We start from the raw sequence: 72,089 nt of genomic DNA on the forward strand, positions 1-72,089 counted from the left end.
CGTACGTTGCCTTCTCGCTGTACCCAGTGTCCGTCAACGGCCCTTACACCAACTAGACGTCAATAACGCCTTCTTCCAATATGATCTTGACAAGGAAGTTTACATGAAACTTCCACCTGGATTTTCACGACAGGGGGAGCTTCGTGTTTGCAAGTTAAACAAGTCCCTTTATGGCCTAAAAAAAGCCTCGAGAAAATGGTTTTCCAAGTTTTCACATGCTCTACTAGATGCTGGTTTTACCGAATCTAAGGCAAATTATTCCCTATTTCTTCAACATACTAAGAAAGGACAAACTTATGTCTTGGTATATGTTGACAACATCATCATCACTGGCGATAACCCAGATATGATTGCCCGATTCAAATCCTTCTTACATAACAAGTTTCATATCAAAGACCTCGGCACTCTCAAATATTTCCTTGGTATTGAGGTGGCCCGATCTCAGAAAGGGTTATTTCTTTCCCAGCGAAAATATACATTGGAAATTTTAAACGATGCTGGTCTTCTCGGAGCCAAGACTTCACCTTCCCCAATGGAGCAGAACTTAAAGCTTAAAGCTCACACCAAATGATGGTGAATTATTGCCCGACCCATCCCCTTATAGGCGGCTTGTTGGCAAACTCATAGATCTTACGATTACTCGTCCAGACATAGTCTTCCCAGTTAACTTACTTAGCCCAATTATGCATGCACCTCACAAGCCTCACATGGATGATGCTTATCGAATTCTTCGCTATCTTAAAGGCAACCCAGGTCGGGGTATTCTCCTTTCATCCAGAAGAGACTTGAATCTATATGGCTATTGTGACTCGGATTATGCGAGTTGTCTAACTACACGCTGTTCTACATCTTGTTATTGTTTTTTTTTGGGTCATAGCCCCATATCTTGGAGACCAAAAAAACAAAATATTATATCAGAATCCTCTGCTGAAGTTGAATACCACTCTATGGCTAATGCAACTTGTGAAATTGTTTGGCTTCAACATCTTCTACATGACTTGGGTGTCCACACATCTCGGCCGGCTACACTTTTTTGCTACAACCAAGCAGCCTTGGACATCGTTGCCAATCCGGTCTTTCACGAAAGGACGAAACATATTGATATTGGTTGCCATCTGGTTCGAGAAAAACTTCAAAATGGCACTTTACAAACTGCATATGTTTCCACTTTTCGACAATTGGCAGACATCTTCACCCAAGCTCTTGGCCATGACAAATTTCAGAATTTTATATCCAAGTTGGGCTTGATCGATCTCTATGCACCAACTTGAGGAGGAGTGTTAAAATTGGTAATTTTCCATGTGATGTTTCCATCCAGCCATTATGTTTCCAGATTCTTCCATCCAGCTGTGAGATTTCCAACTCACTCAAATCACCTTGGTGTACATTCCTTCCATACTATCCAATAATTCTCTGTATTTCTTTATATGTTTGTGCATCCCGTGATTGAGGGGATTTATATCTCTTTACATCCCTTGACTTTGGGAATTTGATTTTGTAAACAACTCTATAAATTATGTACGTTCACTCATGAAGTAATACAACAGTAATACAACATTTCTTATTAAATTTTCGATAATACTCCCCTCCTCCTCGTCCTCCACCTCCTCCAAACCTTAATCTTACATGAGTACTAATTCAACTCATTGACGCCGTCCACAACCTCCATCACCTCTACATCCAACCTCCTCCTTTTCCCCTGAATCCGGTCACCCTTTTCCTTACTTCGGCCACTTCCACAGCCTCTGACAACTTCCCAACCCACTTTCTCCATCAAACCTAACTATATTCAACCCTTTCACCATTAAATCCGGCCTTCTCGAGCCCAGATCCGGCCGTTCCGCACCTCCAGCTATCATCTCTGCAATTCCTACGAGATCTGCCCATCTTCGGACAACATCCGGCCACCATCTTCTCCCTCGCCCATAGAGAGAGAGAGTGAGAGAGAGAGAGACCAGAAAGAGAGAAAGAGGGAGGGATTAGAAATAGTAGAAAGAGAAAGTTTAGGAAAATAGAGATAGATCAGAGAGAGAGAGAGAGAGAGAGAGAGATTAAACCACCTCCCTCCCTAGGGATTCCGTCAACCTAGGGAGGGAGTTCCGTTTTCACCGCTTCTATCACTGGCCAATTTTCTAGGGTTTACATCTGTTGGTAGGGGTGTTCCTTCGGTTATAATCGAACCGAATAGACCGGAATTTGATAACCGAAACCAAACTGAAATTTCTAAAAACCGAACCGATTAAAAATTTGGTTATTCGGTTATCGAATAAATGAATAGTAGGAGAAAAAGAGGGAAAAAAGCAAAATCTCGGTTTGGATCGGAGGGCTAGGATCATCCAATTGAAATGATTTTTTGAACACAACCTAATTAAGTTGTGATCAATCAAATGGACGGTTTTGATCATCCTACGGAGTGCCCATATAGCACCCTTTTTTTTTGAAAAATAATGGTTTTTATCCATAATTTGGGCTATTCGGTTAACCAAATTGTTTTGGGAAAATGACAAAAAATGCTATTTTTTGGACTATTATTGAAAAAGCTATAGGAAGTTGAAAACGACCAAAAAGAAGTGCTTTCACTGTTCACATTTTGTTAAGGACCGAGTTACCCCTCCCACCCATTCCCTCTTACATACATCTTTTCACCTATTAAAAAGCATTTTTTTAGAGGGAAAGTATACACATTTCCCAACTTTTTACCTCTCTCTCTCTCCTAACAGCAGCCTTTGGTGGGCCCATCATTTGAACCCTACCCATACTTTTTACAATGAACCCAACACCATAGGATGATCCAAACCGTCCATTTGATGGGCCACAAAGTTTGCATCCCAAAATATCATTTCCATAGGCTGATCCTAGCCCTTCAATCTAAATAGAAACTACATATTATGCAACCTCTATAGAATGGAGGGTTGCACCCCAAAATATCATTTCCACTGGTGGGGCCTACAATTGTGCCTTAATGTTAATGTACGACCCTCACCATAGGATGATCCAAACCATCCATTTGATGGGCCACAACGTAAATAGGTTGCGCCCTAAAATATCATTTCCATGGGATGATCGCAACCCTCCAATCTATAGAGGTTGGATCATCCTATGGTGTGAACCGTACACTTTATTTTGAAAAATATGGGTGGGGCCTACTATTGGGCCGTAATGTTACTGTACGACCAACTCCATAGGATGATCCAAACCATCCATTCGATGGCCCGCAATGTAAATAGCTTGTGCGCCAAAAATCATTTCCATAGGATGATCGCAACCCTCCAATCTATAGAGGTTGCATAATATGTAGTTTCTATTTAGATTGGAGAGCTAGGATCAACCTACGAAAATTATATCCCACTCGACGGAGAAGAAAACCCCATTTCGCCACGCCGGTGAATCCCCTTCGACGAAGAAAAAAACCTCATTTATGGTTGAAAACTATTCTAGTGGTTGAAATGTGTTGAAATAGTGGTTGAAATTTGTTTTAGTGATTAAAATTGGTTGAAATAGTGGTTGAAAATGGTTGAAATAGTAGTTGAAATCTGTACTCTGCACTTATTGGTTGAAATGGGCTTGAAATTTTGGTTGAATTTTAGTTGAATTTGGTTAAAATCTGTTTTAGTTGTTGTTTGTGACTTCTTTGTAGTGAGGAATTAGTGTTTAAAATCTATGGTAGCAGCCGAGATGTGTTGACATAGTGGTTGAATTCTGTTTTACTGGTTGAAATTGGTTGAAATAGTGATTCAAATCTGTTTTAGTGGTTGAAATTGGTTGAATTAGTGGTTGAAATCTGTTTTATTAGTTGAAATAGTAGTTGGAAACTGTAATCTGTACTTATTGTTGGAAATGGGCTTGAAATTTTGTAACTGATTATAAACGACCTTGTAAACGAATCACTTTGTATAATGTAATCCGGACACAATTTAAAGTGTAATTTTTTTTTTTTGAAACAGTGGAGTCAAAATTGACTCTGGAGTCGACTTTGATTTATTTTTTTGAAACAGTAGACCCAAAGTTGACTCCTGGTGGTTGTAATTGGTTGAATTAGTGGTTGACATCTGTTTTAGTGGTTGAAATAGTAGTTGGAAACTGTAATCTGTACTTATTGTTGGAAATGGGCTTGAAATTTTGTAACTGATTATAAACGACCTTGTAAACGAATCACTTTGTATAATGTAATCCGGATTTAAAGTGTAATTTTTTTTTTTTGAAACAGTAGAGTCAAAATTAACTCTGGAGTCGACTTTGATTTATTTTTTTGAAACAGTAGAGCCAAAGTTGACTCCGGAGTTGACATGACTCCAGAGTTGACTTTAATATAAACAATAGGTTGAGAGTCGACTCCGGAGTTGACTTTAATGTAAACAATAGGTTGAAAGTCGACTCCAGAGTTGACTCTAAGTATGGATCTACAACATATCGACATTTTAAAGATAATGAAACCTTGGTTGCTTTGGTCCCAAATTTTTTGTGTATTAGAGACTGAAATTCTAAGAAACTTATTTCGCGATTCACAATTAAACACATCTTCATCCCCCCAACATATTTGAATGACATAGCATCCTTCAAGTAGATAAAGGAAGCCTTTGCCCCTACCATTTGCACAGTCCTTGCGGGATGAAAAGCCACTTTAAACCACCACTTTAGAACTACAAAATACTATTCAAACACTATGAACCAGTATTAAGCAAATGAAATCCAATCCAATGACAAAATATGAGTAGTAGGAAACCAATCCAATGAAGAACATTTGGACAACCCTGAACCAGTATGGGAAGGGTTTGAACAACTCCTGACACACATTAACTACTATTCACAGTGTTGCAATCACTATTGATACCCTTTCAACCAATAATGACACAACTTTAACCACTATTCCAATAATCCTCAACCACTATTGAAAGTGTTGCAACCACTATTGATACTCTTTCAACCAATAATTACACAGTTTGACCAACTATTCCAACAATCTTCAACCACTAGTAAAATACATGAAATCCAATCCAATGACTCAATATGAACTAGATGGAATCTAATCCATTGAACAACATTTGGACAACCCTGAACCAGTGTGGGGAGAGTTTGAACAACTCCTTATACACACTAACCACTATTCACAGTGTTGTAACCACTATTGATACCCTTTCAATCACTAATTACACAGTTTTAACCGTTATTCCAACAATCCTCAACCACTAGTAAAGTAGATGAAATCCAATCCAATAACTCAATATGAACTAGATGGAATCCAATCCAATGAACAATATTTGGACAACTCCTTATACACACTAACCACTATTCACAGTGTTGCAACCACTATTAATACCCTTTCAACCATTAATTACATGGTTTTAACCGTTATTCCAACAATCCTCAACCACTATTAAAGTAGCTGAAACCCAATCCAATGACACAATATGAATTAGATGGATTCCAATCCAATGAACAACATTTGGACAACCCTGAACCAGTGTGAGACGAGTTTGAACAACTCCTGAAACACATTAACCATTATTCACAGTATTACAACCGCTATTCATACCCTTTCAACTACTAATTACACAGTTTTAACCACTATTCTAACAGTCCTCAACCACTATTAAAGTAGCTGAAATCCAATCCAATGACACAATATGAACTAGATGGAATCCAATCCAATGAACAACAATTGGACAACCTTGAACCAGTGTTACTCTAAGTTTGAACAACTACTTACACATATTATCGACTATTGACAGTGTTGCAACTACTATTCATACCCTAAACACACAGTTTTAACCATTATTCCAACAATCCTCAGCCATTATTAAAGTAGCTGAAATCCAATCCAATGACACAATATGAGCTAGATGGAATCCAATCTAATCAACAACATTCGAACAACCCTGAACTAGTGTGAGAAGAGTTTGAACAACTACTTACACACATTACCCACTATTGACAGTGTTGCAACCACTATTTATACCCAGTCAACCACTAATTACACAGTTTTTAATCATTATTCCAATAATCCTCAAACACTATTAAAGTAGATGAAACTCAATCCAATGACACAATATCTACTAGATGGAAACCAATCCAATGAACAACATTTGAACAACTTTAATAGTGTTTGAGGATTGACGGTAACACATGTTCGAGGATTGACTATAACACAAATCAATAGGTTTTCATAAAATACTCTACAAATCTACATACACTGTTTCACAACCCAACGGATTTACCTCAACCACTACAAAGCACAAAATAAAAAATGGAGAGAGAAAGAGAGAGACTACCTACACAGCAATCTCCAAATGCCTCTAATAGGATGAGGTAAAAGGCAAAAGAGTAGAGATTGAAGATAATCGCTTTTTGTTAGGTGAAAATGACATGGGAAGAGGGCAAAGGGGATAAAAAAGGCGCTAATATTTCCCCTCCCATCTTGGAGGCTATTCCCTCACCTTGACGGCTAAACGTTAGACTTAACGTATATGATGCATTTCCCAACCTTTTTACCTCTCTCTTTCACTCTCTCTCCCCAATAGGAATAGTTGGTGGGCCCATCATTTGAACCCTACCCATACTTTTCAAAATGAATGCCACACCATAGGATGATCCAAACTGTCCATTTGATGGGCTACATCATAAATAGGTTGCGTCCCAAGATATAGTTTCCATAGGCTGATCATAGCCCTCCGATCTAAATAGAAACTACGTATTATGCAACCTCTATAGATTGGAGGGTTGAGATCATCCTATGGAAATGATTTTCGGCACACAACCTCTTTACATTGCGGCCCATCAAATGGATGGTTTGGATCATCCTATGGAGTTGGTCATACAGTAACATTATGGCCCAATCGTAGGCCACACCCATATTTTTCAAAATAAAGTGTACGGTCCAAACCATAGGATGATCCAACCTCTATAGATTGGAGGGTTGAGATCATCGTGTGGAAATGATATTTTAGGGCGCAACCTACTTACATTGTGGCCCATCAAATGGATGGTTTGGATCATCCTATGGTGAGGGTCGTACATTAACATTTGTGTCTTGGAAACCTGTGGTCTCATCATCTAGAATGTCCTCAAGATCAATACTCAGTACTACAGGACTCAACAATAGTGCTCGAGTACTATAAGTACTATCAGAAAGGACATTCTCCTTTGATTAGATGGTTAAGATTATTCGACCAATGACCAGATGAATGCCGTCCATTAATCCGATTGTTAAGATTGTTCGACCAATGACCAGATGAACGGTCTGAGCTACATTGCCACAGTCGTTCCCACCTCTAATTGATCTATAAGATATGATCTGAGTCAAAATCCCACTCAGCAGATCTTAATAAAGTTTCATACACCCCATTGTTTTACAATGAGGTTGTGCCCTACTCGAGCATTCCTTTCCACAATATTACAATATTACACTTCTCTATGAGGCACAGATGATCCTCATAAAGATTTTGCTATGATAAAAGTCGAGTTTTTATATGGTGTAAGGCCTTACAACAATACGGTAGGGGTAACACCCTTGATATTTGATCCAACAGCAGGTCACTTTTTGAGAAGCTGCTGTTGGATCAAATATCAAGGTTGGCACTTTCAAGGGCCTTATTTTTGTAAGGCCTTGCACCATATAATTTCTCGATAAAAGTTACAAAATAGATACTCTTAACAAAAGACTTTGCCAAGATCAATGACTCAGACAAACAGATGATCCAAATAAAAGACTATGCTATGATCGAAGTCTCACAAACAAATGAACGGAAGGAAAAATTATGAGGGTAAAAAAGTGTCATGTAAACCTCATTATGGCACCGTGGTTCCCACTTTTGTTTGATCTGAACCGTACATTTAATAACCCTTCCTTTGGGTCTCCAATTGCTCAAAGATTACACCAATCATGCAATCCTAATATCCACCAATTCAAGTGGACCGTTCATATCAGTCAAAGTCTATTCATGCCCAACTGAACACTGGTGGCAATTTAGTGAGCAAACTAAAAAAAAATCTAAAACTACATAAGCCAAAGCTACACAGGTCAAGGCAAGCTAAGAACAAGTGAATGTTGATTGCTATGCAGTTGCGAGCAGACCAACTGAATTTATATCAGAAATTTCTCCAATTATTTCCCTAAGAGCAACAACATCTTTGAGAATTGAGGTATGTGAGACATGTGGAATTTTAGTCACCTTAAGAACTTGTTTTGCCACATGTGACCACTCTGATTGAAGGGCTAACAAGCTTACCATATTCACTGTCCCATCTCCATCCCCATAAACAACTTCAGGCTGCTTATTAAACCCATCTTCCCCATAAAATAAAGTTTCTGGGGTTTTAATCCCACCCCCTATTATGCAAGTAACAGGCACTTGTGGCGCAACTAACTCCTCAATTAGTGGCAAAATCCGGCTAGTGTAAGGATAAACCCCTCGCTCAAATCCGATGTCCTCGATAAATTGTGGCATATCGGAAGCTGTATAAGTCCTATTTGGTGTAATCACAAGTGGCGTTTGGCCGAAGAATTTTGAAGGAAGAAGCCAAAGATTACTCTCTGAGCTCCTTTGTTCTTCTCTTACTAGCAATGGGTCCACTAGGGGCACGCCAAGGGTGTAGCCCGAAGCGAAGGTGAGCATTTCTTGAACCGTGCCGCCCCATGGAGCCGACAATGCGATGAAGTGCTTTATGAATTTCTGGCGCCAAGTGGATGGATTTCGGTTGAGGAGATGGAGGACAAATAGGCCCCCTAAGCTATGTGAAAGGACTATCACTGGTTTTCCACCGTTGGATGCACTTGCATTCTCGATCAATTCCTTTAAGTTTTGAAGAAATTGGGTGCCAACGAGGGAGGGGTGACCTCCGGAAGCAAGGCCATATCGGAAGTCATAGGGCGCCCCAAAAAGGTTATCACCATCTATGTAGCCAAGTTGTTCTAGAGAGTTCACCAAGGGTTCCATGTATGTTGTGATGTGCCTGCAAAATGGAAGGATTGTTAGCTCGACATGAAAAAATCATAGGGTAGTGAAGGGGGTTTCAAGAGCTTGGAGAGGGTTGGCATGAAATGTTTGTCCTGGTGGATGTTGATTTCGAAAATTTTGAACTTCCCTCTATGCTTAAAGGTTTCTTTTGCTATAAGACTAGGATTTCAATTCTTGGCGGAAGCCAAAGCATTGGATCATTTGAAAATAAATGAATAAATTAGTAAACAATGAGCAAAGTTCTTTTCATTCTGACTTCTAAGCTTTCTCTTACTTCATTTAATCAAGTTAGGTCCTATTTGTTTTGGATTTCGAGAATTAATTTTCAATCCAAAACTGATTATTGGACTAATTAAACACAATTTTCAGTCCAATAATCAGTTTATTACTCCAAATCAATCCTCAAAATCCAAAATAATCAGGGCCTTAGTTTTCGGTAGAATGAATAAATTAGTAAACAATGAGCAAAGTTCTTTTCATTCTGACTTCTAAGTTTTCTCTTACTTCATTTAATCAAGTTAGGTCCTATTTGTTTTGGATTTCGAGAATTAATTTTCAATCCAAAACTGATTATTGGACTAATTATACACAATTTTCAGTCCAATAATCAGTTTATTACTCCAAATCAATTCTCAAAATCCAAAATGAACAGGGCCTTAGTTTTCGGTAGTGATTCTATGGGATGCCAATTCATGAGACTCATATAAGAAACTACATAATTGGCATATTTTAGTATGGTATTATATAGTGATACACTTTATCCCATTATTAGTATAATGGGATGTTGATTATGGTATAGAGGGATTTGCTAGGCAATTTTGCGGCTCGCTTTTGCATAGGCTCGCTTTTTAGCAGATTTTGTCTTATTCATTTAATTCGCCTAAGGTGGTTGTTCTCTCCTACAAATCTCTCTATAAATTATGTTTGGCCCCTCTAGTATAATGGTATAATATAAGGGCAGTGATTAACCTCTCAAGATGGAAATGCCATGACACTAATTTTTGTTGTTTCACTCAGGCAAGTGACTCTATTGGTTCCCAGTTTCCAAGATGATCATATTTTTCAAATGGTGATATTTCCTTCCATTTATATGCAAACATTTATTTCGACACCAGTTTTTGATCCCTCTGACCCTGTTATTGATCCAATGAAGAGACAAGGTATGTTAGTTATACCCTTTGTGACTTGCTTAGGGATAACCAATTCATGGGATGGTTGTAGTATCACGCGATGAACTATAACGAATCCAGGTATTTGTAGTTATGAAGGTGTGGCTGGGGCATATATTATGTTTTCTTGATTGTGCTTCGTAGCAGCTATTTGACATTGGGGTATTGGAACCTAGAAATATTTTGTGATGAACGTACAGGAATAGCCTCTTTGGATTTCCCAAGATCTTTGGAACTCATTTATTTCTCTCAGGGGTGGATTGCTTGGGGTTTGTGATTGTTTTTTTTCTGTTGTTTGGGCAACTTGTCTAACACATTTGAGTATCCAACATTTTCAGCCCTAGAGATTGAAGTTGAAGTGGATTGCTTTGGGTTTTTAGGGGCTTGACCCCAACATTTGTGAAGGCGATTGTAATTCGAATCCACACATCCTTATCTTTTCATTCTAATTTAGATTATTTATCCCCCTCATCTATTTTGTGAAAAATGGAAGGCTTAGTAAAGTTAAAATAAATAATATACTTATGTTCTTCAAGTTTTTGACTTAAACAACCCCAAGTATTACAAAGGATTTAGCAAACGAGTGCCCTAGTTAAGGTGCATTGGAAATGGGCTAATTCCCCAGAAGGAGGCCCAATATCGTTGCTCTTAAAGAATATCTTCCTAAGAAATGGAAAGTCAAAGGGGAATTGCAGCTCTATGCATTTTCGGGGTTTTTTTTCCTATTCAAGTTCACTCATCAAGAAGACTGTGCCCAAGTGCTTGAAGCCCCAAACCTGAACTTCGGAGGCAGAACCCTCATTCTCCGCAAATGGGTCCTTGGAATGCCTTTGGAGAAACTCAAGCTTAGCATAAGTCCAGCTTGGATCCGCCTCCTTGGCCTCCCTCTTGAATTCTAGTCTCCTCCTGGCCTCAGTAGAATAGCAAGTGGCCTTGGTATTCCTTAATTTATGGACTAGCAAACAACATATACTAGCAGATTGAGCTGCACTCGTCTTTGCATGGAAATAGACACTGAGTGTGAGCTTACGGATTCCATAACCATAGTGACCCCAACTAGAACCAGCAGACAAAGAATTGAATATGAATGGAAACCAAGATCATGCTCCTTATGCAAGGATTTCAATCATTCAATAGAAGCTTGTCAGCGAGTCACAAACACCAATCCTCAATTGAAAAGGCAAAACAAGTGTTAGACGTATCACGTATGTATATGCCTAAGGGCATAATGGTCATTTGTAACATTGTCTCTTGATATAAATACATCAGTGAGGGGGAGTTTTCCCTATCTCACTTTTTCTCTTCTCCATCCTTTCTCTAACATGGTATCAGAGCCCTGGAGTTTTGATCCCCTAGGGACCACCATCCCTCTCTACCTCTCGGCCAGTCCCTTCCCCGTGGAAAATCCCTCCCTTCCCCCCGGTTCTTCTCTCGGCACCAACCCATCCCATCGGTCCCACATCCCCTCTCGCCTCCCACCTCTTCTTCTCTCTCTCCCACGATCCCACCCCACCCCTCCTCCCCTACCCCACCTCTCCTCTGTCACCCCTGACAAACCCCTAAGCCCGCAACCCTTACCCCACTCTCCTCCACTTCCGTAACACCCCCCCCCCCCTCTCGCCTCCCACCTCTTCTTCTCTCTCTCCCACAATCCCACCCCACCCCTCCTCCCCTACCCCACCTCTCCTCTGTCACCCCTAAGCCTGCAACCCTTACCCCACTCTCCTCCACTTCCGTAACACCCAATGGGCGGTTCGACGAAAAGACCCGCCAGCAAGAAGTTGATTCGCTAGAAGCGGGCCATTTTCTAATTCCCCCCCCCCCCCCCCCTCTCTTGCCCCTGCCCCTGCCCTCGTACCTTTAACTCCCTCACCCCTCCCACCCCCCGAGACCCTTCCCCTCGCCTCCTCCACTTCCGTAACCCCCCCCCCCCTACCACGATACCGCCCACCTCCTGTAACCCCATCACTCTCACCCCCAATCCCAATAGCACCCCCATACTGTTACCGCAACCCCCCGTCTCCTTAGACGACAACTCTCACTCTCTCTCTATCTCTCTCATACTCACCCTCATATCCTATATTCCTACCCTATTTCCTAAGTTTCAAACCCTAATCCTCTTTTCTTTCCTCATGTTTGAAATCCTTTACCCCTTTCTTCTCTTCACTCCGAGGCTCCAACTCCTTATCGTTTCCTTTATGTATTAGAGGCTCTCTCATGCCTTCTTCCTCTGTTGTTTTCTATCGGAACCGTGATCTCCATTCCTGACATCTCCGATCTCCATTTTCAGAGTTGCCCATTATCGCCGGTGGGCCTCTTAGCTTTGGTTTCTACACATGGATTCCCCCGTTATTGAGGATCCCTCTCTCGGGCAGCCTTCTGTGACTTTTGCCCCTTCGCCTCGCACATCCAACTCTTCGTATAGTCCCTCTTCTTTGGTGGATGGTTCATTCCCACCCATGACCACAGTCAAGCTTGACAGGTCCAATTACATGAATTAGAAAGTGCTTGTGGAGACTTACCTTATTGCTAGGGGGAAGGTGTATCTTATTCGTCGTGATCCTCTTGCTACACTGATCCCACTTATGAGAAGTGGGAACAGGATGATGCCCTTATTCGTACTCTCTTATGGCAGAGTATGACCACTCAGATTGCGAGTACCATGATGAACCTTCCAACTTCCCGACAGATTTGGGATCATACTGCTGTTCTCTATTCTGAGGTGGGCAACCTTGCCCGCATTTGTGCCACCTATTCACAGTGCATGCATCTTCGGAGTGGTGACACTCCTCTTTCTACCTATTATAGTAAGTTTGTTTCCCATTGCCAGCAGCTGGATGTTCTTATGCCCCTTACCACTGATCTGATTATGGTTGCATAGCAGCGTGATCAACTTCGTGTTGTTCACTTCCTCGAGACTTTGGGCCCTAAGTTACTACATCTTCGACATCAGATTTTTAGCTCCGGCACTATGCCTTCCCTTCAGGAGGTATATTTGTGTGCCCAACAGTGTCTTCTTGGTCATTTTGTGCCGGCTCCCTCTGTTGATAGCACTGTGACTAGGGCATATGGAGTGGGTGATCGTGCTGCCTGCAGTGGAGGCACCTTTGCTCATGCTCGTGGTCGTGATTCTGGCCATGGTGGTCATGGCGCTGGTCATGATCTTCCTGCTAGCCATGGTGGCTGCCCACGTGCCTATTGCTCTCACTGTCAACGAGAGGGACATTATCTTAAGACATGCTATGCTCTGCACCTTGAGCTACGCCCTTCGACTAAGCCTCGTTTTGGTCGATCTGCGCACCTTTCAGCACCGGATGTTTTAGAGTCCTTGGCCAGTTCATCTCAGTCCGGCCCAGCCACCCCCCGAGTGCGGGTTTCGCTCAGCCAAGTAGCTCCCATGCATCTCCAATCATATGATAGGTACATCTTCCTTTGTTCATTTCTTCCTCTTTATTCTCAGTCTATTACCCTCATCCTAGACCCACATTGTCCTATGTCTTATGTGTTCTCGAGTCCCCTTTCAGCTTGCTTTCAGTCAGTCAGCTTACTAAACATCTTAACTATTCTATCTCATTTTATCACTCTTATTGTTTGTTTCAAGATCTCTTAACTGGGAGGACGATTGCTTGGACCGTGAGGTAGACGGGCTTTATCGTTTGGACTGTGGCCCTCCCCATGCCATTTTGCACAGCTCCATCAATGCCTATTAGTGGCACTATCGTCTTGGTCATCCTGGTCTTGAGCGTTTACGGCGGGCATCTATTATTTCTTCACTTGTTCAATCTTTTCAGTGCGAGACCTGTGAACTTGGAAAACACCAACGTGTGTCCTTTCCTTCTAGGCTTATTAGTCGGGCCTCACACCCTTTTGATTTAGTGCATTATGATGTATGGGGTCTCGCATGGACTACATCTATTTTTGGACATCGATATTTTGTTATCTTTATTGATGATTATTCTCGCAGCATGACTTGGCTTTATTTACTTAAGGATCATTCATAAGTTTTCTCTATTTTTTGTACTTTTCATGCAGAAGTTACCAATCAATTTAATTGTACCCTCAAATATTTGCGCACTGATAATGCATGAGTATTTCTCCATATCAAATGGTTTTGATGATTTTCTTTCCACTCGTGGTATTCTTCATCAATCTTCCTGTGCCCAAAACTCTCAGCAAAATGGTGTAGCCGAATGGAAGATGAGATCCTTATTGGATGGCACCCATTTTCTTCTTATACAAATGTGAAGAGTTATTGGGGTGATGCCATCCTAATTGCAAATTACCTTACCAATTGTCTTCCTTCCTTGGTTCTTGGAGGTTCATCACCTTTTGCTACTTTACGTCCTCATCATGACCCTTTCCCTCTCACTCCTCGGATCTTTGGCTATGTGCTTTGTCCACAACCATGATCCTGGTCTGGATAAGTTGGATCCTAGATCTGAACGATGTATCTTCCTGGGCTACTCCCGGACCCAGAGAGGTTACTGTTGCTATAGCCCGCCCATACGTCGGTCCTTTGCCTCGGCAGATGCCACCTTCTTTGAGACCGAGCTACTTTCTCATCCCTTAGGATGATAACCCCTCTCTCCTGATTCGAACCTTCCTCTGCCTATTCCCGTTCTTCCTGACCCAGTAGTCACTCCCTCTCCATCTCCTCCTTTACCGATGCCTGAGATTGTCCCTGTTTGCGATACTTCGTGTCCCTTAGAGGTACCTGTTCGTCCACCACCAACAACTAGGAAGGCCTATCAGCGCCGACTGAAATGAAATTTACAGCCCATCCCTCTCCGGCAATGCCATCGCTAGCTCAACAGGAGATCTCTCATTCCATTTCAGAGGTACCTGTCGATTCTCCTATTGCTTCTCGTACTCATTCTCGTAGTACTGCTCATCCTATCTCTTCTGTTATTTCATATGATTCTCTCATGCCTGCTTTTCATAGTTTTGTGTCTTCCTAGTCCTCTGTTTCTTTGCCATAGTCATTGCCTGCGGCAATTGATCACCCAGGGTGGTGGACAGCTATGGATCTCGAGATGGAGGACCTTCAGACTAATGAGACTTGGGATTTAGTACCTCTTCCTTGCTTGTCTTGTTGGCTATCATTGAGTTTACACGGTTAAATACTTACCTGATGGGACTGTTGTGTGCCTTAAGGCGTAATTGGTTACCAAAGGCTATACTCAAACCTTTGGCGTGGACTATGGCGAGACTTTTTCTCTAGTTCCAAAGATACCTTCTGTTCGTGCTCTCTGTCTCTTGCTGTCAACCACAGATGGCCTCTACATTAGTACCTCTTCAACCACGTGGTCTCTTGCTGTCAACCACGTATTCCACCAGGGGGATCTCCCTCTCATAGAGGAAATACGTCTTGGACTTACTTGAGGGGACATGCTATCTTGGAGTGAAACCTGCCTCAGTTCCCATGGAACAAAATGTGAGATTACTTCCCAACGAGGGAGACTTATATTAGATGACCCTAGCAGATGCAGGAGGTTGGTTGGTAAACTTATATATCTCACAGTCACTCGCCCATATATCTCCTTTGCTATTGGTGCTGTCAGGCAACATTGAGCTCACCTCACACTTCACACTAGGCAGCATTGCTTCAAATTCATTGGGCACCTGACACTTCACATATGAGCTCACCTCACACTTCAAATTCACTGGGCACCTCACACTTCACATATGAGCTGACCTCACACTTCACACTAGGCAGCAATGCTTCAAATTCTTCGGTACTTGAAAAGTTCTCCAGGTAGAGGTTTGTTGTTTAAGAAGTCTGGACACCAGAAGATAGAAGGATAGACAGATGCAGATTAGGCAGGATCTCCAGCTGACAGGAGATCTACCACAGGATATTGCACGTTTGTGGGAGGTAACCTTATGTCATGGCAAAGTAAGAAGCATGATGCTATCTCTAAATCTAGTGCAAAGGCTGAATATAGAGCTATGGCTTACACAAGTGGCGAGCTTATCTGGTTACGCTCTTTTTTGTCAGAGATCGGTTTTCCTCCATCTCCTTCTCAGTTATATTGTGACAACAAGACTGTGATTCACATTGCCACAAATCTAGTCTTCCATGAGAGGACCAGACATATTGAGGTCGATTGCCACTTTATCCGACATAGGATTTAGAAAGGGGAGATATGCACAATGTTTACTAGATCGGTGGACCAATTAGCTGATATGTTGACCAAACCATTAAATAAAGCCAAATTAAGTGACATTTGTAGTAAGCTAGGAATGTTTGACATTTACATTCCATCTCGAGGGGCAGTGTTAGATGTGTATGCCTAATGGCATAATGGTCACTTGTAACATTCTCTCTTTATATAAATACATAAGTAAGGGGGTGTTTTCCCTAACTCACTTTTTATCTTCTCCATCATTTCTCTAACAACAAGAATGGCTGCCAGTCACAAAGGAGAAGACCATTCAAGAAACAACTTCTCCCACTAGCAAGACCAATGACAAGTCAATGTCCAAAGTTACTACCCAAGCTGACCATATGCAGGAGACTGAGGAAGTGAGTGCTCTGGAAACTCCAAACGAGCAAATCATTCCACGAACCTGGGTGGCCCACAGACCACCCACACCCCACACCATCACTCTGTAGAATAGTTACTCAACTTTAGACCAGTTGGAGGAAGTAGAAGATGAAAGTAAATCTGCCCAATCGTCCTGTCTCGGAACAGGGCCCCGGACTTTGCCACGAAAGCTGACAAGAAATGGGATGCGGAGAAAGAATCGGATGAAGAAATTGAAGATGAATCAGACAAGAATGGAAGCCATTCATCTGAAACAGCCTCAGAAACAGAATGCCCAGAAGAGAGTCAGGATAAAAAATCAGAAAACTCCTTCAATATCTCAAAAATGGATATCATAGAAGGTTTAAAAAAAAACTCTAAGGCAGAAAGTAACATGGGCGGATGACCATCATCTAGTCAATTTAATCCCAGTGGACCAAGAGGACAACGAAGAAGAGGCTGCATAATTAGAGGACTCCAACGAATCATGGTAGAAAATCCCACAGAAATCTTGGTCTAGGTGCTCCCAAAGACCCCCAACATACTCTCATCAAACTCATAGGTATTGAACAGTTTGATTTCCTAGGTTTAGAGTTCCTCTTTCCTCTCCTTTCCAATCTTTATCTCATTCGGTTTCAGTCATTTCTATCGAGAGGAGGGAGGAACTCCAACTCCAGAGGAGATCAAAGACTCAACGGTTGTCTAACTTCATTCCTCAGGTCCCGTAGGAAGTTGTATACGTTATGCTGCCCAGCTGATGCAGTCAAAATTGGCCATCTACTTCCAAAAAGAAAAAGAGGAGACTTCTTTGAAGGTCGGGTCCGGCGCCTGACAAACAATAGGAGGCGTGACTCTCTCCAACCATTCCGAAGAGCCGAGATCTCCCTACCTCATGTATTTTGAGTTTAGGGATGGCGTATTGCGCCCATGGATGTATCTTATCTCTTTATCAAATAAACCAGTAGGTGTCCCGCCAAACCCCAACTTACCCATAAATAAAGGTACATTGGAAGCATAATTTTACACATGTTTTGATAAAAAAGTACAAAGATATTCGTAAAAGTCTCAAAACATAATCAAAACATGTGAAAAAATACGTTTCCAACACACCTTAACCAGTGCCCTTAGCAAAACCCTATTTCAAAATGGATCATGCCCTGAGACCTACTTATTTTGATGATACAAAGTTCCAAACTTTTATTGGTCCCCATTGGACCGACACTCTTGTCAACTTTAAATCTTAATTTTCCAATCAAACAAAGTATTTAGATGATGTGGCACCCAAAACCCCTATAAAACCCCTAGCAGAGCCGAGATGATGGCCAACCAAACAGTGTAATAGAACTATAGAAGTCATCAATTGAATGGTCATGCGTGACCCACCCGTGCCGTTTCTTGGGTTCTTTTCTAATGAGGGAAATGACCCTCCTCTCTTCATTTTTACACTCTTAAACTATTAATTAAATGTTACCACAAGTTCAAAAAATCAATCAAACAATCTATAAAACATATCTATTTTAAGGAGACACGAAACAAATAAAAGCTTACTTGAGATGAGGATCGAGGTATAGAAGGGCTTGAGTAGAGCCGAAATGAGGGACCCTAGTCTCAACACCAGGTGCGTTTCTGTAGTCATCAATTTGAGGGTCGTAGTAAAGAGTCATTCTCTCTGCAAAGCATTTGGTGAGAGGAGTTACAATAACGCGGGGGTCGAACCAGATCCTAAACCAACCCTTTTTCTTCTTGCACAAAAGGCTCGATGGTTTGTAGGCCTCGGTCAATTGGGCTTCAAGCTGATTCCCACCACTCCCAGGAACTAAAATCAGTGGGTGTAACTCTCTCCTAGCTTGACACTGGTGTAACATGAGAGCCATGGAAACCAGCAAGATAATGACACTCAAATTCTTCATTTTTATTTTTTCTTTCCTTCTGTTGAGAGAGAGAGAGAGAGAGAGAGAGAGAGAGAGATTTTGAGATTCTTATTTTTTCATATAATATGGTATTGGTTCATTGTGTGGCTACTTGCCTACTTGGATAGCTTGGTGCCGTAAATTGATTGTGTGGTTGTGAGGTAAAGGTGTGGTTGATGAAGAAAATAAAGTTGGAAATGGACTAAGATAGAAAGTATAGGTTAGAACTTAGAAGTACTGAATAGATAGTGTGTGTGAAATAAGGACCATTGATCTTGTTGATCATCATGGCATGCCCCACGTGACGTTGCTCCTATTGCAAACAGACACCTAGGTAGGAGGAAAAGTACAAAAATAAGGGACAAGTGATGAATCCACCCAATTTGCTGGTTGTGAAGCCCCCCAACCGATGGATTGGGGCCTAACAAGTGAATTGTTTAGATCTTTGAACCACAAGTACTAAATCTGACAACTAGTACTCTCTCTTCTCTCTTTGAGCACAAATCTTTGGTGGGCCCACTAATGCAAGTCTAGATGTTTGAAGAAGGTGGACATCATTAAAAGTGTATTCAAGAAGATCCCTTGGGCCCACCAGTTTCGAAGATCCAAACCGTTCATTTGTTGGGTTCATTTGTTGGGTCCCAATATAAATAGGCTGATCCAAAAATCAACTCCATAGGATAGATCGGAGAGTTAGGATCATCCTATGGAGATGATTTTTGGGGAAATACCTATTTACATTGAGCCCATCAAATGAGCAGTTTGGATACTAGACTAAGGGTGGCAATGAATTTGCTAGTAAATATGCGTTACATAGTGTATGCGTGGAGGTGCATGTATTTTTTTTTTTAAAATAAAGTGGGGTCCACCTTGTCCAAAGATCTAAACCATTTAGTTGGTAGGATCCATACATCGTACCACGAAAAATCATCTCCATTGGATGATCCTAAGTCTTCGATCTATATAGATTTCTATATGGTGTAGTTTATCTATAGATTGAAGGGTTAGAATCATCCAATGGATCTGATTTTTGGGGCACAATCTAATAACAATAAGGCCCAACAACTGAATGGTTTGGATATTCGAACTAGGCGGGTGTAGACATCTCATTTTGCTCTACTCGGCTAATGGGAGCACGCAGCTGCGAACACAATGATGAGTCCCCTTGTCAGTAGTAGTGACACCTTTTATACGCTTGCGAAATGATACTAAATTTCAGACCAAAAGTTAATTTTCAAAAATTGAAGTCTAGGACCCACGATGATGCAACCACACCTATTTTCAACTAAGACACTTTTGTAAAAAGCTCGAGCCCCGAGCTCACCACAAACCTGGGTCCTGACCCCAACACAAACCTGACGCCTGAGCTCACCTCAAACCCAAGCCCAGAGCTCAACACAAAAACAACCAAGGAGCAACCCTGCACGAGGACTCGGCAATGGGCTTCCAGGCATGCGCTCCTCGTACAACTTTCCCTTAGGTTTTTCAAAACTGCAAAGTGAATAGTCCCACATAAACCAAACTCAAAACTTGCCTCGTGCCATGAGCTTATAGAAGACTTTACTCCTTTCGAGAAAGGGAGGAGGAATTTAACCCATCCCGAGGTGGTAGGGAGGAGAAACTTCACCTACCGTAACCCTAGGGGGGAAGACTTTTGGTTGATCCCACAAGGATTATGTTACGAACCCGAATTGGGAAGATCAGCCTCTTGATCAACTTCGGGGGAAGGATCAGTCCTCCTTTGTGCACAAGACACTTTCTCTAACAATTTTCTTCCTTCATGAAATAAAAGATTACAACTTATTTATAACCCATAGATCCGATTCAACTTTCCTACTTAACAAGAATCCTACCCAAATCTACTTCCTAATCAAATAATAGCTTTCTATTCTAAGAGTAGCCAATATGCTAATAGTTATATAAAATCTCCATATTCTACTAAATATAAATAAGTACTAAAAATATTGCTAGCAGCCACATTAATATTAAAAGCCAATTTAGATATTGCTAAATCCTAATTTATTCAACTCTAAGTGGGACCCATCTATCTAGGCACGTATCATATTCCTAAGAAATTTCTCACCAACCACAAGAGTTTTTTTTTTGGCACACTCTTTGTGGCCCCACCATGCCTTAGATTCTATCTTCCTTGGTAGGCCCACCTTGAGGATCCCCACCATGCCATATAACTACCCACTTCCACCCATAAAACTCCCTCCACTAACTAAACAACATCTACAAACAACAACTGACCGAACCACAACTTCACAACTTCATAACTACCCTTGTACAAATAGGCCTAAAATTGGTAACAGATATGGCAGTGACGTAAGAGCTAACCTGGAGGACCTGAGGAACCGAAGTGAAGGAGCTGAGTCCTGCACAAGAGCACACGAGGTCAGAAGACCAATCCGGAGTCGTTACTCCGGACAGGCCCTTCGACACTCAAATCAGTACGAGCAGGAGTGCAGAGCGAGTTTTTCAAGAGTGGTAGTTCAGAAGTTATTATCCTTCTATCTGAGACTTGAAAGGCCTTTTATAGAAGGGGTCCTGGGGTGGTTGGATTACCTACCCCAGGACAGGTGTCGGACCCTCTGTGGGATTAGGTTCACCCACTATTCAGGCAATTACCAGATTACCCCCTCAGCGTTTGGGTTTGTGGTGGGCCCTCCCGGGGCCACGTGTCGACAGCTCATTGGTTGCCCATCACCATGATACCAAATCCATAACTAACAATTATAGACACTAACTTTGACTCGATCTAATTGACTACACGAAGCTGCTGTATCATTCCTTCCCCTGAGAGTCTCCTTGTCCTCAAGGTTTATGTCTGGAAATCGTCGCTGCAAATCATAGTACCGTTCCCACATTGCATCTTCGACTGGTACACCATGCCAATAAACCAATTCTTCTGTGACAGCTTGATTACCTCTTTTCACCATTCTTTGATCAATAATAGATTGTGGAATAGGGTGGATTACCCCTTCAGTTGTGAATGGAGGGAGGGTTGAGTTGGGTAGAATGTGTTGGCCAAGCTTCTTCTTCACAAGAGACAGGGAACACTGGATGTACTCGTGATTCCGGTGGAAGCTCGAGACTGTAGGCAACTGTTCCTATTCGCTCCATAACCTTGAATGGACAATAATACCTGGCTGAGAGCTTAAAGGATCGTCGAGTAGCAATGGAGGATTGGCGATAAGGTTGAAGCCTCAAATATACCCAATCCCCTACAGCAAATTTGCACTCGGTTCGATGTTTGTCAGCCATATTCTTCATTCGGACTTGTGGTTCTTCTAGGTTGCCCTTGAGAATTCGTAGGAGGTTATCACGATCCTTAAGCGCAGTGTCAACGGCATGAACTTTAGTAGTGCCGGGTATGTAAGCTGGTAAAGACGGAGGTGGTTGACCGTATACGGCTTCATAGGGAGTCATTTGGGTGGCTGAATGATGAGTGGTGTTGTACCACCACTTGGCCAAAGGAAGCCAAGTGACCCATTCCTTTGGCTTGGCACTAGTGAAGCATCTTAGGTAATTCTCCAAGCACCGATTAAGCACTTCGGTCTGACCGTCCGATTGTGTGTGATAGGAAGAGCTCATCTATAAGCGAGTTCCTTGAAGTCGAAAAAGCTCTTGCCAAAATGGGCTTGTAAATGTCGGATTTCCATCGCTTACTATTGAAATAGGCATGCCATGTAATTTGAAAACATGATTCAGGAATGCTTGTGCGACGATGGCAGCAATGTGAGGATGAGCTAATGAGATGAAATGCGCATATTTTGACAATCGATCAACGACAACCAAAATAGTGGACTTACTATGAGAGAAGGGCAGCCCATCTATAAAATCCATCGATATTTCAGTCCATAAACGCTCAGGAATAGGTAATGGCTGAAGTAAACCTGGCGACGCAATGTTTTCAGACTTATGTCTTTGGCAAATATCGCATTCTCTCACCATCTGTTTGACATCTTTGTGCAGCCCACGCCAATAGAAAGATGAAGTAACCCTCTTTAAGGTCTTTTCATAACCCGAATGACCTCCTGTGGGTGTTTCATGCATCTCCTTGAGGATAAGGTCCCTTAGACTTGATGTTGGCCCTATAACCATGCGACCTTTTCGAAACCCCACCTTCAAAATTAAATTTTTGACAGTCAACATGTCCAGCTTCTATCTTCTTAATCAACTCAACTAGATAAGGATCAGTTTTCGTTTCAGTCCTAATTTGCTCAAGCCAGGTTGGCACCGGAGTGGATTAGGCCGAGAGCTCTCCTCCTTCATACTTATGAGACAAGGCATCAGCTGCGGTATTTTCTTTTCCCTTTTTGTACTCAATAATGTAATCAAAACCAAGTAACTTAGATAGTCCTCGCTGTTGGGCGGTTGTCGCCACTCGCTGCTCAAGTAAAAAATTTAAGCTTCGCTGGTCAGTTTTGATTACATATGATCGACCCATGAGATAATGCCTCCACTTATCAACCTTAACAATGATGGCCAACAACTCTTTTTCATAAGTTGACAAGGATAAGTTGCTTCCATGTAGTGCTTGACTTAGGAATGCAATAGGCCTATTTTCCTGCATCAACACACTCCCAATGTCCGATCCGAAGGCATCACATTCAATGGTAAACTTTTGTAGAGAAATCTGGTAATGCCAAAACTAGTGCTTAGGTCATTATTTTTTTGAGCTCCTGAAAAGCCTTTTCTGCATCTTTATTCCATCCCCATGAGTCTTTCTTTAGTAGTGCTGCAAGAGGAGAAGCCACCTTCCCATAATCCTTTATGAACTTGCGTCAGTATCCAATAAGACCAAGGAACCCTCGTAAGCCTCTTGGAGATGTAGGTTGTGGCCAATCCAACATATATAGCTGATATTTTAAGTGGGTCTACTGCAACTCCTTCAGCTGAAATAACGTGGCCAAGATACTCCACCTTCTCGCATCCAAACATGCATTTGGATTCCTTCACATATAAGTGATTGGTGCGAAGAACTTCAAGTGCAATTTGTAGATGCTCTAAATGCCCTTCCCAAGTACGACTGTAAACTAATATATCATCAAAGAAGACTAGGATAAATCTTCATAAGTATGGTCGAAATACTTCATTCATGAGGCTTTGAAAGGTTGAAGGGGCATTAGTGAGGCCAAATGGCATCACTAAGAAGTCATAGTGCCCTTCGTGAGTCCGAAAAGCAGTCTTGTGAATGTCTTCTTCATTCATTCTGATTTGATGGTAGCCAGATCGAAGATCTAGCTTTGAGTAGTATCTTGACCCATGTAACTCATCAAGCAATTCATGGATAACTGGTATTGGAAACTTATCCTTAACTGTCACAAGATTAAGAGCTCGATAGTCTACACACATACGCCAACCACCGTCATTTTTTCGGACCAGCAGCACGGGTGAAGAATATGGGCTCTTACTTGGTCGTATGATACCATTATCAAGCATTTCTTTCACCATTTTTTCAATTTCATTCTTTTGGTAGTAGGGGTACCTGTAAGGTCTAACATTGACTGGCTTTGCTCCTTCAACCAAGGGAATGCAATGATCATGAGAGCGTGTCGGTGGTAACCACCCGATAGGCTCAGCAAACACTTCTTGATAGCTTTGTAGTAGGCCTTGTAAACTAGAGTCTTTGCTGGGTTGTGTGGAGGTTGGTGAAATATTGTGCAGCTGCAACATGAAAGCGTGCCTCCCTTTTAAAACCTCCTTCTTAAACTGTCGTTCCCTAACTATCTCCATAGCTAGCTCTTTCTCTCCCTTTAGGATATGATCATGATCATCTATTATGAACTTCATAGTTGATTGAGCAAAATCCCATACTACAGGCCCCAACGTCCTAAGCCATTGAGCACCAAGAACAGCCCCACATCCACCAAGGAATGATAAAGAAATCAGCTTTAATTAAAACTTCCTGTACATGAATTGTGAGATCCAAACACCTACCCTGACTTGTGATCTTATTGCCATTCGCCACCATGACCTCAAACGGGCGCGCCCTTCTTCAATTGGAACACGAGCCCTTCTAGCAATGGATGGATCCAAAAAATTATGAGTGCTGCCACTGTCGATCAAACTGTAACTGGATATTTTTGGACTCGACCTACCACTCGCATAGTTTGAGGTGTGGAAGATCCGGCTATGGCATGAGAAGATATTTCTGGTGTAATTTGCCCTGATTGCTCAATTTGTGCATCTACTGGCTCGTTAGAGGCATGGAGCTCCTCTTCTTCACTCCAAACACCTTCGATAGTGAAGAGTTATGGGTTCTTACAACGATGGCCGGGCTGAGATTTCTCATCGCAATAATAACACAAACCCTTGGCTCGCCTCTCCGTCACTTGTTGCGGTGTTAGGTGTTTCACCGATGGCTGAGTTAGGGCAGACCCACTGGAGTTGGTAGTAATTGCCGTCTTTGCTCCTTCAATTCGCCCTTGCCTCCGCCTAATATTTAATTTTTCTTCTTGCAGTCCAGCTAAGCCAATGGCCGCCGTCAAGGATGTAGGTTGAAACATCTGCACTTCAACCTGAATTTCATCCCTTAGCCCAAACACGAAACATCTTATCAAAAAGTCTTCTTGAAGACCCTGAGTATGGTTAGCCAATCTTTCAAATTCCTGTTGGTAATCTCGCACTGATGAACTTTGTCGAAGCTTAGCAAGGGCTCCAGCAAAATCTTCATAGGCAGTAGGTCCAAAACGGGTGTTGAGGGCGGAGACAAACACTGGCCAAGTGGCAGGATGATTGAAATTAGTCTACCACCTAAACCATTGAAGTGCTTCCCCAACCATGTGGAAAGAAGCAATTGTAAGACGTTAGTTCAGCGGTGTATGATGGTGCGAGAAGAATTGCTCCGCTCTATAGACCCAGCCGGATGGGTTGTTTCCGTCAAAGCACGGAAACTCTAATCGGATAGGCCGAATTTGAATCGATCCACTAACATCATTACCGAATCCTTCACTTACATCTGGAGGAGGTAATGGAAGTACAGATCCACGTGCCGAAGTTTCTTCTTGCTCCTTTGTCATGCTTCGGGAGATCTGATCAAACTTAAGGTCGATGGCTTCAAGCATTTGACAGAGCTCATCAAGCCTTTGGCCGTGTTGATCAGATTTCTCTTGAAGTTGCTTCACAGCATCTTCCATTCTTGCAGAACGAGTACCTTCTTCCATTCCCAGGACTGAACAAGGCTCTGATACCACTTTGATACGGGTATTCTTCTTCTTCCAAACTATGGTGTCAAGAAAGAAAAAGAAAACAATTGCAATGATCTACTTCGAGGGAGATCAGCCTCCAATTCTCTGATCGAGAAGGTTTTGGTAGAATAATCTAATAATCCATTGCAGTAGAGAAAATTAACATAAGTACAAGACACCAATTAGACTAAACCAACTGCTACATCAGCCATATAACTGCCCACTTCCACCCATAAAACTACCTCCATTAACTAAACAACGTCTACAAACAGCAACTGACCGAACCACAACTTCCCAACGTCATAACTACCCATGTACAAATCCATGATACTAAACCCATAACTAACAATTATAGATACTAACTTTGACTCTGATTGACTACAAGAAGTTGCTGTATCACTCTCCGACTACTTTTGGACGATTCCGGCGAGTTTTCCAATGGTTACGGTTTCCTTCCGACGATCCTTTCCATTGTTGCGAGTTTTCTGGCACAAATATATTCCGATAGTGGTCTCAGATTTTGGTTTTTCAGACTAGAGTTTCCGCTTACAGTTTTACCACGAACCATTCCATTCCAGTTACGTTTTCCGGCAACATACTCTCGGCTTCTTCCAAATTTTCCGGCAATAACAAGGTATGGGGATATTTTAGGTTTTTTCTTTTATTCAATTCATTTTTTGTTTTGGAAATAGTGTATTTCTGTTAATCAATTTCTCTTCATTTTTAGCAAGAATCTACATCCACATTTCCCTCTTCGATTTCTTCATTTTCTCTTCGATTTTTCAGCATTTTTCCTCATTTTTCTGAATTTTATTTTCTTCGCAGCAATCATTGTTTAAACTCCTTTTGATCGGTGATTCCTCTGTTGGAAAATCTTGTCTTCTTCTCATATTCGCAGTAAGTGAATTTTTCCTATTAGTGGAATCAAATAAGATGTGGATGTGCTCAGAGAGTTCGTAAACAGTCCTTATGTTTTTTAAATAAGTTTTTAAACAATCCATAATACCACACACACGTAATATGATGTCAAAAGTTCATTTCATGCATGTATGAGGGGTCTGTGCAATAGTGTTACAAGTTGCTAAAGAGGCAGAGGAAGATGCTCAGGCTTGGTTTGTTTGAAAATTGAATAAGTAGGGCTTGGGTGATGCATTGACCAAATAGAGGAAAAAAAAAAACTAACCAATTAGCAAGTATGATGAGGGCACCAGGGTAAAATAAAGAGACTAACCGGAAACTATAAAGCATTGTTCGTGTCAGCATTGGAGGATAATATACCAATAATGAGCTATTACTTGCATAAAAAAGGTACTAAACTACATTAAAATAATACGGCTGATAATATGTTCTACAAGAAATAGTACAAAGTACTTGCATTACCCAATATAAAATGTAATAGCAGGTAATCTTTTGTTGAAGAGGGGAAAAAGTTGTTAGGGTTACGGTAAGGTTTTGGTTTTCGGATGAAATTCTGCTTGTAATGATTTTTTTTATTTTTTTATTTTTTTAGTTTTTCCCATTGATTTCAGGATGATTCCTATATTGATAGCTATATCAGTACCATTCGAGTTGATTTTGTGAGCTCTCAGTCTCTCTAACTCTGTGGAAAGTGTTTGATTGTGTTTGTTTTGAATTTTTTCTTCGATTTTTTTTTTTTTTGCAAATTATCCTTTCAATTTGTAGAAAATTAGAACTATGGAGCTGGAAGGAAAGACAATCAAGCTGCAGATTGTGAGCATTTGGAAGATTTTAGTTGATATTTGTTATTAGGTTCGTATTTGTTATTAATTATCCATCCCTATTATTTCATTTGTTTGCTGAATTTTCTGCTTGTTTTTCTATTACATTCATATAGATTTCACATGTTTGCCTCAAATAGCTCATCTCTCATCTCTCTATTCTATATTGGTCTTTGAAGGGGTTTTTAGCGATCCGGTGAGGGCCAAATGAAATCAGATTTTCGCAACGAGGATCTGGTGACTAACTTTTTTTTTTCAATTTCCTTTCCATGGATTGCCTGATTTGAATGCTTTGCCAATTCTTATTGAAGGCTTTGCCAATTGAATTCTCTGGCAATTCTAGTTGAATGCTTTGTCAACTGATCTTGAATGCTTTCCCATTTCTTGTTGAGTGCTTCGGAAATCGAGCTCGAATGCTTGGCCAATATTAGTTTCATGTTTCTCCAATATTAGATTTGTTGTTGAATGCTTTATCAATTGAGCTTCAATGGTTGCTCAATATTGTTGAATGCTTCGGTAAGATTCGTGAATGTTTTTCTAGTTGAGCTTGAATGCTTGACCAACATTCTGCCAATATTAGTTGAATGCTCCATACCGACCCTTGTTTAATGGTCTGATCTTTGCTTGTTGCACCAATGCTTATAGATCTTATGTCACCATCTCTTCTTTATCTGTGCTTCTTGCACCAATGCTTATAGATCTTATGTCACCATCTTCTTTATCTGTGCTTCTTGCACCAATACTTATTTAAAAAAATGCTAGACTATACGACCACACACCATATAAGATCTCATATATATACCTTGATATTTGATCCAACGTAAAAGCAGCTTATTAAAAAGTGCACTGCTGTTGGATCAAATATCAACGGTGGTAACAAAAACTCTAGTGATAAGAGGAACTAACAGTCTGTACGTAAGGCCAAGTTGAACAGCTCTCTGTATATCTTAGAAAGTGAATACACAAATAGTTTATAACATGTGACACCCTAGATTAGTTAGAACATTTATGATGGGTTCCGCATGTGGATTCAATTATTCAGAAATTTGACATCGTTTGTGATGAGACAAAAATACGGCGCTGCTCCCAAATCTCGCCACGTGTCGTCCATGCACCAATAGAGCCTAACCATCATGAAGAAAGGTGTTGGGAAACGGCAAGACCGTGCGATTATGACATGTGTCATTTTCTTGCCGTCCAAACCTCATCATCACAAATTATGGAAGGGATTATCCAGCAAAGCCACGCGCACCGTCGAAACAGGAGAACGGCCCAATCCTGCAAATGAAGGTTTTCTCTCCATAATGATGAAAAGGTCCGCACGCCACCTCTTAAAAGGGGGGAGAAGGGAAGAAGAAGATGATCCTTTTTTCAGCTCCCACAAGACAACCGGAAAAGAAAGAGGGAAGGCAATAGCAAAGGAGGCCGGGAACTTAATCCCATTCTCCCTGTTAGTCCCCTCTGACCCATCCACCCACATACCAAGAAAAGAACCTGCGTCTTGGCCTTGGTAAACCTGATCGAACCCTCTCCTCTTCTCGCTGTTCTTTATATTGACCGATCAAAGAATCTGACTTGGGTGTCGAAGTGGTCGTTCGGGACCCACCCCGGACCCCCCTGACCCCTTTTGTTTGTGATTTCAGACCCCGCGGAGGCTCTCTACCGACCGCGCTATTGCAGACCCGGATTTCGACGCCATCATATTGGCGCCATCCGTGGGACTCGTCGAGTATTAAACGCCTTACGGCGATGAGAAACCACACCCAACAGCAAGAAATAGGGGTAATGACCAGGAGCCAGGCCCAACACGCGCAAACCCACGCCTCAAGTTCCTGGGAGCCAAACTCGCCGCTCTCGGGCCGACACCAGCCCTCCTCCAGCACACCGCAAATGGTCCCCACCATGGAAATGTTCAACGAACTCCGCCAAGAGCTACTCCAACGCTTGCCTCCGCAGGAACCTCCGGCCCCAGGAAGGCCCCTGACAACACATGACCAGACGGAAGCCTATGACGAAGGTGACGAGGAACAGTCGGGGGAGCGTCATCCCCGGCGAAGGCGAGTACCTGCCCGTCAGACGCCCTCCCCATCAGCAAATAGCCCTTTGCCTCCCACAGCTAGGGGGCACCAGCAAAACGACGGGAAGCAAGCTACGCTAAGCCGCTCTCCCCCTGTCCGGACGGCTCGTTTCCAGGGACCACCCCAGCTCGGAAAGATGAGGTAGAGACCTCAGCGCAACCCCCCCGGTATGGACCCGCTAGCCGACCTGCAGAGGCAAATCCGAGAAGTAAAACTGGAAATGAAAAAGCCTTATGCCCACGACATTCTCGACGAATGGGAGAGGGAAACGGCATCCCCGTTCACCTCGGAGGTCTTAAAGACCCCAGTGGAAGCAGGAATAGACCTCTCCCGTTTCGGTCTATACGATGGGAGCACAGACCCTCTTGAGTTCCTCCAAACTTTCAAAAGGGTAATGACGCTCCGGGGCGCGTCAGACGGATTTATGTGCAAAGCCTTTGCCTCCCTGTTAAGAAAGACCGTTAACGACTGGTACATAAGATTGGAGCCCGACTCCATCGCATCCTTCCACGAATTCGGAAGGAAGTTCAGCGCAAGATTCGCCAACAACCGCCTCCGCCACGATCCAGGGGATGCCCTCTTTTCCCTCCGACAAGGAAGAAACGAGACCCTAAGAGACTTCATGTTGAGATTCAACGCCGAGCTAGCCCAACTTTCCAACATGGACGTCCAAATAGCGGTCGCAACACTGAAGCATTCCACCACCGACCCGAACCTCAAACTGCATCTTACCCTCAAGCCACCACGGGACCTGTAGGAGCTTGAATCTAAGGCTGACAAATTTGTACGAGCAGAAGAAGCCTGCGCACGAGAGCGAAGCCAGCCCGGCCCCGATGAAAGAAAAAGCAACGACGGCTGAAGGGCCATGAGGCCGCGGGCCTAGGAAAGACAGGCGAGCCGGAACCCCGTCCCCGTCTTTGAAAGACTAGGAAGCACCCCCCTGAAGGTTCCCCTCTCCCATCTCCTGCTAGCTATCAGAGATCAGGGTCTCCTGACCCCCCGCAAGAGAATGGCCACGGACCCGAAGAAGCGGTCCACAAGAAAGTTCTGCGACTTCCACGGGGACCACGGCCACTAAACCGACCATTGTTTCCACCTCCGACTCCAGTTAGAAAAACTGGCCGAGGAAGGGCATCTAAATCAATATATCAAGAGTCCTGTCGAAAACTCGCACGAGGCCCATCACCCCGCCGACGAACCTTGAAGCAGGCGTCAGTCACGTAGCAGGCGCCGGTCTAGTAGCCGACGCCGATCCACTAGCCGACGCCGATCCCCGAGCAGGCATCGCTCCCGGAGCAGACACCGATCCCGCTGCAGGCACGACACACGCCGCCACCAGCGCCCCAAGAAAGAAGAGCCCCTTGAACGGCCGCAGGCCCACGAACAACCGCCTACCATTATGGGAAAAATCAACATCATCGCGGGCGGACCGGCGGCGGGAGGACCAACAACACCTGGCCGGCGAGCGTATGCAGAGCGGGTGTTTTCCCTGGAAATGCCTTCCAAAAAGGCCCGGACGGATCCTCCCCATGAAGATCAGGTCATCACTTTCTCCTCTGAAGACCTAAACGGACTACAAGTCCCACACGACGATGCGCTGGTCGTCAGGCTAATCGCCAACTTCGACCTAGGAAAAATTTTGGTTGACACGGGGAGCTCCGTCAATGTGCTAGACCTCGGAACCTTTGAAGAGATGAAACTGGGCGAAGGGAGACTAGGACCCGTGGAGTACTCCATCTATGGGTTCTCCGGGGCGTCGGTACGGGTCAATGGTAAAATCGACTTACTCGTAACCTTTGGGATGTACCCCCTCCAAAAGACTATCTTGACCACCTTCATGGTCGTAGACATACCTTTCACCTACAGCGCCATCATAGGGCGCCCCGCTCTCATAGACTTGGGAGCGGTAGTCTCCACCGCCCACCTCAAGATCAAATTCCCCACTCAAACCGGTGTAGGAGAAGTTCGGGGGCAGCAGATGTTAGCACGCCAATGCTACGCGGCAAGCCTAAGAGGAAGCAACGCTGTAGACACCCCATTTTGCTCCGCTTTAATCAACAAAGATGTTAGTATTTTCCTATCGGTTTTTTAGTATTTTCCCTTTCCGTGTCCTCCTCTTATGTTTTCCCGATCTCTTCGGTCATTTCCGCCGTGTTTTACATTTTTCGCCAAATGTTGAGAAGGGTTATTCACAGGAATCCAAATAAGAGAGAGAGAGAGCTTTGGGATAAGTTGCTTCGGGCAGAGTCAATCGAATGGGCCCACACAATTTTTTTTTTCTTTTGGGAAGAAATGAGTTTTGGCCGACTTGGATCCGCCCATGGAATTGATTTAAGGGGGCGCAACCCAATTTATATTGCAGCCCATCAATCAACATTGTAGCCCATCAATCAACGATTCAGATTATCATATGGGAGTGATTTAAAGATGGTGTAACCTATTCTCATTGCGGCCCACGAAATGAACAGCCCGGATTGTCTCATGGAAGTGATGTTGGCTAAGGAAACCCATTTGAGCATTTCAGCCCATCAAATTGACAGCTTAGGTCATTCCATGGAAGTTATTTTGGGGGTGTACCTAACTACATTGTCTCCCATCGAATGGACGGTCAGGATCACCCTATGAAATTGATTTTTTGGATGACCCATTTACATGGTAAGGGGCTTTTGGGCCATACTGGAAACGATTTTGTTGGTATTTGTTTAAATGATGGCGATCATCAAGTGAAATGGGCGTGCAGTACTTTTGAAAAAAAAAATGGTAGTTTATGCAGCCTACATTATAAAGTAATCTGAACCCTTTATCTAGTGGGTAATCTTTCTCTCTTAGAACCCAAGCGTCCCTAACATTTGGTTACCTTTTTGAAGATCGCATATTTTGGTAGCAAGTGGGACCCACCCATAATCGGTTGTTTGGCGTTTTCTATTGGAAATGTAGAAAGCAGCCAACATGGTGTATTCTTTCCTCTCTAAAGCATCTATTACAATATAGCAATGAAACCATGTGTTTCTAAGAACATTGATTCGGTTGGTTGAAATGGGGTAAGTATAAAAAGGAGTTGCTTTTTATGGTCAAGGTAGCTTCCAAAGTCTTTCTTTAATAAAAGGAAGTTTTGCTAGGATGTTTCCAAAAGCTTCATCCCCTCTTATTACACGTTTTTGAAGTGGGGTCTACCAATATTTTGTCCATCCCTATTTTGTTGGCATATTTTTGGGAAAACACCAAGTTGGAGTGTCGGCCAAGAGAGATTGGATGGTTCGGATCAATCCATAGCATCCAGTGAAAAAAAAAATGCTCTTTGATTTGGACTTTTTTTTAAGAAAGAAAATAGCATTTTCTAAATCTATACATGTAAGATAAGTGGGCCCCACTTTGGGTTTTAGAAAGGTGTTAAAACAAAGCAAGAAACTACAAAATTTTTACAGCTATACCTATGTGGAATTGTTTTTGGGCCAATAAAAAAAAAGCACTGTTATGGAAATTTTCATCACTTTTGGCATATTGCTACAAGCAGTCCATATTGTTTTAAAAACAGTAGCTCAAGTTTTGGTTTTGAATATAAAAAAAATAGCATGTAGCAGGGAAAAGATGGCATATTTCCAAAATTATTGCTTTTGCTTATTGGTTGAATAAAGAGTGGTTGTGTAAAAAGAGAGGGAGAGGGACGTTAAAAAAAAAAAAAAAGGATCTTTTCCCTCTCCCTCGCTCAAGAGCTCTCTATCTATCTCTCTCACTCTCTCATCTCTAAAAGCTCTCTCTTCACCTCTCTACAGCCCCCTCTCAATCTCTTCCTCTCAACAGTACTATCTCACTCTCTCTACAGCCCTCTCTCAATCTCACCCTCTCAACGTATCTCTCTTCATCTCTCAACATCTCTCTCAATCTCACCCTCACTTCTCTCTCAAATCTCTCTCACCTCTCGGCGGGGTATTAATCGAAAAATCATAAGTTCAAGGAGATTCAAAGGCTCGAGGAAAGACAACAAACATCGGAAAGAGCGATTCATCTACTTTGGCGGATTGGGTTTTCTATAGAGTATAAAAGGGTGCGACGAAGCGTATACCTCTGATTTACGCACCATAGAGACAAGGAGCGTGATTAACGGTAGGTTCTTCCATATTTGTAAAATCAAAAGTAGAAAAGCATGTTTAGGGCCATTTCATCTTTGTTTTCTTCATGATTTTCGTAAAAGCTACCATGTATGATTTTGATGGGTCAAGTTTATTTAATTATCAATTTTGGTAAAAAGGAAATCGTTATATGAGGAAATTGGGCGATTAACCGATTGGGATATCTAGTGGCTTTTGAATTATTTTTTTTACAAAGTGAGTGTTTTAAAACCAACGGTTTTTCGTGAAACTATGATTTATGAGTTTAATGTGGTTAAAATAGCACCAAAAATCTAAAAATTCCGATAGATTTCATTTGTCTTGTCGGCTCAAAAATTCGTTTAAAAAATACCCGGAAATAGGATTTTCATGGTTCTAAAAATCGTTCGTGTAGCAAAATAATTCGAAACTAATTGAAATTCGGTCCGCAGTAGAATTTTAATGTTTAAATATCATATAAAAAATTTCAAAAGATTCGGGCTTGATTTATTATTTTTACTGGAATTGTTTTGATAAAATCATTGATTTTTATGTATATGAAGGAAATGTCATTAAACAAACTTCTTAAAAGCTGAAATTTGGTAGCAAAATAAACTGACCAGTCAGAATCATATTGTGAATTTCTCAGAAATTTTTATTGATTTTTAATTGCTCTGACCAGAACATGAATATATCTGTTAAAAATAGATAATTATTGAAATAATGTCTGAATGTTTTCTCATAATTTTCTATTTTTCCAAGAATGGTCTAGTAAAAGTTTGGTTGGATTTGAAATTAATTTGATATATCTGTTAGTCTAATGTCATCAATCTGACCAGAAAGTGTAAAATCAATTAAAAATAGAATTTCAATCTTTAAAATCATGAAAAATTAAAGTAGAATATATTTTACAAGAATACATCATGTCCTAAAGTTTCTAGATCAGATAATTTAATTAGTTATAGGCTTCTTTGTGAAATCAATAATCTGATCCAATTGTGATAAATTCATTTGAAAATCCGAATTAATTCAAAGCACCATGAAAATTTTCAGATAACTCTAACTTTTCATAATGTACTTAATCACTGAGCTATCTGGAACAGAAATCTTAGGAGTAATAGAGTTCCTTTGTAAAATAACATGCTAGGATAATTTAGACGCCGAGATCGTAACCATAATCGTATATTAATTGCGATCAATCCAGCATAATTGGAGTGCGTAAATTATAGTATGTTATTGGCTCCGAGGTCCACTGTCCACGGAAATCCTGAGAAATATGCCAGGCAATAAGATACTATAACTTGCGTGCTAAATTATACAAAATTGAGAGCACGATTCCCTTCCATGGTTGCGATTCGAGGACGAAGCTTCGAACCATAGAGCCTTTGGTATTCCTTAGATGTTTAGGAACCGAAAATCCTTGAAATCTGAAAATTATTAACTTCAACAAATTGAATCAATTTACCTCATGTCTTTCGGAACCGTTGGATTACGGTTTCCATCGTAAGAACCATTAGAGCCATATTCAGGAACACTTACGTCATGTCGTGTCCTAGGTTTTAGAGAGTCCTAGAGTTAGGAGTCCAGCCTCATCAGGGCATTTGCTATGGATAGCTACCGTGTCATAAATCTAGTTACACTAGTCACCCAATTTTTTTCTAGGACAAACCTAGTTACCTAGGATGTAGGTTAACCTGCATTAGTCTAAGGGACGTCTTGTATTTAGATAGGATCATATAGCATCTTAGATGAAGTCCTAGGATAATAAAATTTTCAACTTGAACTAAATAATCTTCTCTTAAAACTGTTGAAACAGTCAATCCAGTTTAGATCGGTGTCTTAGATGAGTTAGGCATAAGTAGCTTATCTTAGGTGCACCGAACTACGTCGACTCTGATCCCAGTGAGGCTTGGGTACGTAGGCAGCTTGGATGCTTGATGGCTTACCAATCACGAGTAGGCCCCACACACAAATGGTGGGGTTTTGTATATTAGTTTTCTTATAAATTCTTAATTAAAATATGTAGGATTTCCCTCAAATTAGCATTTTAGGAGAACTTTCACTTAGATTGGATTCAAACAAATTAAGAAATCAAGATACACATTTAGGAATTACATTGAAATTAGATCTTGGGATGCATGTCACGTAGTTCGCACATTAATATAGAGTTAAATGAGCCATTTAAAAGAAATTCAAAAGAGTTAACTTTTGGAATTGAAGACCGATTATCGGGCAGGAATGGTGCATGTGGCGGTAACTCCCCATACTTTCCATTCTCGTAACCAGGTAACGAGTCTAGATTTCTGGTCAATTATGGGTCCTAGATCCCTCATCTAGGTGGCGACTCTGTCACTCTCTTTTGCGTGGAATTCAGATTGCCTTAATGATCCCAAGTTCACGGAAAAGATGAATTAAATCACAACTTGCTAGGCACGGCGGCTTACCCCTGCCCTTATGGGTATTGGGTTGCACGTTTGTTTGCACCCTATGGCTTGGTTGCTGCCTGCTGGGTTGGGTAATTAAAATCAATAATAAAAAGCACACGCCAATCGCGTGGGTACGAGAGACCAAGAGAGAGCGTGGCGGCTCGCGCTTCACCCCTCTCGCGGGATCGGGTCCCACAAATGCCCCGGCCGAAAACTTCACGATCGGGAGTGAAGACCCCCGGGAGCGGGCCCGCACAATCAGAGGAGAGCCCACCGAGGAGCTAGACTCCATCCCCATAGCCCAAGATCAACCGAAGAAACAAGTCCGGATTGGTTCCCTGCTGAAAGGCACCTTACGAGACCAAATGATCAGTTTCCTCAGAGCCAACAAAGATGTATTCGCGTGGTCCACTCAGGACATGCCCGGAATACCTAAGGAATTGGTCGTTCACAGGTTAAACATAAATCTGACCCTCAAACCCATCCGACAAAAAAGAGGAACTTTGCAGTAGAGCGCCAGACTCACATAAAAGCCGAAGTGGAGAAACTGCTACAAGCCGGATTTATCAGAAAGATCCGGTACCCCGAGTGGCTGTCAAATGTGGCCATGGTCAAGAAAGCCAGTGGAGGCTGGCGGGCCTGTATAGACTTTACGGACCTAAACCGAGCCTGCCCGAAAGACCTTTACCCTCTCCCACGTATAGACCAGCTCATCGACGCCACATCTAGCCACGAGCTCCTCACCTTCCTAGATGCCTTCTCCGGTTACAATCAAGTAAAAATGCACGAACCAGACATCCCAAAACCTGTGTTCATCACCGATCAGGGCGTCTACTGCTATACCGTCATGCCCTTCGGGCTGAAAAACTTGGGGCCACATACCAGCGGCTCATAAACAAGCTATTCCGAGAGCAGATCGGAAGGAACGTGGAGGTGTATGTTGATGACATGCTGGTAAAAAGATTGGATGCCTCCAAACACATCTCCGACCTTCAAGAAACCTTTGACACCTTGCAGGGAGCCCGGATGAAGCTGAACCCCGCAAAATGCGCCTTTGGGGTGACCTCCGGAAATTTCTTAGGGTTCATGGTTAGCCAGAGAGGCATCGAGGCCAACCCCGAAAAAATCCAGGCCATCCTGGACATGGAACCCCCGGCAACAGCGGTAGAGGTACAGCGGCTCGCGGGAGGAATCACCGCCCTCGGCCGTTTCATGCCCAAGTCGGCGGAGAAATGTCAGCCCTTCTTTAAGCAGCTAAAAAACATACGAGAATTCGACTGGACCCCGGCCTGTCAAGAAGCCTTCGACGCCTTGAAACAGTACCTCCAAACACCGCCCGTACTAGCCAAACCTGAGCTTGGGGAAGAACTATTTTTGTATCTGGCCATCAGCCCTACGGCGGTAAGTGCGGTATTGGCCAAACAGAGCGCCAAGAAGGAACACCCGGTGTACTATGGAAGCAAGACCCTCCACGGTGCGGAGGTCCGGTACTTGAACATAGAGAAATTCGCCCTCGCAGTTGTCAGCGCCGCCCGGAAACTCCGCCCCTACTTCCAGGCCCATCCCATAATACTTTTGACTGACCAATCCCTCAGGAGGATTCTCCAAAAACCGGAGACCTCGGGCAGGATGGTAAGCTGGGCCATCGAGTTAGGAGAGTTCGACATACAGGTCCGACCGAGGCCGGCCATTAAATCCCAGGCCCTTGCCGACTTTATAGTGGAATCCACAGCCCCTGCCACGGAACCGGCAATAATGGAAAAGACCAGGGGCCCCACCGAACAAATGGCTTGGGAAGACATGGGGCCCGACTCGACGGAACAGAGCGGCGAGATTCACTGGATCCTGCACGTGGATGGCTCAGCAGGTAAAACGGGGCGCGGGGCAGGAGTGGTCCTCCACGGCCCCGACGGATTCACAGCAGAGTACGCCCTCCGGCTAGATTTCAAAGCCTCCAACAACGAGGCTGAATACGAGGCCTTATTGGCGGGGCTAAGCCTAGCCTCAGAGCTCGGCGCAGGAAAGTTAAAAGTCTATAGTGATTCCCAACTCGTCGTCAATCAAGTGAACGGGGCATACCAGGCCAAGGGCCTCAGAATGAAGAGATACCTCCAAAAGGTAAAAGAAAAGCTGCAGAGAATGGGAGAAGTTGAGATTCTCCAGGTACCGCGAGACATGAACAATCGAGCAGATGCTCTATCGAAAATGGCCTCTGAAGAAACCCATGACTTCGGTACCGTGCTCACAGAAATACTGCTCCACCCCAGCATCAATGAGGTACAAGTCTTGGAAATTCCACCAGGACCAAACTGGATGGATCCCATCATGCAGTATCTAAAAGACTGGATACTACCCGAGGACAAGCTGGAAGCCCGACGCCTAACCATGAAGGCCGCCCACTACGTGGTCCACGGACCCAGGCTGTACAAACGGTCATACACATGGTCGTACCTCCTATGCCTGGTACCCTCCGAATCGGAATATGCACTACGGGAGGTACACGGGGAATCTGCGGAGACCACGGAGGCGGCAGGATCCTAGCTCAGAAGATCCTAAGGCACGGCTACTTTTGGCCTACAATCCTCAGGGACGCCAAAGAGTTCGTCAAAAAATGCAGACCGTGCCAGAGGTTCGCCACCACCCCCCGTCAACCGGCCACCCCATACACCGCGGTGGCAGGACCCCTGCCTTTCGCCATGTGGGGCATGGACCTGCTCGGGCCGTTCCCAAAAGCCCCGGGGGGGCATACGATGTTGTACATCGCCATTGACTACTTCACCAAGTGGGTTGAAGTTAAAGCTGTGGCAAGGCCCAATTCAAAAGCAACAGAGAAGTTTTTCTATCATGACGTGGTCTGCCGTTTCGGCATCCCGAGGATACTCGTAACAGACAACGGAACCCAGTTCGCAGGTGCTGAATTCGGCAGATCCTGTGATAATCTGAGCATCAAAAACCGTTTCGCCTCCGTAGCACACCCGCAAGCCAACAGACAAGTAGAGGTAACTAACAGAATCTTGCTCCAAAGCCTCAAGAAGCGATTGGGAGAAGCTGGAAAGAGCTGGGTAGAAGCACTCCCTAGCGTCCTCTGGGCCTACCGGACGACGCCAGGGACCGCAACCGGGGAGTCCCCTTTTAGTTTGACTTTCAGGGCCGAAGCGGTCATTCCGTTGGAAATCGGCCTCTCCAGCTTCCGCACGGAGAACTACGACAAACAAGGAAATTCTGAGCTCCTTTGGAATGCTCTCGATCTCGTACTCAAAAAAAGAGAGCAAGCCCTCCTCCGAACCGCCTCCTACCAGCAAAGGGTGGCACGATACTACAACGCCCGAGTAAAAAAGCGCACGGTAAAGCCCGAAGACCTACTACTACGGCGGGCGGAGGTATCCGACCCCCGGAACACCGGGAAGGACCCTACAGGGTCGTTCGAGCGCTCCGCCCCGGGGCCTACCAGCTAGAGCACCTCGACGGGACCCCAGTCCCTCGAAGTTGGAGAATGGATAACCTTCGAGAGTTTTACCAGTAAAATGGAAGGGTAAGGTCCGTGTTTTTCTTTTAAGTTATGATAGATGTTTTGTTTGTTTTCTTTTTGTTATTTCCAGAAGCAAAGCCATGTTTTCCCCCTTACAAATTAATGGAATAGCATTTCTACCTGAGCCATGTGCATCTCCACTTTCCGATCTATGATGAATAAAGGGCCGGAAAAAGACAGGGAGTGGGACAGAGGTAGCATCTAGGCTGATCCCCCCGAAAATACCCTAAAACGCTTCCCATGAAAAAAAGACCTCTCCTTTTTAAAAGGGCATGTGGGACCCATTAACTCCGAGCTGATTACTCGAGGGGAAGATGGTCCTTCCACAAACAAGACGCCCTACAAGGGCGCACTAGAAGTATTCTCGCCAACCAAATTAGAATTTAATAACCCGCCGCGAAGAAAAATACCGAAAAGCTCAAATGGCCCTCGGCGCATTGTATATATATAAAAATAAAAGAGAGTTCAAATAGCTATTACAGACCCAGCACGTCAACAAAAAAATAAAAAGAAGCCAAAAATCCCAAGGCATCCAAGCCTCACCGACCCCCCTCAGATGTCTCAATAACGATAGAAGCATCCAGGGCAACCGCTGGATCCTCAACCGGTTCGTGATATCCACTGGTTCCGGCGAAAGATCCTCCGGGAACGCTTCCTCGGCCTCATGCACCAACCTCTCAAGAGGGGAGGAAGGATCAACCTCACAAACGCGCCGGCGGCACTCGACGAAAGCATCTACCTCAATATCCACGCTAGACGAGACTGCGACCTTGAAAAACTCCTCAGAATCTCGTCATTCCTCCTGCGCTTTCACCAACTCCTCAGCGTATGTTTGACGGGTCACCACCAAGTTATTTTCCGCACGGTTCCTTCCGTCCTCGGCCAGCTGGAGTTCCCCCCGGAGTTGAGAAACGGTGTCGTCAAGCGCCGCCCTTTTCGGCTTGAGCCTTCTCCAGGTCCTCACTCAGCTTGCGGACTCGCTCCTCGAAAGCACCGATCACGGACTCGTCCTCAACCATGTACTGCAGCATCTTCCTGGCGTAACTTTGAACCTACAAAAGCCCCCGCCACAAGCGAACCATCAGAGAATTGCCACGAGCAGTCTCAAAGGCAACAAAAAAGGGAAAACACAAGCAGAAAAGCTAGCCACTCGGTACTTACGCAAGACATAGATTGAAGGTACCCGGCCCCCAAGGCCCTGCGGGGGAAGCTTTCTAACTCAGCCTCATCGCCAGGAAGGGCGGTCATCAACCCAAGCTCTACCCCGACCCGGGGATTCCCAAGAACCCCATCCTCAACGCCGATCTTCCAGTCAGGCTTAAAAATTTCTCCTTGTGCCCGGTAGCACTGCGGGGAAAACTCCATTTGCTCCAGAAGCAGCTTGGTCATAACCGACCCTTCCAAACGACTCGACATGTCCTCCGCAAATGCAGCAGGAAACGGGCCCCACGGCCGGCTTTCCCCTGTTTAGCGCAAGAAGGGGCAACCCTCTTGGCAGGAGGCTCCAACTCCCGGGGAGGAGACCTAGCCGTACCCCTCTCTCCGACCGATTGACCGGAAGAGCTAGACGGCGCGGACGGGGGAAGCCTAGTTTGCTACCGCTCTCTCCTAGCCGCGGCCATAAAGCCGGAAGGAATCTTCTGACGGGTAACCGGACCCTTCGCCGCCGTCGCCACAACCCCCTTTGCCCTACCAGTATCACCAGAAGAAGACATACATGCTGCCAAAAACAGAAGAGCAACAACCACTCAGGGCAAAGAAAACGACAGCTTAAAAAAATGAGGGGACAAAACCTAAGGAAAAAGGCTCACCACGATGACTGGCGGAACTCTCCCCCACCTCCTCGCCCCTGCAGCGGGCCCTCCTCTCCATAGCACCCAGCAAACCGAGCCTCCTCAAACCCGTCTCCCATCTAAACTCAGAAACATCAATAGCCTCCCTAGAGGCGAGCTTCTCCAAGTCAAACTTACTACAGTCGGACTCGTCAGGGAGGGATTTCCTTCGCCACTCAACAGAGCTCTTCCAAGAACGGGGGAAGCCCCAACCAGCATCCGACGGGGGAATGATAAACACGTACTCCTCTTTCCACTTCTTGATGGAAGAAGGCAAGTTCGCCGCGATCTTCACCTGAGGACGCTGGGTCAGGTACAACCAGCTGTCCTCCCCCTTCACCAATGGGCTAAGGGCAACACAACTCCGGAGCAGAAGGAGGGTAGGCTGAATCTTGTGAAGACCCGCCTTGGCCACAAAGGCCAAGAGAGTACGCCAACTATTAGGCGCCAGTTGGTAGGGGGCCACCCGGTAAAACTCGAGGGCCTCTACTATGATACCCAAGAGCGGAAACCTAATCCCCGCCCGAAAAGCCTCCACGTAGAAAGCTACCTCTTCCTCCGTAGCGCCCTCACACACCCCCTCCCCAAAAGAAGGAACCCTAATCTCGTAATCATCGGGAATGTGAAACTCCCTCCTAATCCTCTCCGCCGCCCCTTCTTCCAAAGAACTCTTCCAGGACGTCACCCGACCAGGGCGAATGACGGCACCGGATCGAATGTCCCTAATCTCTGCCTCGCGAGCTGAAGAAACTCGAGGGGGAGATTCAAAGGGAGCAGCCCCCAACGATGATCCAGAAGCCCCGAAGCTGTCTTCCAACTCCCTGGGTGGCTGTTCATCTAGAGAGCCGCCGCCCCCGCCTGTTAGCCCAAGGATTCCCATGTGTGGCCCTACTCATTGTTTTGATGACAACAAACCCACATTGATCGAAGTAGGTTGGTACTAATGATTCTACCATGATAAGCTCATACAGGAAACTTAGATTACCAAGATCGACAACAAGGTAGAACATAGTGATCAAAGGCATAGTGAAGATCCGTCAACCAAGAAGGACAAAGACAAATCAAGTTGAACCTTAGAGAAGAGCAATCAACATCAAGATGGAGTCATTAAGAGCTAAGTCAAATTAAAGACCAAAGAACAAGCATGTACAAGGAAGGATAAGCATGCTCATTCAACCACCGGACTCAAGAGGACTATTCAAAAATAGGTCAAATGGAGACCATCTTTAAAACAAGATTGCAAGTATTTTCAAAGTGTTTCCAAAGTATTTTTTTAACGCAAAAATCCAAACATCCTTTGAAAACCATAATTAAGACCATTTGCTTTTCTATCACGAAGGGACCCAAATGTTTTCTGATTGAGCTGAAATTTTGGCAACACCTTTATCTCATACCTACTTTGATATGTACAAAATTTGGGAAGAAAACTCATTGATTTACTAGCCAAACTTGCAGACCAGACCTTGCGGCAGAAGTCTGGTCCGATCATCTGGTGGATCAAAAAGGGACCCAAACGGTTTTCAAATGAGCTAAATTTTGGTACATAATCTTCCCTAATATCAATACATATGTGTACAAAAATTCAGAGAAAAACTCATTCATCTGATAAGTGAACTTGCAAACCAGACCTTGCGGCAGAGGTCTGCCCAATCATCTGGTTAATCCCTGGAAGCAACCAGACGTCTGGGCAGACGTCTGGCGTCGGGAAAATATGACCGTTGGGAGTTGCGGCTGGTTCTTTTTTTGATTTTTCAAAACCCAAAAATGCCCAATATGTCCTCCAACGGTTATATCTTCTAAGGGGCTATATATATGAGTTTATTTTCATCATTCTATGACTTTTGCAAGCTTGAGAAAAGAACCCTAAGTGTGATTTAAGTTTTCAAGCAATCTTTACAAAAAGTTATTCTTCTTTGTCCAAAATCTTGCAATCTCATTTGAAGAAGATTTCCTTTAGCTCACTTGCAATCTAGTTGAAGAAGAATCACTCAAGCTCACTTGCCTTCAACATCTTTGAAAATCTCCCAAGCTCACTTGCAATCCCATCATTGGAGAAGTTCTCATGAAGCTCACTTGCAAATCATTTGGAGAAGATTTCTTGTATTGAAGTGATGTATTAGCCTTAAGTGAAGGCATTCACATATTGTAATTTGAAAATCATTATAAAGTTGGAAAGGGCACCAATATTAAACCCCTTGAAATTGGCGAGTGCTCAGAGACGCGGAGCCATCTTTGTGGGCAAGTGTTAAAGACGCGGAGCCTTCTTTGTTGTACCAAGAATCATACTTTTAGTGGATTCCCTCAAGGACACAAACTTGGGAAGAGTGGAGTAGGTCTTGGAGTTATAAGATCGAACCACTATAAATCTTAGTGTGGTATCTCTTCTATTACTCTTCCCCTTTTCTTATTTGCTTTGTGGTTGTTCATTCCTCTACTTTTATTTTTGCTAACCTTTATTAACCAAAGAGTAATTAACAAGTGTTAGTAATCTTTTGAAAAGAAATATTAAAGGAGTAGAAATTTTAATACCCAACCAATTCACCCCCCTCTTGGTTGCCCAACTGGGATTTCATTTGGTATCAGAGCTAGAACTCTAGGATTGCCTTAACCGGTTAGAGTAAAAGATCACTAATTATGGCAACCTTCCCTCAACAACAAGAAGGATAATCAACCACTAGACCACCCTATTTCAATGGAACTAACTATGGATACTGGAAAGCTAGAATGAAAGTATTTTTACAACAAGATTTTCAAATTTGGAAGAGTGTTCAAAGTGGATATGTAGAACCTACCAAAGATCTAGAAGAATGGACCGAAGGTGAACAACAAGCTTCAAACGTAAATGCTAAGGCTATGAATGCCCTGATTTGTGCTTTGTCACCGGAGGAATTTAATAGGGTAACAAACCTTCAAACGGCTAAGGAAATATGGGATCTTCTAGAGATATCCCATGAGGGAACAAATCAAGTAAAAGAATCAAAATTAAACTACATGTTTAGGGAATATGAACTCTTTGAAATGCAACCTAATGAGACTATAGCGGAAATGTATACTAGGTTTTCAAACTTGACAAATGGGCTAAAAGGACTTGGAAAATAATTTTCAAACAAAGAACTAGTAGCAAAAGTCCTTAGGTCACTACCTAAAAAGACTTGGGAAGCAAAATCAACGGCTATAACGGAATCTAAAGATTTATCAATACTAAGTCTAGAAGAATTGATAGGATCACTCACTACACATGAGATGATATTTAAAACAAATGAAAACCAAAGCGAAAACAAAAAGGGAAAAGGACTTGCTTTGAATGTTGAGTCAGGTACCGAAGAAGAAAGCGAAGGAGATAATGAGGAGATCGCCTTGATGACTAGAAAGTTCAACAAATTCTTGAAGAGAAACAAGAATGTGAGAAAAGCTCCTCGACCCTTCAAAAAGAAAGAAGAAAATGAAGGACAACCGAGATGCTTTAAATGCAAGAAGGTTAGACACTTGAGGCCAGATTGCCCACTCAACAAAGTGCCTCCACAAAATGAGAACTTCAAGAGAAGAGAAAAGAAGAAAGGAATGTCGGCAACATGGAATGAACGTGAGATGAGTAAAGAATCCGAAGATGAACCGGAAGGAGAAAGTTGCAATGTGTGTTTCATGGCCTCTACAAATGACAATGAGGTAACACAAGACTCCAATGTTAATGATTCTAATGATATTAAATATGATGAATTGTATGATGCCTTTCAAGAATTGTATAAAGAATTGAAAGCTCAAATGTTAAAAAATCAATCTCTTAAAAACTCTCTTGCTAGCATTACTAAAGAGTTTGGTTGGTTACAAAAGGACCATGAATACATTTTAAATGAAAATGAGACCATGAGCTTTGAGAGTGATGAGCTTAAAGAAATAAATGATTCACTTAGTTTGGAAAACAAAAAATTGCATGTTGAAATTAAGAAAATGACACATGAATACAAGGAGTTAAGTGCAAAATATGATGATCTTTATGCTTCTTTTGATAAATTTGATAGAGGTACATTAACTCTAAACAAATTGCTTGGCATAGGAAAACGGTCCTTGAACAAAGTTGGACTTGGATATGATGATTATCAAAGTCCCACAAGACTTCAATCCAACTTTGAAAAAGCAAGACCCTCTTCCTCATCCTCTAGTAGTATTGTGTGCAATGGTTGTGGCTTGCATGGTCATTATAAATTTACTTGTATGTATGCTAATAATCCTAAGTATGTGTGGGTAAAGAAAGGTTCTTTGAATGAGACTAGTCAAATTAGGATTAAGAAAGTTTGGATTCCTAAGAAATGAACTAATGTAGTATCTAAATGTAGGTCTGCTTGAGGAGCCAAACCAAGCAAGACAAGTGGTACCTTGATAGTGGATGCTCAAGACATATGACCGGAAACTTATGTCATTTTGAGTCTCTCTCTATCAAGGATGGTGAATTAGTTACCTTTGGAGATGATAAGAAAGGGAAAGTCATAGGTCAAGGAATCATAGGTAACTCTAAATCCCCTATCCACGATGTTTTACTTGTTGATGGTTTGTCACATAACTTGATTAGCATTAGTCAACTATGTGATAGTGGACATAGAGTTATATTTGAACATGATACATGCATAATTGAGAATAAATTGAATGGTGAAATCCAATTTAAAGGAAATAGGAATGGAAATGTGTACACCATAAGCTTAGATGACCTAAAAGCTCAAAATGTAAAATGTCTTTCCGCCATTGGTGAAAACTCATGGCTATGGCATAGAAGATTAGGTCATGCTATCATGGAACTAATTTCTAAAATATCATCTAGAGATGCCGTGATTGGTTTACCCAAAATCAAATGTCAAAGATCACATTTGTAAAGCATGTCAAATGGGTAAACAAATCAAAACATCTTTCACACCTAAGAACATTGTCTCCACTTCTTATCCACTTGAGCTATTACATATGGATCTCTTCGGACCAATGAAAACTAGTAGCCTTGGTGGAAGAAGATATGTATATGTGATTATAGATGATTTCACTAGATATACTTGGGTGTTATTTCTTGCTCATAAAGATGAATCTTTTGATATGTTTTTTAAATTAGCCAATAGAATACAAAATGAACTAGGTATTGCAATTGCACAAATTAGAAGTGATCATGGCACTGAATTTGAGAATTGTCATTTTGAACAATACTGTGCTAAGAATGGAATCTATCATAACTTTTCTGCACCCAGAACACCTCAACCAAATGGAGTAGCCGAAAGAAGAAATAGAACTATTCAAGAAATGGCTAGAACAATGTTAAATGAAAGCAACATCCCTAGATATTTTTGGGCCGAAGCCGTAAACACTGCATGTCATATTATGAATAAAGTCTATTTGAGGCCCTCAACTAAAAAGACTCCCTATGAAATGTGGAAAGGTAGAAAACCCAATCTTGATTACCTTAGAGTGTTTGGTTGTAAATGTTTCATTCTTAATATCAAGGATCATTTGCATAAATTTGACCCTAAGACAGATGAGGGGATATTTGTAGGATACTCAACACATAGTAAAGCATATAGAGTATTTAATAGAAGGACCTTGATTGTTGAGGAGTCCGTCCATGTAACATTTGATGAAAGAGAGCCATCCCAAATAGAGATGTTGCATGAAGATGAGCCTATTGTAAATCAAGTAGAAATATCCTCTAATCCTCCTAGAGAACAAGTCATAGATAATGAATCAAGGGAAGAGGAAGAACAAATTGTGGACCTACCTAAGGAAAAGAGAATCTTAGCCAATCACCCTGAAACTCAAATCTTAGGAGATGCCTCACAACCTGTTAGAACAAGATCATACTATAGAAATATTAGTGCTAATGTGGCATTCTTATCTGAGATTGAACCAAAGTCCATCAATGAAGCTGAAAAGGATGAATTTTGGATGATGGCAATGCAAGAAGAGCTTGACCAATTTGAGAGAAATAAAGTTTGAAAATTAGTGCCTAGACCTAGTAATCACCCTGTCATAGGAACAAGATGAGTCTATAGAAACAAACTTGATGAACACGTAACTATGACTAGAAATAAAGCTAGACTAGTAGCCCAAGGGTACAATCAGGAGGAGGGCATTGATTATGAAGAAACTTTTGCTCCTGTGGCCCGATTAGAAGCCATTAGGATGCTCTTGGCATATGCAAGTCATAAAGGATTCAAACTATTTCAAATGGATGTCAAAAGTGCTTTATTAAATGGCTACATAAATGAGGAAGTGTATGTTGAGCAGCCCCCTGGCTTTGAAGACTACAAGCATCCATACCATGTATTCAAGCTAGATAAGGCATTATATGGTTTAAAGCAAGCCCCTAGGGCTTGGTATGAGAAGCTAAGTACATTCCTTGTTGAGAAAGGATTTGAAATGGGTAAAGTAGATAAAACATTATTTATTAAAAGAAAAAATGAAGACATTTTAATTGTGCAAATCTATGTGGATGATACTATATTTGGATCTTCAAATGAATCTTTGTGTGATGAGTTTGCAAACTTAATGAAAAATGAATTTGAAATGAGCATGATGGGTGAACTAAACTACTTTCTTGGCTTGCAAATTAAACAACTTAAGAATGGCATATTTGTACATCAAGAAAAATACACGAAAGAACTTATCAAAAAATTTGGAATGGATAATTGCAAGATCATGAGAACACCCATGAGTGTCACATGTAAACTAGATAAGGATGAATTTAGAAAAGTTGTGGATGAGAAGATGTATAGGGGTATGATAGGTAGTCTCCTCTACTTGACTGCCAGTAGGCCAGACATTATGTTTAGTGTCTGTTTATGTGCAAGGTTTCAGTCTGCTCCAAAAGAGTCTCACCTATCTGCAGTAAAAAAAATCTTCAAATATCTTAAAGGCACCCAAAGTCTTGGCTTGTGGTATGAAAGGCCTAGTGAATTCAACCTCATTGGGTTTTCGGATGCCGACTTTGCTGGGTGTAGGATTGATAGAAAGAGCACTAGTGGGACTTGCCAGTTTCTTAGAAAATCTCTTGTCTCATGGTTTAGTAAGAAACAAAACGCCGTAGCCACCTCCACAACTGAAGCTGAATATTTGGCTGCAGGGGCTTGTTGTGGTCAAGTCCTTTGGATGAAGAACACATTGATGGACTATGGCATTAAATTGCATAATATTCCCATCTTATGTGATAATACTAGTGCTATCAACTTAACAAAAAATCCTATACAACATTCAAGAACAAAACACATTGAAATAAGGCACCATTTCATTAGAGATCATGCACTTAAGGGGGATATATGCTTGGAATACATCAACACTGAAGTCCAACTTGCCGATATCTTCACAAAACCTCTAAGTGAAGAGAGGATGTATGATATAAGAAGTGCCTTGAACATTTGGAGTGGAGATCAAGTGAAAGAATTGACTAAGTAGATATAAAAAAAAAGAAAAAGAAAAAAAGGGGGCTTTGAGATCAAATTTGCCTGCATTTGTCTTATTTGTTTGTTATGACTTAATGTTATATGATATTTGTGAGCCCATGAAGCCTATGAAATGATTGTGACATATCCAACTCAATGGATTCCCAAAAATCTCACTTTTGGTCAAAAACACTCGAAAATCCATCCATGCACACAAAATGAGAATTTTGTCACTTGGATCTAATCTTATTATCCCAACATGTCAAAAAGATTATTTGTGAGTTGCGAACATCGTCAAACTCTGCAAACTCACTCATCATGGTGTCAATCTCATTTCATGCAATTTCACTTGACTTTCAACACTTAAAAAGGTTTTCAAAAACACACATTTTTCAAAGTTTTCAAACTAACTCAAAATCAATATCCAAACAAAAAATATAGTGTGTTTTAAGCAATATGAGTAAGGAAAAATACCAAAAAAAATCAACCCCACTCAAATTCCTACTTATGAGTTGATGGACTCATCCAGACGTCTGGGCAGACGTCTGGACTCGAACAGATTTAAAAAAAAAAAAGGAGATGCGTTTTTTTTTGGGTATTTTGTTTTTAGGACGTGCATTTAACCTCTGTGTAGGGCTTTATCTTCTCATCTCTTTCACTCTCTTTTCCTCTCAACCCTAGTCATCTACTCCTTGCCTAAAACCCCATTCCATTCTTGTAGGATTCACCTCAAAAACTGATTTTCTCTACTTCTAAACCCTAACACACCTCTCTCTTGCCTAAACTATCATCTCTCCACCTTGATATCTTTGCTTCTCCTTATTTTTTTGTTTCAAACTTCAAAGTTTGGGGGGAAACTTGTCAAAACTCTTGAAACCTCCTCATTTCCTTGCTCTTTTCTTGATTTTCTTCTCTTCTGGCTAAAAATCCGTGGATTTAACTCCAAATCCATTAGATTTTGTGGGGTTTTGTTGACTTGATCATTAAACCATAGATTTCCTTCACCCTCTTGTGGTTTCCTCCATCCTTCCTTGATTTTTCTTGAAAATCCTTGAACAATGTCTCGAAACCCTCGACCCACTCGAAACCCTAACATGCCATCCAACATGCGGTTCGACGACGTTGAAGAAGAACGTGGCTCTCGTTCTCGACGGCCAACCCGGTCATGATCTGGACAATCATCCGCGAATTTTGGCATTCAGAATCGGCGAGCTCTAGCAATCTTTGAGGAAATGGCTCCAAGAAAGGTAGTCTCTGGTAGATATGTGAATTTTGAGGCTCTTACTGTTTATCGTATTCGATCATGCTTTGATACCTTGGAGTGGTCTCCCTTTCTTCAAATCAATGAACCCATCTACCCTACTCTGTGCAAAGTCTTCTACGCTCAATTAGATGATTCAGTAGATAAATGGCAACTCAAAATCCGCTGTGAAATCTACGTCGATTGACCTTACGTTCACCGCATTTTGTGAGATCTTAGGAGTTCCAGCGACTGGCCCTATGATCTATTTCTGGCGTACTGATGAGATTGAGGAGCGTGGGCCCACACACAACGATGTGTATCGGACAATCTGTAGACGTTACATCCCTGGCGGGACAATTCAGGCCCATGATTTGATGCCCAAGGCAAGGGTTTTGCATAATATCATTGTGAACACGATTCTGCCTAGAGGTGGTTCGAAGAATGAGGTGAGGCCCTTAGATGCTTTTGTGATATATTGCCTGATAACTGGTACTGCTCTCAATCTGGGTTACATCATTTTCAACCACTTAAAGGCTGCTCCTCTGAGGACTGGATCTTTACCCTATGGCATGGTTATCACCAAAATCCTGACTCACTTTGCTATCTCAGTAGTAGGAGACTTGAAAGAGAAATCGGCCAAGCAAATTGACAAGACTACTATCAGAAAAATGAGAATGGACCGTGATCGGATGGAGAGAGTGGTGCAGGATCATCCTCGTCTTGAAGACGAAGAAGAGGATGAAGAGGCAGAAGACGAAGAAGAAGAAGCAGCTGAAGAAGAGGAGGAAGACAATGATGAAGGCGAAGCGGCTGCAGCAGATGGAGATGAGGAGCCTCCTGCTCCTCAGATGGATCCTCTAGATCGCCCTATCACATACAGAGATCTTATGGCCTTCCAGCAGCATATTGACAGCCGATTCGATCATTTTGAGCGCCGTATGGGATGGAGAGATGCTTCTCCACCTGCCGAGTAGCTCTACCTTGATTCTGACTTAAAGTTCCTTTTGCATCTACTTAGGATTAGTTTGCTTTGACTATTTGTTTAGGACTCGTTTCCTTTCTCCTTGTCACTAGGGTCGTTTGTGTGCTCATCTGTTTTTTGTATGGCCATGGGTAGAGCTTGAGTAGGATATTGATGTATTGGTCTATAGACCTCACCCATGTGACTTTTGTTATGATTGTGTCCTTTTGCTATATGGTTCCTGTACTCAAAGGGTTACATGAAATGACTGAATTATTTGGCTATTTAATTTGATCTATCTTCTATCCCTCAATGATACATGGATTGTGATGTTTAATTAAAAAAAAAAAACAATCAAGCTATGACTTGCTGGATTCCCATGGATTTTGTTGCTTACTTTGTATGGATGTTGCTTGGTTTGTGGTGGATTTTCATGTATGTTGGTTTATTTGTCTATCTCTATCTACCTATCTATTATCACCCTTATTTGGTAAATGGCTTCATGGTCAAGATGGTAACCCTAAATTTTAAAAGCCAATCAATTGGTGCCATTAGCCCTTTTAGATCCTAAGAGGGAGGTCGTACCTTCACCCTAAATTAATACACCTAACTCATTCGGCCACTTGCCGCCATCTAAACCATGACTATGTCATATGTGTGTTACTTTTATATCTATATGTATACTAAGATTTTCCTTTTTGGTGATGCCAAAAGGGGGAGAAAAACAGTAACATGCTACCCAATTTATGTGCTACCTCATTATTGATAGGATAATTTGAGGGGGAGCTTACACTCATATGATTCAAGGGGAGTTTGTGCTTATACTTGCTTACAAATGTTATGTCATATACCTTAATGCTAATCTTAAAATTGCAATCATATAACTTTGAAATGACAACTAAAATGGATCCACAATTGAGAGGGAGCATATTATGCTTTTATCATTCCATTTAGGGAAGCTCCTTGCCTCCGATCAATATGAGTTTGTCATCATCAAAAAGGGGGAGAATGTTAGCCCAAGGGTTCCCATGTGTGGCCCTAGTCATTGTTTTGATGACAACAAACCCACATTGATCGAAGTAGGTTGGTACTAATGATTCTACCATGATAAGCTCATACAGGAAACTTAGATTACCAAGATCGACAACAAGGTAGAACATAGTGATCAAAGGCATAGTGAAGATTCGTCAACCAAGAAGGACAAAGACAAATCAAGTTGAACCTTAGAGAAGAGCAATCAACATCAAGATGGAGTCATTAAGAGCTAAGTCAAATTAAAGACCAAAGAACAAGCATGTACAAGGAAGGATAAGCATGCTCATTCAACCACCGGACTGAAGAGGACTATTCAAAAATAGGTCAAATGGAGACCATCTTTAAAACAAGATTGCAAGTATTTTCAAAGTGTTTCCAAAGTATTTTTTTAACGCAAAAATCCAAACATCCTTTGAAAACCATAATTAAGACCATTTGTTTTTCTATCACGAAGGGACCCAAATGTTTTCCGATTGAGCTGAAATTTTGGCAACACCTTTATCTCATACCTACTTTGATATGTACAAAATTTGGGAAGAAAACTCATTGATTTACTAGCCAAACTTGCAGACCAGACCTTGCGGCAGAAGTCTTGTCCGATCATCTGGTGGACCAAAAAGGGACCCAAACGGTTTTCAAATGAGCTAAATTTTGGTACATAATCTTCCCTAATATCAATACATATGTGTACAAAAATTAAGAGAAAAACTCATTCATCTGATAAGTGAACTTGCAAACCAGACCTTGCGGCAGAGGTCTGCCTAATCATCTGGTTAATCCCTAGAAGCAACCAGACGTCTGGGCAGACGTCTGGCGTCGAGAAAATATGACCGTTAGGAGTTGCGGCTGGTTCTTTTTTTGATTTTTCAAAACCCAAAAATGCCCAATATGTTTTCCAACGGTTATATCTTCTAAGGGGCTATATATATGAGTTTATTTTCATCATTCTATGACTTTTGCAAGCTTGAGAAAAGAACCCTAAATGTGATTTAAGTTTTCAAGCAATCTTTACAAAAAGTTATTCTTCTTTGTCCAAAATCTTTAAATCTCATTTGAAGAAGATTTCCTTCAGCTCACTTGCAATCTAGTTGAAGAAGAATCACTCAAGCTCACTTGCCTTCAACATCTTTGAAGATCTCCCAAGCTCACTTGCAATCCCATCATTGGAGAAGTTCTCATCAAGCTCACTTGCAAATCATTTGGAGAAGATTTCTTGTATTGAAGTGATGTATTAGCCTTAAGTGAAGGCATTCACATATTGTAATTTGAAAATCATTATAAAGGTGGAAAGGGCACCAATATTAAACCCCTTGAAATTGGCGAGTGCTCGGAGACGCGGAGCCATCTTCGTGGGCAAGTGTTGAAGACGCGGAGCCTTCTTTGTTGTACCAAGAATCATACTTTTAGTGGATTCCCTCAAGGACACAAACTTGGGAAGAGTGGAGTAGGTCTTGGAGTTATAAGACCGAACCACTATAAATCTTAGTGTGGTATCTCTTCTATTACTCTTCCCCTTTTCTTATTTGCTTTGTGGTTGTTCATTCCTCTACTTTTATTTTTGCTAACCTTTATTAACCAAAGAGTAATTAACAAGTGTTAGTAATCTTTTGAAAAGAAATATTAAAGGAGTAGAAATTTTAATACCCAACCAATTCACCCCCCTCTTGGTTGCCCAACTGGGATTTCATTTGGTATCAGAGCTAGAACTCAAGGATTGCCTTAACCGGTTAGAGTAAAAGATCACTAATTATGGCAACCTTCCCTCAACAACAAGAAGGACAATCAACCACTAGACCACCCTATTTCAATGGAACTAACTATGGATACTGGAAAGCTAGAATGAAAGTATTTTTACAACAAGATTTTCAAATTTGGAAGAGTGTTCAAAGTGGATACGTAGAACCTACCAAAGATCTAAAAGAATGGACCGAAGGTGAACAACAAGCTTCAAACGTAAATGCTAAGGCTATGAATGCCCTGATTTGTGCTTTGTCACCGGAGGAATTTAATAGGGTAACAAACCTTCAAACGGCTAAGGAAATATGAGATCTTCTACAGATAACACATGAGGGAACAAATCAAGTAAAATAATCAAAATTAAACTACATGTTTAGGGAATATGAACTCTTTGAAATGCAACCTAATGAGACTATAGCGGAAATGTATACTAGGTTTTCAAACTTGACAAATGGGCTAAAAGGGCTTGGAAAATAATTTTCAAACAAAGAACTAGTAGCAAAAGTCCTTAGGTCACTACCTAAAAAGACTTGGGAAGCAAAATCAACGGCTATAACGGAATCTAAAGATTTATCAATACTAAGTCTAGAAGAATTGATAGGATCACTCACTACACATGAGATGATATTTAAAACAAATGAGAACCAAAGCGAAAACAAAAAGGGAAAAGGACTTGCTTTGAATGTTGACTCAGGTACCGAAGAAGAAAGCGAAGGAGATAATGAGGAGATCGCCTTGATGACTAGAAAGTTCAACAAATTCTTGAAGAGAAACAAGAATGTGAGAAAAGCTCCTCGACCCTTCAAAAAGAAAGAAGAAAATGAAGGACAACCGAGATGCTTTAAATGCAAGAAGGTTAGACACTTGAGGCCAGATTGCCCACTCAACAAAGTGCCTCCACAAAATGAGAACTTCAAGAGAAGAGAAAAGAAGAAAGGAATGTCGGCAACATGGAATGAACGTGAGATGAGTAAAGAATCCGAAGATGAACCGGAAGGAGAAAGTTGCAATGTGTGTTTCATGGCCTCTACAAATGACAATGAGGTAACACAAGACTCCAATGTTAATGATTCTAATGATATTAAATATGATGAATTGTATGATGCCTTTCAAGAATTGCATAAAGAATTGAAAGCTCAAATGTTAAAAAATCAATCTCTTAAAAACTCTCTTGCTAGCATTACTAAAGAGTTTGGTTGGTTACAAAAGGACCATGAATACATTTTAAATGAAAATGAGACCATGAGCTTTGAGAGTGATGAGCTTAAAGAAATAAATGATTCACTTAGTTTGGAAAACAAAAAATTGCTTGTAGAAATTAAGAAAATGACACATGAATATAAGGAGTTAAGTGCAAAATATGATGATCTTTATGCTTCTTTTGATAAATTTGATAGAGGTACATTAACTCTAAACAAATTGCTTGGCATAGGAAAACGGTCCTTGAACAAAGTTGGACTTGGATATGATGATTATCAAAGTCCCACAAGACTTCAATCCAACTTTGAAAAAGCAAGACCCTCTTCCTCATCCTCTAGTAGTATTGTGTGCAATGGTTGTGGCTTGCATGGTCATTATAAATTTACTTGTATGTATGCTAATAATCCTAAGTATGTGTGGGTAAAGAAAGGTTCTTTGAATGAGACTAGTCAAATTAGGATTAAGAAAGTTTGGATTCCTAAGAAATGAACTAATGTAGTATCTAAATATAGGTCTACTTGAGGAGCCAAACCAAGCAAGACAAGTGGTACCTTGATAGTGGATGCTCAAGACATATGACCGGAAACTTATCTCATTTTGAGTCTCTCTCTATCAAGGATGGTGGATTAGTTACCTTTGGAGATGATAAGAAAGGGAAAGTCATAGGTCAAGGAATCATAGGTAACTCTAAATCCCCTATCCACGATGTTTTACTTGTTGATGGTTTGTCACATAACTTGATTAGCATTAGTCAACTATGTGATAGTGGACATAGAGTTATATTTGAACATGATACATGCATAATTGAGAATAAATTGAATGGTGAAATCCAATTTAAAGGAAATAGGAATGGAAATGTGTACACCATAAGCTTAGATGACCTAAAAGCTCAAAATGTAAAATGTCTTTCCGCCATTGGTGAAAACTCATGGCTATGGCATAGAAGATTAGGTCATGCTATCATGGAACTAATTTCTAAAATATCATCTAGAGATGCCGTGATTGGTTTACCCAAAATCAAATATGTCAAAGATCACATTTGTAAAGCATGTCAAATGGGTAAACAAATCAAAACATCTTTCACACCTAAGAACATTGTCTCCACTTCTTATCCACTTGAGCTATTACATATGGATCTCTTCGGACCAATGAAAACTAGTAGCCTTGGTGGAAGAAGATATGTATATGTGATTATAGATGATTTCACTAGATATACTTGGGTGTTATTTCTTGCTCATAAAGATGAATCTTTTGATATGTTTTTTAAATTAGCCAATAGAATACAAAATGAACTAGGTATTGCAATTGCACAAATTAGAAGTGATCATGGCACTGAATTTGAGAATTGTCATTTTGAACAATACTGTGCTAAGAATGGAATCTATCATAACTTTTCTGCACCAAGAACACCTCAACCAAATGGAGTAGCCGAAAGAAGAAATAGAACTATTCAATAAATGGCTAGAACAATGTTAAATGAAAGTAACATCCCTAGATATTTTTGGGCCGAAACCGTAAACACTGCATGTCATATTATGAATAAAGTCTATTTGAGGCCCTCAACTAAAAAGACTCCCTATGAAATGTGGAAAGGTAGAAAACCCAATCTTGATTACCTTAGAGTGTTTGGTTGTAAATGTTTCATTCTTAATATCAAGGATCATTTGCATAAATTTGACCCTAAGACAGATGAGGGGATATTTGTAGGATACTCAACACATAGTAAAGCATATAGAGTATTTAATAGAAGGACCTTGATTGTTGAGGAGTCCGTCCATGTAACATTTGATGAAAGAGAGCCATCCCAAATAGAGATGTTGCATAAAGATGAGCCTATTGTAAATCAAGTAGAAATATCCTCTAATCCTCCTAGAGAACAAGTCATAGATAATGAATCAAGGGAAGAGGAAGAACAAATTGTGGACCTACCTAAGGAAAAGAGAATCTTAGCCAATCACCCTGAAACTCAAATCTTAGGAGATGCCTCACAACCTGTTAGAACAAGATCATACTATAGAAATATTTGTGCTAATGTGGCATTCTTATCTGAGATTGAACCAAAGTCCATCAATGAAGTTGAAAATGATGAATTTTGGATGATGGCAATGCAAGAAGACCTTGACCAATTTGAGAGAAATAAAGTTTGGAAATTAGTGCCTAGACCTAGTGATCACCCTGTCATAGGAACAAGATGGGTCTATAGAAACAAACTTGATGAACACAGAACTATCACTAGAAATAAAGCTAGACTAGTAGCCCAAGGGTACAATCAGGAGGAGGGCATTGATTATGAAGAAACTTTTGCTCATGTGGCCCGATTAGAAGCCATTAGGATGCTCTTGGCATATGCAAGTCATAAAGGATTCAAACTATTTCAAATGGATGTCAAAAGTGCTTTATTAAATGGCTACATAAATGAGGAAGTGTATGTTGAGCAGCCCCCTGGCTTTGAAGACTACAAGCATCCATACCATGTATTCAAGCTAGATAAGGCATTATATGGTTTAAAGCAAGCCCCTAGGGCTTGGTATGAGAAGCTAAGTACATTCCTTGTTGAGAAAGGATTTGAAATGGGTAAAGTAGATAAAACATTATTTATTAAAAGAAAAAATGAAGACATTTTAATTGTGCAAATCTATGTGGATGATACTATATTTGGATCTTCAAATGAATCTTTGTGTGATGAGTTTATAAACTTAATGAAAAATGAATTTGAAATGAGCATGATGGGTAAACTAAACTACTTTCTTGGCTTGCAAATTAAACAACTTAAGAATGGCATATTTGTACATCAAGAAAAATACACGAAAGAACTTATCAAAAAATTTGGAATGGATAATTGCAAGATCATGAGAACACCCATGAGTGTCACATGTAAACTAGATAAGGATGAATTTGAAAAAGTTGTGGATGAGAAGATGTATAGGGGTATGATAGGTAGTCTCCTCTACTTGACTGCCAGTAGGCCAGACATTATGTTTAGTGTCTGTTTATGTGCAAGGTTTCAGTCTGCTCCAAAGGAGTCTCACCTATCTGCAGTAAAAAGAATCTTCAAATATCTTAAAGGCACCCAAAGTCTTGGCTTGTGGTATGAAAGGACTAGTGAATTCAACCTCACTGGGTTTTCGGATGCCGACTTTGCTGGGTGTAGGATTGATAGAAAGAGCACTAGTGGGACTTGCCAGTTTCTTAGAAAATCTCTTGTCTCATGGTTTAGTAAGAAACAAAACTCCGTAGCCACCTCCACAACTGAAGCTGAATATGTGGCTGCAGGGGCTTGTTGTGCTCAAGTCCTTTGGATGAAGAACACATTGATGGACTATGGCATTAAATTGCATAATATTCCCATCTTATGTGATAATACTAGTGCTATCAACTTAACAAAAAATCCTATACAACATTCAAGAACAAAACACATTGAAATAAGGCACCATTTCATTAGAGATCATGCACTTATGGGGGATATATGCTTAGAATACATCAACACTGAAGTCCAACTTGCCGATATCTTCACAAAACCTCTAAGTGAAGAGAGGATGTATGATATAAGAAGTGCCTTGAACATTTGGAGAGGAGATCAAGTGAAAGAATTGACTAAGTAATTATAAAAAAAAAAAAAAAAAAAGGGGGCTTTGAGATCAAATTTGCCTGCATTTGTCTTGTTTGTTTGTTATGACTTAATGTTATATGATATTTGTGAGCCCATGAAGCCTATGAAATGATTGTGACATATCCAACTCAATGGATTCCCAAAAATCTCACTTTTGGTCAAAAACACTCGAAAATCCATCCATGCACACAAAATGAGAATTTTGTCACTTGGATCTAATCTTATTACCCCAACATGTCAAAAAGATTATTTGTGAGTTGCGAACATCGTCAAACTCTGCAAACTCACTCATCATGGTGTCAATCTCATTTCATGCAATTTCACTTGACTTTCAACACTTAAAAAGGTTTTCAAAAACACACATTTTTCAAAGTTTTCAAACTAACTCAAAATCAATATCCAAACAAAAAATATAGTGTGTTTTAAGCAATATGAGTAAGGAAAAATACCAAAAAAAATCAACCCCACTCAAATTCCTACTTATGAGTTGATGGACTCATGCTCAGACGTCTGGACTCGAACAGATTTAAAAAAAAAAAAGGGGATGCGTTTTTTTTTGGGTATTTTGTTTTTAGGACGTGCATTTAACCTCTGTGTAGGGCTTTATCTTCTCATCTCTTTCACTCTCTTTTCCTCTCAACCCTAGTCATCTACTCCTTGCCTAAAACCCCATTCCATTCTTGTAGGATTCACCTCAAAAACTGATTTTCTCTACTTCTAAACCCTAACACACCTCTCTCTTGCCTAAACTATCATCTCTCCACCTTGATATCTTTGCTTCTTCTTATTTTTTTGTTTCAAACTTCAAAGTTTGGGGGGAAACTTGTCAAAACTCTTGAAACCTCCTCATTTCCTTGCTCTTTTCTTGATTTTCTTCTCTTCTGGCTAAAAATCCGTGGATTTAACTCCAAATCCATTAGATTTTTGGGGTTTTGTTGAGTTGATCATTAAACCATAGATTTCCTTCACCCTCTTGTGGTTTCCTCCATCCTTCCTTGATTTTTCTTGAAAATCCTTGAACAATGTCTCGAAACCCTCGACCCACTCGAAACCCTAACATGCCATCCAACATGCGGTTCGACGACGTTGAAGAAGAACGTGGCTCTCGTTCTCGACGGCAAACCCGGTCATGATCTGGACAATCATCCGCTAATTTTGGCATTCAGAATCGGCGAGCTCTAGCAATCTTTGAGGAAATGGCTCCAAGAAAGGTAGTCTCTGGTAGATATGTGAATTTTGAGGCTCTTACTGCTTATCGTATTCGATCATGCTTTGATACCTTGGAGTGGTCTCCCTTTCTTCAAATCAATGAACCCATCTACCCTACTCTGTGCAAAGTCTTCTACGCTCAATTAGATGATTCAGTAGATAAATGGCAACTGAAATCCGCTGTGAAATCTACGTCGATTGACCTTACGTTCACCGCATTTTGTGAGATCTTAGGAGTTCCAGCGACTGGCCCTATGATCTATTTCTGGCGTACTGATGAGATTGAGGAGCGTGGGCCCACACGCAACGATGTGTATCGGACAATCTGTAGACGTTACATCCCTGGCGGGACAATTCAGGCCCATGATTTGATGCCCAAGGCAAGGGTTTTGCATAATATCATTGTGAACACGATTTTGCCTAGAGGTGGTTCGAAGAATGAGGTGAGGCCCTTAGATGCTTTTGTGATATATTGCCTGATAACTGGTACTGCTCTGAATCTGGGCTACATCATTTTCAACCACTTAAAGGCTGCTCCTCTGAGGACTGGATCTTTACCCTATCGCATGGTTATCACCAAAATCCTGACTCACTTTGCTATCTCAGTAGTAGGAGACTTGAAAGAGAAATCGGCCAAGCAAATTGACAAGACTACTATCAGAAAAATGAGAATGGACCCTGATCGGATGGAGAGAGTGGTGCAGGATCATCCTCGTCTTGAAGACGAAGAAGAGGACGAAGAGGCAGAAGACGAAGAAGAAGAAGCAGCTGAAGAAGAGGAGGAAGACAATGATGAAGGCGAAGCGGCTGCAGCAGATGGAGATGAGGAGCCTCCTGCTCCTCAGATGGATCCTCTGGATCGCCCTATCACATACAGAGATCTTATGGCCTTCCAGCAGCATATTGACAGCCGATTCGATCATTTTGAGCGCCGTATGGGATGGAGAGATGCTTCTCCACCTGCCGAGTAGCTCTACCTTGATTCTGACTTAAAGTTCCTTTTGCATCTACTTAGGATTAGTTTGCTTTGACTATTTGTTTAGGACTCGTTTCCTTTCTCCTTGTCACTAGGGTCGTTTGTGTGCTCATCTGTTTTTTGTATGGCCATGGGTAGAGCTTGAGTAGGATATTGATGTATTGGTCTATAGACCTCACCCATGTGACTTTTGTTATGATTGTGTCCTTTTGCTATATGGTTCCTGTACTCAAAGGGTTACATGAAATGACTGAATTATTTGGCTGTTTATTTTGATCTATCTTCTATCCCTCAATGATACATGGATTGTGATGTTTAATTAAAAAAAAAAAAACAATCAAGCTATGACTTGCTGGATTCCCATGGATTTTGTTGCTTACTTTGTATGGATGTTGCTTGGTTTGTGGTGGATTTTCATGTATGTTGGTTTATTTGTCTATCTCTATCTACCTATCTATTATCACCCTTATTTGGTAAATGGCTTCATGGTCAAGATGGTAACCCTAAATTTTAAAAGCCAATCAATTGGTGCCATTAGCCCTTTTAGATCCTAAGAGGGAGGTCGTACCTTCACCCTAAATTAATACACCTAACTCATTCGGCCACTTGCCGCCATCTAAACCATGACTATGTCATATGTGTGTTACTTTTATATCTATATGTATACTAAGATTTCCCTTTTTGGTGATGCCAAAAGGGGGAGAAAAACAGTAACATGCTACCCAATTTATGTGCTACCTCATTATTGATAGGATAATTTGAGGGGGAGCTTACACTCATATGATTCAAGGGGAGTTTGTGCTTATACTTGCTTACAAATGTTATGTCATATACCTTAATGCTAATCTTAAAATTGCAATCATATAACTTTGAAATGACAACTAAAATGGATCCACAATTGAGAGGGAGCATATTATGCTTTTATCATTCCATTTAGGGAAGCTCCTTGCCTCCGATCAATATGAGTTTGTCATCATCAAAAAGGGGGAGAATGTTAGCCCAAGGGTTCCCATGTGTGGCCCTAGTCATTGTTTTGATGACAACAAACCCACATTGATCGAAGTAGGTTGGTACTAATGATTCTACCATGATAAGCTCATACAGGAAACTTAGATTACCAAGATCGACAACAAGGTAGAACATAGTGATCAAAGGCATAGTGAAGATTCGTCAACCAAGAAGGACAAAGACAAATCAAGTTGAACCTTAGAGAAGAGCAATCAACATCAAGATGGAGTCATTAAGAGCTAAGTCAAATTAAAGACCAAAGAACAAGCATGTACAAGGAAGGATAAGCATGCTCATTCAACCACCGGACTCAAGAGGACTATTCAAAAATAGGTCAAATGGAGACCATCTTTAAAACAAGATTGCAAGTATTTTCAAAGTGTTTCCAAAGTATTTTTTTAACGCAAAAATCCAAACATCCTTTGACAACCATAATTAAGACCATTTGCTTTTCTATCACGAAGGGACCCAAATGTTTTCCGATTGAGCTGAAATTTTGGCAACACCTTTATCTCATACCTACTTTGATATGTACAAAATTTGGGAAGAAAACTCATTGATTTACTAGCCAAACTTGCAGACCAGACCTTGCGGCAGAAGTCTGGTCCGATCATCTGTGGATCAAAAAGGGACCCAAACGGTTTTCAAATGAGCTAAATTTTGGTACATAATCTTCCCTAATATCAATACATGTGTACAAAAATTCAGAGAAAAACTCATTCATCTGATAAGTGAACTTGCAAACCAGACCTTCCGGCAGAGGTCTGCCCAATCATCTGGTTAATCCCTGGAAGCAACCAGACGTCTGGGCAGATGTCTGGCGTCGGGAAAATATGACCGTTGGGAGTTGCGGCTGGTTCTTTTTTTGATTTCTCAAAACCCAAAAATGCCCAATATGTCCTCCAACGGTTATATCTTCTAAGGGGCTATATATATGAGTTTATTTTCATCATTCTATGACTTTTGCAAGCTTGAGAAAAGAACCCTAAGTGTGATTTAAGTTTTCAAGCAATCTTTACAAAAAATTCTTCTTTGTCCAAAATCTTGCAATCTCATTTGAAGAAGATTTCCTTTAGCTCACTTGCAATTTAGTTGAAGAAGAATCACTCAAGCTCACTTGCCTTCAACATCTTTGAAGATCTCCCAAGCTCCCTTGCAATCCCATCATTGGAGAAGTTCTCATCAAGCTCACTTGCAAATCATTTGGAGAAGATTTCTTGTATTGAAGTGATGTATTAGCCTTAAGTGAAGGCATTCACATATTGTAATTTGAAAATCATTGTAAAGGTGGAAAGGGCACCAATATTAAACCCCTTGAAATTGGAGAGTGCTCGGAGACTCGGAGCCATCTTCGTGGGCAAGTGTTGAAGACGCGGAGCCTTCTTTGTTGTACCAAGAATCATACTTTTAGTGGATTCCCTCAAGGACACAAACTTGGGAAGAGTGGAGTAGGTCTTGGAGTTATAAGACCGAACCACTATAAATCTTAGTGTGGTATCTCTTCTATTACTCTTCCCCTTTTCTTATTTGCTTTGTGGTTGTTCATTCCTCTACTTTTATTTTTGCTAACCTTTATTAACCAAAGAGTAATTAACAAGTGTTAGTAATCTTTTGAAAAGAAATATTAAAGGAGTAGAAATTTTAATACCCAACCAATTCACCCCCCTCTTGGTTGCCCAACTGGGATTTCACCGCCTTTTACCAACCGCCTCATTTTCCTTGGCGGAGCCCTCTCCACTACTTCTACTGACTCGGAAGACGGAGTCTGGGAACCGATTGCGACAGGCATCGTAAAATAATCAAATGTCAAACGAAATAAAAAGCACAGAACTCACCGAGGTAGATAAACGAGGAAGGGCAAAAACCAGAGGGAAGTTGGTGAAGAGCAGCACCTAGAGAAATCGCCGCAGAAGATAGCCCACTTCACCCGAGAGAGACGAAGAGATAAAGCAAGAATGAAATCCCTAAAAAGGCCTTAAAAAGAACTAGGGTTTCGACACGCGTCGATTAATCTCCCTCCCTGTCTAATCCGATGGGACGCGCACACGTGGTGCCGATTGGGAAATTCGAGGAAACCGCCAAAAATCGAAGCGCCATCCCCCCCGACTGAAAAGACGTTGCTACCCCTACCGCTAAATGACTTCCCCACCAAGCCATCCCTATATCCTCCCCACCTAACAAAAGGAAGGGCTCGGATTCCGAACCACCCGCGCTGGCCCAGTTTCATATCCTCGCCACCTAATCAAAGGAAGGGCTCGGACTTTAAATCTCCCGCGCTGGCCCAGTTTCAACTCCTCCCCACCTAATGAAAAGGAAGGGTCCGGAGATGGGAAACCAAGCAAAGGGATCCGACCTCAATTCCACCAGATGAAAAATACCGAGTACAGTGGAAAGGGCTCGGGTCGCATAACAAAGGCCCGGTCTCACTTCTACCGCTCCGCTCAAATAACTCGACTACCAAACAGATGGAAAGGAAGCACAAGATACAAGTCATAAGTACAAAAAGAAGCTATTCATAACTATCTTCTTCTGGCCCACGGGCCTACAAAAAAGGGGAGAGGAGAGTAAAGAAACCGAACATAGGGCACGCAGGCCCCAAAATCCCCAACAAGAAAGGGGAAGAAAGAAAAAAAAAACAGGAAAGCAGGAGAAGCCAGAAACTAATCAGAAAAGACTCCTCTCCCGAAGGGTTCCCCTCCTCTTCCCAGAAGCTCTCCAGCAAGGGGTCCACCTTGTATTGAAGCAGCTGCTCATTGAGGGAGTGAACCTTTCTCTGCAATGATGAGACATAAATACGGTGCTGCTCTCAAATCTCGCCACGTATCGTCCATGCACCAATAGAGCGTAACCATCATGAAGAAAGGCGTTGAGAAATGGCAAGACCATACGATTACGACACGTGTCACTTTCTCGCCGTCCAAACCTCATCATCACAAATCACTTTCAAGTCCTTCCCACCCAATGAAAAGGAACGGTCCGGAGGTGGGAAACCAAGCAAAGAAATCCGACTTCAAAGCCACTAGAGGAAAAATACGCGCCCAGGCCCAGAGCCACGGCAGAAGAGCTCGACACACGAACACAACAGGCGGAGGAAACTAAACACGCTAGGTAAAGGCTCGGAACCCCGCACAGGTTCGAGCAAAGCTCTACAATTTCTCGCAACAAGGAAAATATATACCAAACACAGTGGAAAAGCAACCAAACAGATGAGAAAAGCACCATAAGAAACACGGCACAAACTCATAAAAACCATCCATTCACTTCCTCTTGGCCCACAGGCCTACAGAAAGGAGGGGATAAGAAACCGAACATAGGGCACACAAGCCCCAAAATCCCCGACAAGAAAGGGGAAGAAAGAAAAAAAAACAGGAAAGCAGGAGAAGCCAGAAACTAATCAGAAGAAGACTCCTCTCCCGAAGGGTTCCCCTCCTCTTCCGAGGAGCTCTCCAGCAAGGGGTCCACCTCGTATTCAACCAGCTGCTCGTTGAGGGAGTGAACCTTTCTCTGCAATGCCTCGTTCTCCTGCTTCAAATCCTCAATCTCCTTACCCATCTTCGAAACCCGGCCACGTAGTTCCATCCCCTGGTGATAGGCCCAGGAGAAAAAAGACCACTCCCTGGCGACACGGGAGCGAGACGACTTGTCCTTCCTAGGCAAGGAGGACAGATGAAGGGGGGGAAAGCCCGAGGAAGGGCCCGAGTCCCTCCTAGCCCTTTTCCGGCGGGCCGTAAGGACCTCCTCCGAGTCAGAAGACAGGTCGGGGTCACTCGACGATTCCTAGGAAAGAGGGGCTTTGCCCCTAACCCGCGAAGGGGAACCAGACATGTTGCCAAAAAAAGGAAAAAGGTGCGGAGAAACACCTATCTCAGAAAAAAAAGCAACGACAGAACGCCGGGATGGTCTTCCTCTTTAAGCTCGAGGGAGAAACCCTTGTGTCTCAAAACAAGGCGACTGACCAGACACGTGTCTCCGACCGACCGACCAGACACGTGTCTCCGACCGGAAGCCACATAATGATGCTACCATTTCTCGGGGATAACCGCCGGATAAAACGGCACGTCTCCTCGTACTCTGAAGCCCCCATAAATGCCCTCACCATGGCATCGCTTGACCAAACATTACTCCGTTGGCCCATTGAATGGACCAAAGGAGTAAGGGGGTGTTATGATGAGACATAAATACGGCACTGCTCCCAAATCTCGTCACGTGTCGTCCATGCACCAATAGAGCCTAACCATCATGAAGAAAGGTGTTGGGAAACGGCAAGACCGTACGATTACGACACATGTCACTTTCTCGCCGTCCAAACCTCATCATCACAAATTATGGAAGGGATTATCTAGCAAAGCCACGCGCGCCGTCGAAACAGGAGAACGGCCCAATCCTTCAAAGGAAGGTTTTCTCTCCATAATGATGAAAAGGTCCACACGCCACCCCTTAAAAGGGGGGAGAAGGGAAGAAGAAGAGGATCCTTTTTTCAGCTCCCACAAGACAACCGGAAAAGAAAGAGGCAAGGCAACAGCAGAGGAGGCCAAGAACTTAATCCCACTCTCTCTTTTAGTCCCCTCTGGCCCATCCACCCACATACCAAGAAAAGAACCTGCGTCTTGGCCTTGGTAAACCTGATCAAACCCTCTCTTCTTCTCGCTGTTCTTTATATTGACTGGTCAAAGAATCTGACTTGGGTGTCGAAGTGGTCGTCCGGGACCCACCCCGGACCCCCCTGACCCCCTTTCTTTGTGATTGCAGACCCCGCGGAGGCTCTCTACCGACCTGTGGGACCTGATCCCGCGAGAGGGTCGCGAACGCGCAAGGCGTCACGCTCTCTCATGGTCTCTCTTACCCACGTGAATGGCATGTGCTTTTTATTATTGATTTTAATTACCCAACCAAGCAGGCAGCAACCAAGCCATAGGGTGCAAACAAACGTGCAACCCAGTACCCAAAAGGGCAGGGGTAAGCCGCCGAGCCTAGCAAGGAGTGATTTAATTCATCTTTTCCGTGAACTTGGGATCACTAAGGCAATCCAAATTCCACGCAAAAGAGAGTGACAAAGTCGCCACCTAGATGAGGGATCTAGGACCCATAATTGACCAGAAATCTAGACTCGTTACCTGGTTACGAGAATGGAAGGTATGGGGAGTTACCACCACATGCACCATTCCTGCCCGATAATCGGTCTTTAATTCCAAAAGTTAACTCTTTTGAATTTCTTTTAAATGACTCATTTAACTCTATATTAATGTGCGAACTACATAACATGCATCCTAAGATCTAATTTCAGTGTAATTCCTAAATGTGTATTTTGATTTTCTTAATTTGTTTGAATTCAATCTAAGTGAAAGTCCTCTTAAAATTCTAATTTCATGGAAAGTCCTAAGTGATTTAATTACTTTAAATTTAAGGATTAATATACAAAACCCCACCACTTATGTGTGGAGCCGACTCGGGCTTGGTATGCCACTCAAGTATTCAAGTTGCCTACGTATCCCAGCCTCACTGGAATCAGAGTCGATCGTAGTTCGGTGCACCTGAACTAAGCTACTTATGCCTAACTCATCTAAGACACCAATCTAGACTGGATTGACTGTTTTACAGTTTAAGAGAAATTATTTAGTTCAAGTTGAGTAGATTTTATTATCCTAGGACTCCATCTAAGATGTTATATGGTCCTATTTAAGTGCAAGACATCCCTTTGACTAATGCAGGTGAACCTACATCCTAGGTAACTAGGCTTGTCCTATGGGAAAAATGGGTGACTAGTGTAACTAGATCTATTAGCACGGTTGCTATCCATAGAAAATGACCGTGATGAGGCTGGACTCCTAACTCTAGGACTCCCTAAAACCTAGGATACAACGAGACGTAAGTGTTCCTAAGGGGCCCTAAAGGTTCCTACGATAGGAGACCGTAATCCAACGGCTCCTAAGACGCGGATCGAGTTAATTCAATTTGTTAAACTTAATGATTTTTTATTTTTGAGGATTTTCGATTCCTAAACATCTAAGGAATACCAAAGGCTCTATGGTTCGCAAGTTTCGGCCTCGAATCGCAACCATGGAGGGGAATCGTGCTCTCAACACTTGTATAATTTAGCACGCAAATTATAGTATCTTATTGCCTGGCATATTTCTCAGGATTTTCGTGGACAGTGGACCTCGGAGCCAATATCATACTATAATTTACGCACTCCATTTATGCAGGATTAATCGCAATTAGTATACGATTACGGTTGTGATCTCGGCAGTTAGACTATCGCGGTATAACGAATTTACAATGGAGATCTACGAACCCTAAGGTTTCTGTTTCAAACAAGTTAGGGATTAAATTCATGATGTAAAGTTAAGATTTGTTGGAGGTTTTTACTGACTTTTGTATTGATTTGCTATTAAATTATGATTTATTAACATTAAGACCAGATTGAAATGATTACACAGAAATCCTAAGCAATCAAACCCCAAATCAGCTGAAACTTTTCCAGTAACAAGATATGGATGATTGTAGCTTATTCAAAAATTTTCATGAATTATCATTAAGATTTGATATCAATTTCTGATTTTCCAACATTAAAATCAGATTATAGATTAACACAGCAACTTATAACATATCAATTTCAAATTAATCCAAACTTTCACAGAATAGAGATCTATATTATTATAGCTTATTGGAAAACTTATATGAATTTTCATTAAGATTTGATATCAATTTCCAATTTCTCAAAATTCAAATCAGTTCATAAATTAACACAGTAACTTATAGCATATCAATTTCAAATTAATCCAAACTTTCACAGAATAAAGATAATCATGAGATTAGACTACGGTATGACTTTCATTGACTTGTATTACATTTTGATGTCAATTGAAATTCACATAAAAATTGGATGAAACCAAAGAATTACTTAAAAAGCAAACCTAATAGTATCCTAAAATCAAATAAAAAATTCTAGTAGATATATAATAGATTATAAAATTTTCTATCAAAATTTCAAAACTTAAAAATTAAATCTCCTCCATAAAATTGATTTTTAAATAGAAAAGGAGAATTTGTTTCCTAAGAATTGAAACCCATTTATTAAAATAAATTATAAAACCATATTAAAACTTTGCAAAACCAATTTAAAATTTTTATCTAACATTCTAGTAACCAAAGTTACTGGTTTGTGAAGAAAATTTTCAAAAATTTACTAATTTAATATGAAAACGAATTACGGCACGTAAAATGAAGAAGCGATTATAAAATATATAAAAAAATCTTTTTCGAAAAAAAATTTTCATGAGAAATTCAATTTATTATTGAGCATTAATTCTAGAGAATTTCTTCAATTTGTAAAATATTCTGATATTTATTAAAAATGGCCGAAATTCAAAATAATTTAAAACCGGATTAAACAAATTCAAAAATATCCGAAAATTTTTGGGTATTCTGAAAATCAAAACATTGGTTTGGAAACAAGATTTAACAAATTTTGGACATGGTTTGATATAATTTTGGATTCGTTCATCAAGAAATAACCTCTTTCGGGGTTATTGTTTGAAAAATAGAATGAAAATTAAAACGGCGATTGAAAATTAAGTTTCCAGTAGTATTTTATTTTAAGAAATCCCAAAAAATATCAGTTTTTAAAGAAACCCACGTTTTCTAACACTTGCTTTGATAATCCGATTTAAATCCATATTGAATAAAAAACGGAAGAAAATCATTATTAAATGGAGGAAATTTAATTTTTTGGTGAATTTTGAATTTTGAAAACTTATAATCTATATTATAACATACTGGAATTTCAAGAAAAAATTCATTGATTTGATCTATCAAAAGTAAAACCCTAACATGTTTTTCTACTTTTGATATTACAAAGATAAAGATTCTACCGTTGATCGCGCTCCTTGTCTCTAAGGTTGGTGATCCAAGATATACGCTTTGTCCAACCCTTTTGGTGAATTTTGAATTTTGAAAACTTATAATCTATATTATAACATACTGGAATTTCAAGAAAAAATTCATTGATTTGATCTATCAAAAGTAAAACCCTAGCATGTTTTTCTACTTTTGATATTACAAAGATAAAGATTATACCGTTGATCGCGCTCCTTGTCTCTAGGGTTGGTGATCCAAGATATACGCTTTGTCCAACCCTTTTATACGCTAAAATAGATCCAAAGAACACTCCAATAATCCTTTATTGTGTTATGCCTTGGAGAAGAAGAAGGAATTCAAGAATTCTTTTTTGTGAAGAACACTTGAGAGAGAGATGAACACACTTCAAGAGAGGGGTTTTTTTCTCTTTTTTTTTCTTGGGAGGAGAGAGAAAAATGACGAATTTAGATTTTTTTTCCATCTTTTCTAGGATTGTTTGCTTTGATTTTTATACAAAAAAAGTTAGGGTTAAGAGAGAAATAATAATTTCCAATGTGAAAGCTCCCTTTTTGGCTTGTTTCCAATTTTTCTCTCTTGCTTTCTTTCTTTCTTGTTTTCAAATTGGATTTGATTCCAATCTTAATTTCTTATCAATCAAGACATGTTATTCTCATTTCACATTGCTTCTTTGGAAGAAAACCTTTTTAAGCAATCATTCATCTTTTCCTTCTTTCCTTCTTTTCATTTTTTATTCTTTTCATTTTTCTGTTAACAAATATGATGTCACACTGGTGACATCATCAAGGTTGGGTGCTCAACTCATGTGGGTCAACCATGTGGGCCGCCCACCATGGTGGTTGACCCATATGGGTGAACCCACATGGGCTCCATCTTTGCGGGCTTTATCCCAACGGGCCATTTCACACGGGTTTTGGGTTTTTCCGTAAAAAATCAATAAAATCTTTCTAAATTCAACATTCTATATATGGACCCAACCCATTTGACATTTATGGTGCATTCCTCACACATGATAGAACCATCTTTTTTGAAAAATAACTTTTCGGACCAAAATACACCTATTTGACTGTTAGACATCCAAATGCGACCAAAATACCCTCAGATTGATTCACCCCTAAAGGGAAATTAAAAGTGGAAAGTCTTTGTGGTCAAACTTCAAAAATAGAAACTTTTAAAATTGGGTCCTTTCGGTGAGCAATATTAAACAGGATCATTTGGTATCCCTGAAAATACCCAAAATGCCCTCAACACTTAGAATTTCCAAATTAAGCGAAACTCCTGAGAAATTCTAAATTTAGCAGGTTTTTCAAAATTTAGGAAATCATTCATAATCTCTCAGACATATTTCGGGGATCAAAAGAATTACACAGGAAAAGACCAAATTACTCCGAGGTGCTAGAATTTGGCGAGACTAGGGAAAACCCTAAGAAATTCTAAAAATAGTAGATTTTTGAAAATTTATGAACGGACTCAAGATTTCTTAGACACAACTTAGGGACCAAATATGATATGTTTGAAAATGTCTAAAATACCTCCGAAGTGCAAGACTAAGAGAAAATCTTGAGAGATCTAAATTTAGCAGGTTTCCAAAATCTTACGAAATTACTCCTAATCAATCAGCCGTACCCTCGAGATGGTTTTGGACATATGAGAAATGATTGAAATATCCATAAGATGATGAAAATGTGGAAGCCCCATGAGTTTCTAAAAATAGCAGGTTTTTCAAAATTTGTAAAATCACTCAAGATTTCTCAAATATAACTCGGGGGTCAAACGAGACACATCGGGAATGACCAAAATACCCCTGCAGTGCAAAATAGGCAAAAATGAGGGAAACCCTGAAAATTCTAAAAATAGCAGGTTTTTTTTATTTCCTTGGAAACTTGAACTTTCATCTTCCAGAGGCCAAAGGAACCCCCTAGAGACCTTCAGGATCGTAAATCAACTTCAAAACTCCCATAATGAAATGAAATCTACCCTAAAATACATGGATGCCTAATCTAATGTTGAATACGGATTCAAAACTCGATGATACTTCCGAATCTTTTGCTTTTTAAAGTGTAGCAAAATGGGGGTGTCTACACGACCGCGCGATCGCAGACCCAGATTCCGACGCCATCAGTTTGGGGCCAAACATTTATGGTGCTTTTTTCTGGTTTTAAAATAGAATAAATCAGCAAAAAGACTTTTGGTGAATTATAAAGGAGAAGAAGAGAATTGAGTTGGCAAGAGTGCAGATAGCACCTAAATTTCCTAAACACCAATAAAAAATTTACATATTTAGAAGGGAAATTATATGAGCACAACCATGTTTTAATTGGCTTGTGTGAGCTTTTTGGGAGCTGTAATAACCTTTGGCACCTCTTTAAATTATAAAA

The 72,089-nt window shown here is 41.4% G+C and overlaps 2 protein-coding genes across 2 annotated transcripts; both read right to left on the bottom strand.

Moving 5' to 3' along the window:
- Window positions 1-7,732: 7,732 nt before the first annotated feature.
- On the bottom strand, window positions 7,733-18,638 carry LOC143851648 (alpha/beta-Hydrolases superfamily protein). The gene is made up of 2 exons (XM_077361123.1): window positions 18,199-18,638; window positions 7,733-8,949 (listed from the first exon to the last, which is right to left on the bottom strand). Exons 1-2 carry the CDS (start codon window positions 18,558-18,560, stop codon window positions 8,052-8,054), a joined length of 1,260 nt encoding a protein of 419 aa, XP_077217238.1. The 5' UTR covers window positions 18,561-18,638; the 3' UTR covers window positions 7,733-8,051.
- Window positions 18,639-22,812: 4,174 nt separating this feature from the next.
- Window positions 22,813-25,732, bottom strand: LOC143850231 (uncharacterized). The gene is made up of 5 exons (XM_077359498.1): window positions 25,510-25,732; window positions 24,880-25,284; window positions 24,668-24,789; window positions 23,658-24,458; window positions 22,813-23,202 (listed from the first exon to the last, which is right to left on the bottom strand). The coding sequence occupies exons 1-5, from the start codon at window positions 25,730-25,732 to the stop codon at window positions 22,813-22,815; spliced, it is 1,941 nt and encodes a 646-aa protein (XP_077215613.1).
- Between the last annotated feature and the right edge of the window lie 46,357 nt (window positions 25,733-72,089).

This window comes from Tasmannia lanceolata, unplaced genomic scaffold (genome assembly GCF_043159265.1).
Source record: "Tasmannia lanceolata isolate RefF3 unplaced genomic scaffold, GAP_Taslan_0.1 ptg000018l, whole genome shotgun sequence".
In the NCBI taxonomy this organism is placed as follows: Eukaryota; Viridiplantae; Streptophyta; class Magnoliopsida; order Canellales; family Winteraceae; genus Tasmannia; species Tasmannia lanceolata.

Coding starts and splice junctions, on each gene's coding strand:
- LOC143851648 (XM_077361123.1), bottom strand. CDS start 18,560: ATGAAGAATTTGAGTGTCATTATCTTGCTGGTTTCCATGGCTCTCATG. Junction 8,950..18,198: donor TACCTCGATCCTCATCTCAA/GTAAGCTTTTAT, acceptor TCCATTTTGCAG/GCACATCACAACATACATGG.
- LOC143850231 (XM_077359498.1), bottom strand. CDS start 25,732: ATGGAAGAAGGTACTCGTTCTGCAAGAATGGAAGATGCTGTGAAGCAA. Junction 25,285..25,509: donor AGATGTAAGTGAAGGATTCG/GTAATGATGTTA, acceptor CCACTTGGCCAG/TGTTTGTCTCCGCCCTCAAC. Junction 24,790..24,879: donor GACGGAGAGGCGAGCCAAGG/GTTTGTGTTATT, acceptor TTTGGAGTGAAG/AAGAGGAGCTCCATGCCTCT.